Here is a 65,208-nt window from a genome sequence, read left to right on the forward strand (position 1 = left end):
GGAACATGTCACACAAAGTTCAGCTGCAGCTTACTGATGTGTTCCAATAGTTTTGGGACATCAATCGAGCTCTGTTGCACAGACGAATAAACAATATCAGGCTTCGCATACCCAGATAACACTGACTAGGACTGGTTCAGTATCAATATCTCCAGACATTTCCTTTAAGTCAGAGAAGAAGTGCAAACAGGTTAAAAGATTTTTATAGAAAGCACAGTTTACGTCAGCAGTACTTTTTCTGCTCCAGTAGCAGGTTCTGGTAATCAAATTTACCAGACAATTTTCTGAACTACCCCCCCGAATAAGTGTTGAAATGGCCATTGAAGAAGCTCTGATTAATGCTCTGTTGTTGAGAAAATTAACTTATATACACTTCATTATAAACCCTGCAGACCTCAAGGACCCAGACTTTTATGAAGCTGGGACCAGATGTCATCCAGCCACAGCCCCAATTAATCTCTGGGCCTTGTAACACGCCCCTAGAAACAAAAAAAAATCCTGATTGGGTGTGGAGGGCAGAGACAGTGAGTAGAAAGCGAGGGTGAGAGATGCTATCCGAGGAGCAGCCGGCCCTGGCGAGGCTGCAGAGGGTGAGATAAGAGGGGGGCGGCTGCGAGGAGCCTGGGTCTCAGAGTGCAGGCTGAGGTTATTCATTGCTCTGCCGTGAAAGCTTGAGAAGATTACCCAGAGCCTGGTTGGCAGTGATACAAGGGGGACAGGCAGAGGGGGCCCCCCTCTCACCCCTTTGTTCCCCACCCATCTGCTTGAATCTCACAATGGCTCATCAGGACCAAGTGGGGTGGAGGGGTGGAGCAGTGGAGGCTTGCAGAATGGGAGGAAGTGAGCGGGAGGGGTGGGGCTGAAAGGGGGGAGGCAACCTGCAAGACACTGGGAGGTAATGTGAGGCAGCGTAGGGAGACTGAGACTAAAAGGAGAGAGAGATAGTGCAGGACGAGGAATGAATCCTGGAGCACTGTGCTTGTTGAGATTGAATGAATGGTGCTGCAGCTGACAAGCTCTGACAGACTACATTGGGAAAGGCCGGGGAGGCGGGTGCTCACATTGTTATTTTCTGGGAGGTATTGGGCTGGCAGCTCCTCTTCACTCTGAATAATCAGTACTTTGGTTAGCCTCAGACAACACTTCAAACCATGATAAATACACCACTCAAAACCCTCGTCACCAAGAGGATAGCATTTGTCTCTAAATGCCTTGACCACCATATTTATCTTGTTGAGGAATGATCAGATGATGAAGGGTGCTTTCTTCCATTACTCAGGTAATTATAGGCGTTTTTACACTGCAAAAACACCAGTGGCTGCTCACCTTTACAGCAGGGGACTTTACAGATCGTTGCACTGGTGGTGGTGAGGAATAGTCTTAAAGGTGAAGTAGATCCAGCTTGTGCCTGTTGCTTTTCTGTGGCTGAAACGTTTATGCACAAATACAGTGCACTCAACTGTTTGGTACTTTAACATAATTATTTATTCAGCATAACAGTTCATCATAATCTGCCACTGCAGTTGATGATTCACTGCATGCATTTCAGAGTGAAGGACTGCTGCAGGCCTTTCTCAGGGAAAGGAGGGCAGATTTTTTTCTTTTTAATTTGAAGTGCAGCAGGTTCTATTAATGCCTGTTCATCATGATGCAAGATTTACTGACTTGCTGAGGTTTTGCTTCTCTTTTTCACCTTCATACACATAGAACTAACTGTATTTCTGCATCACACAGACTGTAAATCTCCTGCTAAATGCTGAGGATTGGAAGCCTGTGGATAATGTCTGATAGATTCAATCAGAAAAGGATTTATCTTCTTATGCATCTCATCAAACCAGGTTAGATTTTCTCACCGTGTTGTCTCGGTAACCCCTACTGAAAAACTGACACTTGGGTCAACCCATCTTTTGATTGTTCTCAGTGTAACTAGTTCATGTGTGACTGTATGAATAGCTAGAGGCTATTACACTGCTGAATATGAATAGCCGACCAATTACTCTGGCCCAGATGGAGCTGTGTGCTCCTCGGAGAACGCCCTATCCTTGGCTATCACCCATGCACATGCACACACACGTCTCAAGACCCTGCACTTTCTTGGTACTGAATGTAGAGGGAACCTGAAAAGGGCTAATGAGGTGCACAAATAGAAATTTTAAACTCACACAACATTTTGTATCAATTGATGCTTTCTCAATTTGACATTTGTTTTGTGTCCAATAATGTTTTGAGTAACACTCTGCAAAATTGCCATTTTAATACATGCAAACCTCCGAGGGGAAAAGTGCACAGTTTGAGCATTTCAGATGACTAAAATAGTGTGAATGGATGTTATAGCTGAATCCCTCTCCGTCCCAGAGGAGCTTTTACTGGGACGTTCCCAAAAGAATCCAATCTCAAACCAAGCCAGTGTAGCTGGCGCTCACACACACAGTGGACATATGGCCAATCTCCCATCGTCTGCTGTGCTATTTACGGCTCAGTAGTCTGTCATTTGTTTTGCCTCTCAGAAACCAGTATGACACCTGTTTGAATTCTCAAAAAAAGGCTTTTTTATGTCTGGAAGAAGGCTGTTGTCACTTAATCTTTCTCTCTACATCACTAGTGATTGGCACTGGGCTTTTCTCATGAGACTGACAGTTTTTGTTGATGAAAATTTGCGCTCACAATGATTGTCAAGTCAACTATCAAAAGTCAAAGAATCAGACATTTGTTGAAGCATCCATGTGCATCTGGACGTAAATTAAAGCAGCTCTGCATTTCCTCTTTACACACAAACAGCACAGCTAACATCTATTTTTAGTGGCACTATATAGAACTGCTGACTTGGTGGAATAATCACTATTGTGTCGTCTATTATATCGTCTTCTTACTATACTACACAGTTCAAGTTTGAAGCCCGGTATTGACAGAAGGAAGGGAAATTTACTGATAAAGTCAGAAAACTGGTCAATACTAACATTTTTTCTGGTATTATTTGATATGCACACTGCACATTAGCCTATTAAGTGATATCTAGGATTTATTTATATGAGCACAGTTATCCTGACTGTGAAAGACTGGCCTACCTTCAGTGTTTCTCTTTTGTGGATTTGGACTAATAGTCGCATTATCAAGCAACTTAATTTTGGTTGGCAGAGAAGTGTCTGCTGCTGGTGTCGTGCTAATTTGCCTAATAACAGCTGGTGATGTTAGAAATATAGCACCAAGAACTATAGCAGTGCACCAGTAAAAGATGAATAGCAATGCTTAAAATGGATGTAAATGGATGTAAATGGGGCACAATTTTACCTTTTTTGTTGAATTAAGCTGCTTTCCAATTAGTAGCGACAACATGCTTTTCTACAGTCGGAGCAGAAGAGATGCATATGAGATTATGAAGCATTACTACCCTGTTCCACTGCAGCTGGATGTGGTCACACTGAGAAGAGACCACACCAAATAGGTGAATCTACCTTTTAAATTCACAGTGAAATAGCAGTTTTAGCATTATCTTCAATAAAGTAACAAGTGTCTGAGTTATTGTCTCACAAGTGATTTGATTTCCTCCGCCTACATGTCATTCACCGTTGCTGTTAGTAGATCAGGAGATGGAGAGAAATTAACAGTATAATAAATTTATGCACAGCTATGCTCTTTTGGAAATGTAAAGTTCTTGCTGAGTGAGATTCTTATATTGCTCTTCTGGCTACCTACTGGCATGTACATTGCAGTTTTATACCATGGGAGTGTTTAGGTAGTTGTATTTGATTGAAAACTTCTATATATACAACTTTAAGTGCAGGCAGAATGAGAAAAGATATTTAGTTTTTTATTCGAGAAGAGAAGAAAGAGGCATTTTAATGAATAAGTAATCTTTTGAAACATTTTTAACTGAACAGTTAACACAAGGATGAAATCTTAATTTGTATTTTAATGCCACTGTGTCCTCAATCTGTTTATATTCAGATTTTTATTCTGTATTTTAGAATACCTGCATTGCAGTGAATATAAGCTCATACAGCAATACACCAGTGTTATTCCTGCAGATCTGAATTTTGCTCACGTAAAGTGTAATAGAATTACACTAGGTTTTAACTAGTACATAATCAGTAGCACTATGCAGATTTTTTTAAAGGGTAATTATGGTATGTTTTTCTGTACATTCCAGTACCCTTGTATTTTTTGAGGGAAATTTATTAAATTGCAATCTGAAGGGAGTTTTAACTCAGCAGTAAAAAAAAAAGTCTAGCGGTTTTATTCTGATCACATCTAAAAACACTCCACATATTTATGTTTCTGGAACCATAGAGCATTTAAACCTCCATGTATTAAAATAAAATAATAATGTTTCATTTTATGGGTCAGTAAGTTCCTTACATTTTACTCTCCTGGTTTCCTGGAAAGACTCAATAAATCAGTATTACTTAAGCGGAGGAATTGCTGAGACAGTTACAAGAGTTAGTTTATGATCGTTTGATGGTATCCTTGTACGTGCTTAGTTTAAATACCACCTATTATAAGAAAGTATACTTTTGTAGCTAAATTACTCCATGTAGTACAATAATATTTCATATTTCAAAGAATGCAGACGTTCTTTTGGCACAGGTTCGATTTACTCACAGATGGTCGTGGTATGTAATATTTCTCTGTGACAGTTGAGTTTGAGTGGAAGCTGAAGAAATGAATCATCTTTAACCTCACACCTACATGCCTGATCAATAACAGAAACACAGTTTCTGTGTTTTTAATGATTCTTTTCTTCATTAATTTGACAGCAAGCCTTCATTCTGAGATCAAAGGTTTATTCCAGAGCAAACAGATGTTTGCTTTGAGCTCTGTGCACCATAGGAGGCAAAAGCACAGGGCCCAGGGGGCTTGTGTGCCCTGGATGTGGAATCATCTTTTGTAAATGTGCTGAAATGTCTTCCTCATCCGCTGGCTATGAATGCAGAAGACAGCTACCGGCATGCTAAGCCCAAACAGAAGAAACAAAGGACAAAAAATACTCTGAAAAAAAGATTGGAGTTAAAAATGAATGTAAATAGACTGAAGGAAAGATCAGTTTGACATGGGTATAAAGAGCTGTGTGTTCTGTTTTATTCCTCATGTGGATTATTGTAACCACAAAGAATTAAGAGTTTCACTTGGATAAAGCTAAACGCTAACTTCGCCATGCTAGCATGCTAATGTTTAGCTTAGAGATTACCACGTTCACCATATTTGGTTCAGTTTGTTTGCCTAAGTAATTGTTGGAAAAATAAATCTGTTTTATCATGTGACAACACTATGGTAAAGGTTAAGTTTAGTTACAAAAACAATGCGGTTAAGGAAAACTTCTTTTTCTTTTAAATATTGACCAAAATGGTGGACATACTATCTAAAACTGGCATTCATAACCCCAGTGGTGTAATGAAACTAATTACATTTACTCAAGTACTGTATTGTACTACAATTCAGAGGGAATCTTGTACTTTTTACTCAGCTACATTTATTTAACAGCTATAGTTACGACTTTCATTACACATTTAGAATTTTATTAACTAGGTATATGTATATATAAGCAAGGTTTAACTTACAAAAATGATTTGGCAACTGTTGCTAACAGTTGCTAATTTTCTTTACCTATTATTTTTATTGCCTCAGCTTCTCAAATCAAAACAAATAGAATAGTACTTAGCAATGTAATCTATGATAAACAAAAAAAGAAAACAGTTAAAGTCCTGTTCAGTACAGTTGTAATTAATTCCACCTCTACAACTACAAAAGAAAATTTCTTCTATGAGTACTTTTTATACTTTGAGTGCATTTTCCTGATTATACTTCTACTTAGGTAGCATTTTTAATACTTTTACTGAGAGAGTATTTTTACAGTGTGGCATTACTTCTTTTACTTATGTAAACAATCTAAATACCCCTCCACTGCTTGAGGTACACTGGGTGACTAAAAATATGCATTGATAACCCAGAAACTGTTTTGATCGACAGAACTTTGATGGAACCTGATAATGAATAGATCCATGCTGAGCCAAGCTTCCTGTCCTCTGCATTTCCTCTGCATGTGGATGATCATGTGGCAGCTAACACAGGAGACATACTGTAGCAACACAACCTGTTATGAAGGGCACAGGATGCAATGCTCAGGTTTAGTGTCACCCTCAGGCCACAGAGTGCTGAGTCAGTCGCCACTGACAAGGTCTCTTTGCCCTGCTTTCACCCTGACAGCTGAATTATTCATTAAAGGAGAGGAAAGCACAGGGGACCCTGCTAATTTCTCAATGGGATTGTTGGCTGTCCTCACAGTAGGCTGTCCAATGAAAAGACAAGCTCAGAGGGCCGGTTTGAAATGATCTGTGAGTATTTTACTCAATATATTTATGAAATGGACATCACCCGCTATCCACACAATTAAAAGTGCTCTCAGTGACTCATTGACTTGTGGCAGAGTGGATAGATCTTGTATTTCCTGAACTGATATAGCATTAGCTGCTTTCAAGGACACTGAATAGAGATGTGTGGGAGTCTGAATCAGACCCTCGCAGATTTATTGAGTGCGCTCACACCATTGGATACATCCAGTAACAGCTCGAGTTGTTGTAAAGGTTGGGGACTTTGCCAGTTGTCGTCATCAAAGAGAGTATGTCTATGTTGGTGTCCTTTCGTAACTGGCAGCGAGCCACAGAGGCATGCAGAGGTTAACTTAGCATATGACATTCTCTCCAGCACTGAATCCCCATAATGAACGAAGTCACGTTAAAGTGTGAGCATGCAGAGAGAGGAAGGCATCAGTATACATGGCACATTGCTGTTTTTTATCTTCAATTATTCTACTTACAGCGGCAAGAGGCAGATCAATAATCTGTGTGAGATAACGAATAAATCATTACAGCTTTAAAAGCACACACTAGTTACAGCTCAACAACTTCCAAGTCCTTTGATACCAATTAAAAGGAAATACAAAATCCAAATGTCACACAGCTTTAATACAAGCACACCGCCAAGTTCAGATATTTTATCACAGCGGAGGAAATACAGGAAACAATACAGAGCAGAACAACAAATGCTTCCTTGCTGTTATCAGTTATCATTTTTATGTTTATCAGATAAGACAGACTCAGCACAGAACAACCCTGGATCATGTTATGTATCACTCATCTATCAGAAAGGTTCAATATGTACAAGGTCAGTGGGATCAAAATTCTAATTCCTGTGAGCTCTTTGGAGGCAGATGTTTTACACTGTAACGTGTAGCTCAGATACATTGTGACCCGTCAAAGTCACCCAGTAAAGGAAAAGTTACCCCTCTAGATAAAAGCTAAAATGCTTAAAATAAAAATGAGCAGCTGGAGTTTTTCTTCACATTTAAAAAAGTCAGTAGCCTTCATATATTTGACTTGTTATTTGTTGCTAGGTTATTTTATGTCTTCAAGCCAATGCTGAAGATGTTATATTTTCAGGTTCTTCATCCCATTTTCATGATATTTCTGGAATGCCTTGAGGGAATTTCTTCGAATTTGGCACAAACGTTCTGTTTTCATCCTGTTTGTTGTCGGTGCAGTCTTTTATAAGATATCTGGCTAGTGAGTTTGTTTTAAACATAAAAACAAAATGCATCCACTTCATTAGATTCTTTGACATAGCGTCAATTGGTTTGGAGTTGACTAGGCTAGTAGGCTAGGACTACAAGTCTCAGTTAGGTCGATGCAGTTTACAGTTGTGGAAAAGCTGTAGAGTTGTAGCACACACAAAAATCACAGTTCACACATACTTTGATTTCAAGGTCATGGTTTCATTGCAGCAAAATACAAGACACTCAAAAGATTTAACTGTTTCTGTTGTATTTTTTATAGTCACTTTTACTGGACAGTCTGCAGCTGTGTCTTAGAAATTATTTAAATACTTCTGCAACTGGCTTTAATCTACTGATAAAAAAAAGTAAAAGTTACAAAAGTAAATACCCTCTCAAAAAAACATCCATTACTGTGCAAAACAAATATTCTCTCAAATAAGAATGATTAGCAAGAAGCTGCTTTAATGCCACAGGGAGAAGGGTTTACACTGCATTCACTTTTTTCCTCTACATAGCCAATGGCAGTTGAATAATGATGACGTGTAACTTTTGTCTTTGTCCATCGTCGTTAAACAATCGACCAGTGAACCTGAAGACTACAGCCCTGTTGGAAATCTTAGTAGATATATGGATGGTAATAAGCAGTTAAAATCAGATTGGATGGCTGCCTTTCTTGGGGTTTTACAGATTTACAGAGTGTAAATTTTAAGCTATGGAGGCTTTTTCATCTTTTTCACCTCCTCTCATTGTCACAGTGTTTCATGCTGAGTGATGGACATGCCAAGCATTCAGAACCTCATGTATACAAGCTGTTACATCTTCCTGTCATTATCATTTACATTGTTCTTCCATGCTGCTTTTCTTATTGAATTTCACTGAAATTAGACTCCCTTACAAGCACATACAGGAGTATTTAACGCTGAAAGCATTCAACACTTCCATCAAAAGGCCTTTCTAATGTTCTCAGAGAAGATAAGGTACTCACAAAAAGCCATTCGATGCAGACTCAGCAGGAAATAAAAATCTGTTGTTACAGTATGTTAGAAAGAACAAATCATTTTGTCCTTTTCACCTCAGTTTTTTTTAAGCATTTCACGTGTATCTTTGCATCTGTCTATAGGGAAGATAAAAGCTGCAGCATGCTCATTTCATTAGAATGTACAGATCTAAGTGTTCCCCCTCAGCTCACTAATACTACCTCTGTTTGTGCTAATTACACACCAACCATCTTGCCACGTTTGTTTGTCATCTCGCCCCTCTTTAAATATCAGTTTCACGACTGCGAAGAGAGTGAGAGAGCTACACCTCTGAGAGTAGAGGTGTCAACAGCAGCAAAACTGCAAATCACATATTTTCTGCAACCTCCCACTCCCGACACACACGTGCATGCAGATGGATGCTGACCTGTACACAAGCACGTTCACCCGTAGCCATGCTTCCTCACAGCAACAGATGGACGGCCTTGAGGCAGAGCCTGAGAGACTTGTGTGAGAGTAGAGCGGCCAATTGATTGCTAAGATCAGGTGTGCGTCTACACAAAGGCACCTCCTGCTCTTTTCAAGGATCGGGGTTTGCTAGCCTCAGGACAAATGGAGACACAAAACAACAGTGGCATCTGTGGCAGGTAATGATCCCCTCACCAAAAATCTGGATAATGACATACCTCGACCATTTGTTGCAGTTAAAATCACTGTTGCTCATTCGGAGCTCCACGTGTGTCCTCCAGCAACATGTGCCAGAGCTGTGAGAGCGGCTTGGTCGAGTTACAGCCGTACATCAGCAGTCAGCCAGTGTTGGAGTCAGGCCAGTGAGAGCAGAGCCGGATGAAACAGTTTCATATTTTATCTGCTGCATCCATAAATTGGCCTGCACACATTGCATAAGGTCAAAGGTGCATCAGAGCGCACTGCATCAGCTAATGAGCATATTACTGTTTTCTCAGATGCTGATGAACATTCTCTGGTGCAGTTATGAAAATCCCAAAACATTTTTATTGTATTCATTTGTCCTGCAAAGCATTTACCTTTTGCCAATGATAAGACAAAAAAGAAGAATGTCACCATTTGCATGACTGCAGCAAAAACAACCAACATGTCCTCCAACCTGAACTTCCATAATTATATACTACATATAATTCTAACTTCTGAATGTGAGTCATAGGAATGCAGTCCAGCACAGAACTTTTCCTGTTTGGTTGTGTCTTGAAATAGTGGAACTTTGCTCATATGATTACACAAATAAACATGTGATTAACCCTTTAAACTGCACTCATTGAAATACTTTGACATTCAAAATTTCAGCCCTAGAGCGTTATTGGAGGATATAAGACTTTTTTTACTTTTGTGATATTTTTCACAATTTTTAATTTTCATGTTGAAATTCAACATCAGTGAAGTTATCACATATGGTTCCTTGCCCGTTAGTGGTTAAAAAAAAAAAAAAAAAAAAAAAAGTCATCACTTGGCACAACTACTCAACAGTAAAATGTGGGAGTTTCGTCAACCAACCATGGTTAGTTTTGACGTTTCAACCGAAAATATGGAAGAGGACCGAGCCGCAAGTCCGTCTTTTTCCAACTTCGGAGAAAAGAGAAAGTTTGATATGTTCCGGGCCTCCGCTGATTGGTCAAATGCCACGATGTTGTGTTCTGTAATGTAGAGTGATCTTCGAAGCTTGGCGGGGTGAAAACCACATGCTTCTCGACCTCACTGAGAGGCAGATATTTAATGTATGTGGAAGTGCCCCATAAAGGGTTAAGGTACAGAAGCTCAAAAGGTTTGGTGTTTCAAACCCTAACACTGCCACTGTTGCGCCCTTGAGCAAGGCTCTCAACCCTATCTGCTTCAGGGATGCCGGCCCCCAGTTGACCCTCCACTCTGACTACAGCTTCCTAACAAGCTGGGATACCTAGAAAAAAATATTTCACTGTGTTGTAACATACACTGGTTAGCCCCAGCATTAAAGCCACACACAGGAAGTGTATTACTTACTATCTTGTTTCAGTGTCACCTGTCAAGGGATGGAATTTATTATGTCCCAAGTAAACAGTCAGTTCTTGAAGCTGATGTGGTGGAAGCAAGATAAATAGGCAGCATAGGAATCTGAGTGCTTTTGAAAAGGGCAAATTGTGATGGATGGATGACTGAGTCAGAGTATCTTCACAATAGCAAGTTTTGTGGGATGTCTCTAATATGTCATTAGTACCTTCCACAAGTGATTCAAGGAAGAACAGCCAGTGAACTGCCGACACAGCCGTGGAGACGTAAGGCTCACTGATACTTGTGGATAGGAAGACCTGGCTAGCGTTGTCAGGTCCTACACAAGAGCCTCTCCTGCACAAAATGCTAAAAACTTTAATGCTGATTGAAAGATAATGTGCTACAATTGACACATGAGCTTCAGAATTAGACCATGGAGCAGTGGATCCTTTGAGATGGTCCATAGAAGACTTAAAGAATCTGCTGCTAACATCTGGGTGACTCAGGAACCTTCAGAGGTGTGTAGAGTCCAGGCTTCCACAGGACAGAGCTGCTTTGGTGGCATAAAGGAGACCTACACAGTGTAAGGCAGGTGGTCTTAATTTTGTGACTGAATAAAAGCAGCTCCTTCCTCCAGATAATTGATAATATTGCTTTATCACACTGCAAATAAGCCTTTTTTTTGTTAAATTATCCATGTCAAGTAAAAACGATGATGTGTCAGTGGTAGGTTCTTAACGTGTTTACATAGCTTCCAAGTCAAATTGCAGCGTTAAATCAAGGCTATGAAATATTTTTGGAATTAGATGAAGACTTTAAAATTGTGTCACTTTTTGTAATTTGACATTGACAAAATTACTACAGCAGACAAAAACTCACAAATACCAGTTTCAACAGTTTATTCGCAGGTTCCTTGTCACTGTAACTAAGTATCATTTTATGTATCACCCATGAGAAGCTGGAAAGGAATTCATTAAAGTGTAGATATAAATTACAAAATTATACTTCAGAATTCTACAGTAATAAATGTTTTTGACAAAGAAGTAAATCCAGTCTGACACCTCAGTGGCCATTTCATCATCAAATATGCCATTACACATGGAAAATCTTTTTGCATGAAAATATTTGAATAATTTGAAGATATTTGTACTTAGGTGCTTGATTGGTCTGTAAAAGCAACAAGGAATGGATTGTTGTGAAATACAAGCTACACCTTTGAGATTTGCTCATAGTGTTGTGAAAGTCATGATTTTCTTTCCTTTTTTGCCAAAGCAAATGAGAATAGCTGTGCAGGAGTACTCTTAGCTGCAGTAACTGTTCAAAACAGGCAAATGGTTCGATAATAAACTGTTCCCAGAGATGAACACACAAGGCAAACAACAGCGCATCGCCTCCTCACACACTAAGCGACCTGCTCACTAAAAGCTCGACTGACGTGTTGAAATACAATCTCCACCTGGCTGTGAGTGATCCCTTGTCATGTTTCCCCACAATGCCGCTGTGGCGTGGCTCAGATGAGCTGCCCGCTACTCCTGGATTCAAACATCAACCAACAGGGTCTCCCCTTGATCCCCACTCCTCTCCTTTTGCTTTAGTAAACACGATAATAGCAGTGCTGTGTTCATGTGGGCTCCATGTTAACACTGTGGCTGTCAAAGGCCATCATGGCCCTTCAAAGGATGATGGCTCTCTAAAGTGGGCTCTCTCAGTAGCAGCCATTTTCCACTTGACTGGTCCCACACACGAAGGGGGACTGGTAGCCCCTAGCAGCTGGGCTAGACTGGTCACTGGGGGTGGGGAGAAGGAGATGAATGGGTTGCATATAAGGGGAGGGAGCTAATACCATGATGTGAAGGGCGTCTATATGCATCAAGAGGTGTATTTGGTATTTTGTCCTGAAATATACCCTTTACTTTACCCTCCAAAACACTTGTGTTAATGCAGGTGTTTACACATTTAGGCTGCCTTGGTCTTTGTTACTTTCCAATATCTGTAGTCACTGGCATCGAGATAAAGCATTGTTTTGCGTGTCAGCTAAAATATTTTGTTGCTTGGTGAAAACCTGGCAATCTCTTGCACTTCTTGATGAGAAACAGACTGCCAGTATCTCATCAGGAACCGGAAGCCAAAGCCCACTGAGATGTTATGATATGAATGATAATTTAGCGAGTGTGTTTGCTAGGCCATATGGGCTTTGTGTCAACATTCTGGGTCCAGTCAGGTCTCACTCGGGACAGAGAGAGTAGGATGCATTTTCATAAATCATTTCTTGACATCAAATCAAGGTTATGTAGTTGGCAATCTGTAGCCTGTAAATTGCCTTTGCATTGACAATGCAAAGAAGCTCCTCTGGGATTTAGGTGGTTCAGTAGCTATTTATGGCTGTAAAATTAGGATGACCTTTTCCCAAACTGTGATGATGGTACTTTCAATATAAATGAATTCACAGAGAAGAATTGTCTTATAAACTGGAAATTATTTTGATTATATATGCATCAACACAAGCCTGCTTTTGTTATCCATCCACAGTGCCCTGGCTCTGTACTACCCACAGTGCGGAGGTAATAATTAGCTCACTACAGCAGGGTAACAAGTTTGCACCCCCGTCCTGCTGTGCAGCTCTGTAATTGGTCCCCTCATGTGGCACAGTCGGGCCCCAGAACAAAGGGTTCCCAGAGGGGGAATCTATGCTGACCCATGCTGAACCCTCCACAACAATGACAGGCAGGAAGCATTTACATATGCTGACAGACTTGTCTCTTCCTTGGGTGGAGTGCTAGGCACTTCATTAAAGCAACATCAATACCTGCTGATAGAAAACGAGGAGTGGGCCCATGTGCATCACTGTCTGCTCTCAGACACTATAGTGAAATGACACAGGACTGTCACATCCAATTTCAAATAAATGGACAGCATTTATTAAACAGAGTGTGTGTGGAAATTGATGGGAGGGAGGCAGTGAGATGCTGTCTGAGCTGTGCCTGTCTGCATGCATCAGCAATTGGTTTACCCACAAGCTGTTCACCTGAACATCAGCTGCCAAAATCTGTCTGCCTCCGGGTACATGTGAGCAAATTTCCACATTTTTCGTGCTTTGTTTTTGTTCTTTTTGACCGAAAAAACAGTTTCTGTTTTTTTTTTTGTATGGCTGTTCTTTTACACTATATCCTGTTAAAGGCTAACATGGTACTCAGTGAACCCTGGATTCGTGCTTCGGAACATGAAGATCGTGCAAAGTCAGACACAGGTGACATATCTGTCGATTCAGCAGCCACGCTGCAGGAGTGCAGGTGGGTTCATCCATTCATTGCATCATGGTGCTGTGAATTCATTCTCTTATCCAGTTAAAGGAAGGGTAAATCCTCCTTCCATTTGACACGCTGCTCATTTAGTTGAGAGGCGCAGAGGCTGGTTGGAGGGAGGGGAGTCGAGGGGGAGCTGTGGTGGAGAGGAGGGGACTCTTTGGGAGGTGTCGACCTGAGCAGATGGACTTCTCAGTGGCGTAGTAAGTGGAGTCTTCACATGGCAGAGGAGACTGCAGGATCTCACAGGACCAGGACTCAGCATCCAGGTGGCCACAGCCCCTCCTGACCAGCTGGAGGAGCGATGGGACCATCTGACACTTGCAGGAAAACGATACACTTTTCTTTGCTGCTTTGTTTTGTCTGAACACAAAAGCCCTGAGCCAATCAAGGAATTTAGCTAATGAAGCGTAGAGAAAATCCTTTTGATTGCATACAAGTATTCAAGGTCACATTAGCAACAGAACAGCGTTTACACCAAGTCTTCAGGTGAACACCCACTTTATAGCTGTGCTTGGATTTGTATTTCAAGACAAAAATAAATCTATTGTTTGAGATGATTAAGATTTCATACAAACCCATCCTTCAAATCTGCATCAGCAACCGACTGCAGTGATTTCTGCACGGCTTACGCGTACTGCAATGTGGATTCAGCAAATCCAAGTGAGAAAGTCCCATCTGTGCTTCTACTCCACTGATCCCGGGCCCTGAAGGCTACATAGGGCTAATTGTGGCCCCATTTTCCCTTCCTTATCTTTTTGTTTTTACTCAGTGTTGGGGTCAGGGAAGCTCCCAAGTGACCAGCGGAAGGAGCAACAGCCATCGGCCCCTGCTGAGCATCAGTAATTAGAGCCCTCCTTCTCCTCCCCCTCCTCCCAGTGCGTCCCTACAGACCCGGGCCGGGGAACCTCTCGCTCTCGTTCTGAAGGGCATGGGGGGCAGAGAGGAGGAACAGCTGCTGATGGGAAACCACTCTCCGGTTCCCGTGCATGACCAGCATCCCTCCGTCCTCCTCAGAGGATGTGCAGCAGCATCTTAGATAGGGATGATAAGGGGCTTGGTCCAGACATATGACGGGATCATGGTCCATCTGGTTTCTCATGGTTGTTTATCTTGCTTTGTCTTGGTTTGTTGTTGTTGTTTTCTGATGATTGGCTAGTGTATATTAATGAGAAAGCATGAGAACATTTCAGTCTGTATTTCAAAGGCGGTGCTGCAGCACACACACAATAAATTGCAATAAAAGGATAATAACATTATCATATGCAGTTACAAATACTACCTTTGGCAGGACTTATAATGGTCACTTTAAGTAAAAATAAAATTGTCTGCTGGGCTATAAAAGGATCCATTTTCAGTGCTGATGACTAAATGTTTCAGAAGTGGAAAAAGCGGCAATACAGCCATGTAAAAATGCTCCATTACAATTGAAAGGCCTGCATTCAAATGTAATGGAGCAGTAACATAAACATCAAAGTACTCATTCTGCAGAAAAGTGGCCGCTGTGACTCGACTGACTTATTAATATATGACACTATTAATTTTTAAATACTGATGCAACAGTGTGTAAGCAGCATTTTACTGTGGTAGTCAATGCAAGTGGAGCTAGTTCATCTTCTTAAATATATTTAGGTACTTTAGTTCCAAATCTCAGGGTCAAACCCCATTTAGATAAGTCTGATGGGACATGGGATGATTTGAAAGCAAAGACGAGAAAGCTTTTTTTTTAAAAAACCGTTTCTGTAATATTCATTCTATTGTGAACTACTGGGTAATTTTACCTCTGTGGACCCCTACCAGGTATTAAATGTAACCAACTTAAAGGTTTAGAAGGGAAATCTTTGGTCTCTGAAACAAATAAAAACATAGCTGCACACTTTTTTTTTTATAAGAGGTCACAAGTCAAATCACTGGTTTAATCCTATTGTGTTGTATTTTACAAGTTAGTCTGTGTTTTTTAAAATATTAAATCTTTATGGGTAAAGTAACAATACTTATTAAATACATGCAGTAAAGTAAAAATTACAATATTTCTCTCTGGAATGTGCTCAAATAGAAGTCTGAAGTGGCAAGAAATGGAATTATTGAAGTACTGTCCTTAAGTAAATCTGCTTTGCAGCTCAACAATTTAACATGAACACAGCTATTTATGTTTACCTCAGGACCAGCTATATGTCACAAGACCTGGACATCCCACCGATTCCTCCGGGTGGCAAAACTCTATATGTAGCTGTCATGTCCTGACACTCATGGCCATCGTCACAATAATAAAATGCTTCCTGTTTTTATTAGTTGTTCATTTTATACATTGATGATATTAAAGGGAAACATGCCCCATATAATATATGCATGAACATCAACCTTTTATCTTTAGCTTACGGGTGAGAAAACAATTTGAACCCCCTTTTTATGCACACAGCTTAAGTGTATTTCATATGGACACCCTGCCTGCAGCTTGTGGACTAACTGGTCTTAAAAGGTGTGCTTGTGACATCTAGTGGCCAAACAAGCTGGCAGCTTCATGACTGGTGCAATGAACTTTTTAACATGAAAGTTAAATATAACAGCTGCTCTTCACTGTGGAACTTCTTTTTTATTTCACTTATAGCTTCTCTCATAAGAGAGTGTTAAATTATACAAACATCGACAAAGTTTGAAGTGAAAACATGGTGGAGAAACCACAATGCTGCATAGAAAAGACAATGAATGCAAAGGATGAGCAAAATAGTCTCATTTATGTGCGCTGAATATGAAGCAAGGACTCAGGTCTCTGTCCAAATCCGAGATAGTAAAATCTGATTACCAGCACCTCCAAAGCTCACTAATTTATGTTTGTTCACTTAGTACAATAACAACGTGTAATGTGATAAGTTGGGATGTTACGAGAAGCTGTGTACTTTTCAGGCACTTGTAGTCATTGTCAAGAAATTACTTTAGAACATAAGTCTCCAAAAAACACAACTAGTCATATTCATGTTTCGGTTTGTGCTCGATTTGAATGCAAGATAGAGCATTTTAGTTCATGAGCTTTGGAGGTGCTAGTTGGGAGATTTTTTGTGCTTTGAACAAAGTCAGACTTCTTTCTCATTGGTTGTGTTTAAAAGTGCTACTAGTATGTACTGATTTGGATAAAATGTAGTATATAATATGCAGTATGCAAAAAAAAATTAAAATATAAAGATTCAGAAAAAATGTCGAGTATTGATTGGACCAGTGTACCTCGCCTACTGTGTCAAACAATGCAGTGTGGCAGAACATTCCCAAAACCAACTTGTAGGGCTTTACAGCAACGTTACTGACATTAAACTACTATACAGACTTTTGCTACCAGAGAACTTGGTCAGCTTGAGTTCTGTGATCTATACTATTATTTTTAGTGTTAGATTCCTTCAGTTCTATTTTACTTTTAACTTGTGACTTATGCTACTATAGTATTTAAATTATATAGCCATGGATTAGGAGAAAGTGTTTAGAGTACGACCAAACCAGCACGTTACACTTTCAAGCCAAGCTAGCCACCAGGAGAACTAGCTCAAATATGTCACATTTGCAGTAAAGTTACAAAGTGCCAGTAAATCTCTAATCTGATAAAAAGAGTTTCTCCCCACAGGTTTACTTCTACTACACATGTACACAGTTTCACAACATTGTGCTTAGGTCAGTGCAACAACATAACTGGCTCAGTGTTTACTGGTTACAAAGCAGTTGATTGGCTTTTGAAGTGAGGGGCAAGACGTGTCATTTAACCACCATAATTCTACCACAGATTTCCGCTCAGGATTCTTTAACTGATTTGCCTCTTCCTTATAACATCTCTAGTTGTGTCAGTCTTTGCCACTAACACTCAGCAAGAAATCAAATGACCATGAGTCCCAACATGCCAATATTTTCCTTTAAATGAGAGTCTGTAGCTCCTCAGGACTGTAGGTCTCAAACTCATGAAGGACATTCAGTGTTGCAGAAGTCTCCTGACTTAAACAGCTGGAGTACGTTAACCAATGGAAACATGGTGACGGAGCCAACTAGCGAGCCGATCTGTGCTGCAGCTCCACACCATACCAGAGCGCTGTGGCTCCGGTCTCGCAGGATGACTCCCACCATCACTTTGATGTAAGACAGCGTTCCAGTGAAGAGGAGCCATGAGAGCACCTGGTGAGGGCAAAGAAAACAACACTGACTTCGCAGCTCATCTGAATGAAAATCTGAAAACATTTTATCATCATTTGTTGCTGAAAAACAAATAAGGATTACACACTAACTGTCCAAATATGTTGCCTCATCATCAGTTATGTGAGTAAGCAGAGTTCAACTCTCAGGTCAGTTGTAAAGGAGGAGTTGAACTTTGTGACAAGCATTTGTCTGATAAAACTAGTGAGAAATGTTTCAATGTGTTTGTTCCTTCTATGTCATACATCTCTTACAAAACATGTTTGTGTTTCACTCACAATGATCGCCTCTCCCGCTGCTGACCCTCGAAGCAAAGGACACGGACTCATAGCTGCCATCGCCATGTTGTAGCTGCCAAACCCCGTCCCCAGCACCAGTAGCGCTCCAAGAAAGACCAGTGACCTGAACACAAAGGAGGCTTGTTATCAGCCGTGGTTACTATATATCTCAGCAAACCCTTATGAATAATGATATGTGACTTATCTTTCAAAGGGAGGATATGATTGATTAATTGAGGATTTGATATAAACTTTGTGCCCAAGCCATTTATTTGACTGTGTGAAAAATATAGTCAAAAGTTATATTGTACATTTTCATGTCCTTCTTAAGACAATAATCAGGTCTCCATTTGTACCCAAACAGATTTTGCCTGCTGTGATTGCTTCTTATGTTCGACAGGCCAATAAGACAAAATCCACAGTTCTGTTTTGGTGCAATCAATTTGAGTATTTAAGACTGCAGAAGTCCTAATTACACAAATAAAGTTGTTCCAATGGGGCTTCCTTCCAGAGCTGCAGTTGAATGACAGAAACACAAAGAGGGAATTTTGCAATAAAAATACAACTCTGGAAAACAGTCTACCTAATTTAAAGAACCAGCATCATGGCATTATGTCCAGGGTAACTTTTTTTTTTCGTTTTCCTCGTGAACTGGGCAACAGATTGTAACAATGTTGTAAGCACAGAAAAAACAACAACTGTCATCAAAATGTACCACTGCTGAAGTGGCCATAAGCCCATTTTGTCCGGCTGACACATCTGAGCTAGTTGTGGCCCTTTGTCTGGTGCTAATGTAAAATATCATCTAAACATGTGAAACATGTCACAGTGTTGAGAAAGGCTTAATTCCAAATGCTGCATTTTAACAGGTTTCTCTCAAATAGCTTCAGGTACACATTAGAAGTTTACACCAATCAGCCACAGCATTAAAACCCCCTGCCTAGTATTGTGTAGCTTAATCTTTTGATATTAACACAGGTCTAATCCATGAGGACGTGAATAAGTCTTCTGGTGGTGTCCACTGTTGTGTTTGGTACTGGGGCATTGTTGGTGGATTAAATGGGTTCTTCCAGATCTTTCCAGTGCATCCCATGGATGCTCAATTAGATTGGGGTCTGAGGAGTTTGGTGATCAACACTTTGGACTCTTGATTGTGTTCTTTGAGTCAACTGAGTAGTTTCTGCAGTGTGGCAGGATGCTTTTTCTGTACTAGAGGAGCCACTACCATCTGGGAGCGCCGTTGACATGGGAAAGATGTGTAGCAGTGTTTGGATGAGTGGTACATGCCAAAGTAACATCTCCATGAATACCAGGACCCACAGTTTCTCAGCAGAACATTTCATTGTAGCGAGACGGTTATTGTCAGTGACTCCACCTGTCATTTGTTTTAATATTGTGGCTGTTGAGTGTATTTTCAACAGAAGACGATGTTCCCCACTACTTAGAATATTAAACCATTAGGAGGGAATCTTTTAATAGCCAGTATGAGCAGGTGAATTGAGCAAAGTAAGTAAAATCTGTTCAGATGTTCACCATCTGATTAATGTTTTAGGCAGATTTTTTTTTTTTTGTGGCTTTATTGACAGGACAGCAGTGAGAGAGAGACAGGAAAGTGGGGAGAAGAATGGTGGAAGGACCTGCAGCAAAAGACCATGGGCTGGATTCAAACCCATAGCCCTGTTAATGGGTCACCCGCTCAACCTGTTCAGCTACCAGGGCACCAAACCCATTCTTCAATGGAAAATCAATCATTGTTACCTGTTTTGGAAGAACATTGCAATTGTGCAGGCCACTGGGTTAGCCACTGATGCCAGAGCAGCAGAGAGGTGATAGGCCAGGTTCCCGTACGGCATACAGGAGTATGTCTGCACGGAGGGCAGCACTCCGTTTGTTGCAGCATTAACCCAAACCACCAGGAAGTAGATAAAGGTCAGCTGGTACACAGTGTGTTTTGCCAGCAGTGGCCTTCTCTCAGCTGCCCCCTCAGCGTGGCTCCTCTCACCACCTCGATCAGTCTCTGCCCCTGGGTTGTCCAGGCCGGAGCTGACAGACGCCACAGTATCTGGCACAAGGTTTTCGGTGGACAGCTCGAAGGTCCGAGGAAGCTTGTTCAGTGCAACAAAAGCAGCCAAACTTATGCACATCATGGCTGCCAGGAAGAAAAAAAACACCTCGGTGGAAAAGTTTGGCGGAAGATATTCTGTATGTTGTGACCACATGTTGTCACTTGTGTGGTTTCCTGCAGTCTGAGAGGAGTTGACACATTTGGCCATGCCCACACCTTGTGCCAGAGCAACAACACCCGGGATGAAACCACTTAGCCCTTCTCCGATAAAATATGTGGTGATGTATTTTGCCGGAAGCTGCATCATAAAAGGCAGGAAGGTAACTGAGGAAGTGCAGTCCACCAGCGAGAGGAAGAAGGTGATGATGAAGAAGGCTGTGCTATGGGATGCCCCGGCCACAATCGTAGTCCTGTCCCAGAAGAAGGCAAGCAGGATGCAGGACAGAACCCCGATGGAGAGGATGCAGTAAATGACAACGCGCTCTTTAAGGCGACCCGGGCACAGCTTGTGCATGAGGGTGACCAGCAGAGGCCCCAGGTTGGCCAGCTGGATGATGACAGTCAGGTAGGAGGGGAGTTCCCATCCTTCAGGGAGGGTGTTGACGATGAGCGGCAGTTCCACCCACAGACCGTTCACCGCCACCCAGGAGCCAAGGCCAAAGGCGCAGGCCAACATGTGGATGAGCAGAGCCATGGTGCAGCCAGATCAGTCCAAGGAAATAAGTCTGAAGAAAATAGTTCCACCTCTGCTGTGTGTCATACCTGGAAAAACACAAGTCAGAAATTTCAACTTTAGCCCATAAGGTTTTAAATATTACTCTCTGTGCAGTGAGCCAAAGAAAACCAATTAGAAACCTCGAGCCATTTAATTTAATTTCTTAAGTTTGGGCTTTACCCAGCGCAGAATCTCTACTGTTAATTTACTCTAAATTAAATTAGCTCAAAATTGTGTGCTGTATTCACTAGGAATTCCATGCCTTCAAATGAGGTTGGGTTATTTTGGATTTCAGTATTTTTTGTGTAAGGTTTCATTTTTCATGACTGCTGTCGCTGTTTGTAGTCACAACAAACTCAAGATTAGTGTTTCTCAATGCGACTTCTGTGACATGCCTCTGACAGTAACGGTACAAGAAGTGTCTCAATACTTATTTTTCTGACAGTTTAAATCGATTTACTTTTAATAAAAGACACAGCTATCTGACTCCTCTGACACATTGTGTCCAGAAATAAACATACCAGTTTCCATTATGTAATTTTCCAGTTCAGTAAAAGAGGGATTTCTGAAGAATTTAAAGTATTCCTTAATGAACAATTTGAAAACAGTTTTTCCTGCATTCCCTGACTAAAAAAAAAAAACAGTTAACAGAACTTTCCTTTGTAATAAATCACTGATTAATATTCAGTTTTATCCAACCTGTTTGTTGAAGTAGCGGACTTTAAATGTGATGTTTTTCTGTTTCTATGGGCTAACAACTGTTAATTATTATTTAGACTAAAGAATACAAGTAGGCTCATACTCACGTAAAGTGACATTTAGCAGTGTAGGAAGTTTGGTTTTATGGAGCCATATTTTTATCCACCTGCATAGTGTTGGGAGGGAGGCAGAAATCTCAGAGGTGGTATCTCTGAAAATCTGAGTAAATAAGACCAACAGCATGTTCACATAAAACCACAAATGCACTGAAAAGGAGTAAAGCGACAAAAAGTAGTTGCACCGCACTTTATTTATCTGTCAAAACTGCCAAGTCACCTCTGATCACAACAGTCGTGAAGTTAAATCACAGGACATTGTAACCTAATGTGTTCTTCAGGTGTTAAAGGAACTTGGAATAGTTTATTTAAATACTGCTTTCTTTAAAAATGATGACGTACTCTTTAAATTAAAATCTCAATTTAAAAAAAAGTTTTAAAATATTATACTTTAGCCCTTTGAATGCTAAAGCAACAATTTTTAGTTGCATGACTGCAATTCTGCACATGTAAACTGTATATGTGTTGTGATTTTTGCACACTTTTGTCCGTGCTCATGATAATTCTGTTCTGTTGTGCACAAGTTTCTATTGATATCAAGATTTTGATGTCAATTTTTATATAAAACCTAATTAGCACCACTAGTATTAAGTGGAAAAACATGATTTATTTTATTATATTATTTCATTAATTTTATTTATTAATGTATTATTAATATTATACTTTACAGTGAATCTGCTACATGTCTTTAAAAATGTATTTGTACTGCACAAAAAATGTTGAAGCTGCTGCCCACTGTTATTATTCATAATAATACCGGCAGGTAATGATAGCAGACTCTGTACAGAGCCAAATATCCACTATGTGGAAGAATGAGTGATTGTGATGTCTTTAAAACTCCATTACTGTAATACTCAAATTATTGTTTAAGCAATCAAATAATAACCCCAAAATCTCCAATCTGACAACCGAAACGAACAGAAATGTACTTGAGAACTACTAAAGAATCTTCTGAAACACCAGCTGATGGTTTTACTGAAAGCTGCTGTACATAAAATCGTCTGCTGAATGTTGGAAATGGAGGAAAACGCGTTACACACAGAAATGAGTCCAGTTGGCTCACTGATGTTTCGTCTCACATCACATGAATCAAACAAAGTAAGTTATTAAAACTCAGAGCTCAGAGTCAGTTTCTAGCGCCAGCACAACAATCTACAGATGCTTCATTACCAACAATTAACCAGCAGTTGTTTGGCTTTAGTAACCAGTTTATGGAAAAGGTAATTAAGAGCAAAATGTACTGAAGTATCAAAAGTAAAAGCACAACAGCCCTAATGTTAGATGGTTAATACTAATGCATTAATCTGTCAGCATTTACCGTGTACTGTTGTTGAAAGTCATCATGGTGGAGCTCTTCAACCTACTTCATTTATAATGTGGCAGTTCACTCGTTTGATTCCTGTATTTATAAATACGGTCACAAGATAGATCTGAGGGTCTGTAAGGAAATAGAAGGTGAAAATAACTGGTGATGCACATACCTTCTTCATCTTTTGGGACTTTTCTTTTAACTTTACCATTATTTAGTATTGGATAATTTGACCTCTTTGATCTTCAGTTACCTCAGGAAACCATCAGAGAGGTTTAGATGTTTTTTTGGTATAGCTTCTGATAGCATTATGAATTATAAACCTGTTATGATCATATCTGTGCTTGATAAATATAGTTTGTAGGCTGCGTTTTACCAACACTGTCTCCCAAAAGCCACATTCACATACAACTACACTGGTCTGTCACATACAGTTTTAGAGGAAATGGTATTTTCTTGTGTTTGTGATGCGACCAAAATATATTTCAAAACAACATATCCTTGCTATTTATTTCATTGCAGGGTTGTATTTTATCCCAAAAGTCGATATTTTCTTAAACGTGACTGTGTAACTATTATGCCAAAAAAAAAAAAAAGTTTTTCCAATACTGGACCCAGTCACTGGTGTCCCAGGTGATGATACGATCTCTGACCTGTACTTCCATCCTCCCCACTTTTGGCCATACATGGACTTTGTGGTACAAGTGCGAAAATAATATTTGTGTCAGAAAAAAAAATTACATGTCCTCTTTCAAAATGAAAATGCAGTTTAGTTGTATGGGAGCATCATTTTGTGGAGACAGGATTACTTTTACTGCTATAAACAGCGTAATCAAATACTGTATGCACGAATCAGCAGATGTGGCTTTTCCAGGGCCGATACAGATATTATTTATCTTACAATTATCAGAAAAATTCTTATTATCACATTCGATTATCAGGCCGGCTAATAATCACTTTCCCTGTACCTCACTTCTCCTGCCAGGAGCAAATCACAGCGATTGGTGACAATGAAACCAGCACAACATTCAATGAATACATAAATAGTAGACATGAGAAGCTGTCAATAAGTAAATAAAGAGCTAAGAAATACTGGTAATGTCATCTTATTCTGGCAACACCAGCTGTACAGCAAGTCCACTGGAGCAATAACGATAATTACAAAATACTTAGTATTCAGGGAAGTTCTCATTCCTCTTATGTACACTGTTCAATAATTTGATTGCCCCTGGAATAAAACCAAGCTTTTTTTCTGTTTGTTTTACAGTCTGAAGGTTTAAAACATGCCCCTTGGGTAATCAATGATGGCACACATTCTCCTGAGCTCTTGTTTTTATAGAGCTGTGTGTTATTTCTGAACCTATGCTAATTACTCGTAGTAGCTTGTTCTTGTCTTTCTGACACAGGGATGTAAACAAATTATGGAAAATGTTAAAAGATCTTAAATATAATCAGGTAAAACACACTCCTCTTTATTCCAAAGTGTTGAACAGAGATTCTGTGGTTTTGAGGCTTATTTCATGTTCACTATATGGCTATTTTCATAGTCACTGCAGCAGTTATCTGTATAAACAATAAAAAGCACTGGACGAATCCAGTTTAATGCTGCTTGTAAGTGGATGCTGAACATTTCGCAATAGTGAAGGTGAATTATGATTTGCAGAAGTGGACGAAGCAGTCAGTTTTTACTTAAGTGAAAATATCAGACAGTATAAAAAACAAGTTCATATCGTTTTACTTACTGTTATTGTTGCATTCCTGTCTCAGCAGCTGGCGGTTTAGTATTATTATTCAATCTGGTGTAAGGTGTCATATCTTATATGGTGATCTTAGTTTTTGTAGGTAGGTTCTTGATTGGATAGATAACGAGCTGCCAAATATAGTGTTCGAAGTACAAGGATAAAGCAGTAAAAAGTTGATATACTTCTAAGCAGTAAACATGTGTTTCTTGTCTGATCACTGATAGTTCTTGATTTCAGTATGCTACTTTCAGCAGAACAAATCTACCAGCTTCACATAACGTAATGCTACAAAGGCGGTTTTCAGTTCACACCCGCAGTACGCTACACGGGTTTCAAGCAGCTGATACCATTTTCACATCCCTTTCACACATTGTTGAGGAATCCAACCAACCATATGGGCCTACCCGTGCTCTCGCATTTTCTCTCTCAGCATGCTTGTTGCTTTCACACTGATCTCATGTTGATGGATGAAACAAGTCAGAAAATAACTTGTAATGGAGAGCTCAAGAAACTGTCACAAAGGCTTCTGAGAACAACAGTATCATTCTTGCTACTGTGTAATCAGTTCAAATCGTGGAAGCAAAGCGTGACCTTTTAGCAAACACAATGTTTACACACACTCAGTGTGAACCCTCCAGCAAATACACTTCCTTTTAGATATGGAATTGTACTTACAAGTTGCTTTAGCCCCTGGAGGTGTTGAGTAAGACCCGCTGTCATCTTACATAGCAGTTAGTGACAGGCCTGGTTGGACTGTTCTGACTGCACACACACTGATGGGACTCAGATGACTGCTGGGGAGGTCAGAGTCCACTGCAGCTCCAACGAGCAGCGCTATTGGATAACACTGGCAGTGTCGAAATGCACTCACCTTCCTTCAACTGTTACCTACTTTAATCTGAGCCAAGTCAGTCTTGAAGTACTTTGAGGTGCGTGTTGACATTTTGGCTCACGCAGCAGAAAAATAAAACAAGCTGTCCTGACTGAGGGAGCTGGGGAGGGAATAACTCACTGTGATCCTCGCTTAATTAACAGCACTTTAACCGCTTAAAATCACAGGATGTTTTGTGTATTAAACCTGCACATTCAGCGGGATGAAGGGAAAAGCCTCAGCAAAGGTGTCACCAGACAAAGATAGTTCTTCTTCGAAGGCTGAAAATCTAATCTGAACATAAAAGCATGAAATGTATTTTTATTTTGAATGTGATTTAAACCTTTCAGGGACATCATTATCGCCAATGTCTATACATTTATGGCTGTCTATAAACATCCATAAACCCACCTTGAAATGACAGAACTTGCCTGAGATTTGTCACATTTCTGTTTTTTTTATATCAAAATAGTTCTGGTTTTGTAGTTTCAGATTTCCATTGTTTGTTCAAACATATTCAGATACAGTGCCTCTATTGTGGATTAATAAATGTAGATAATGTGGTGTTTTGGCAGTTTAAGAGCTCAATCTAAGATCCACATTTGAAACAATTAAACCAGCAAAGTGCAAAGACAGCAAAATAGAATACACAGTTCTGCCATTTGTACATCACGAGTAAATCACTAACAGGAACTGCTACTAGCTAATTCAGCATTCTCTCTCTATTGGTGCCAGTTTTTAAAAAAATAAATAAATAAAGAAATACAGACTAAAAAGTTAGATCAGGAGTGATAACCAGCACCAACCTGTAGCTAACAGCACATTTGAAATTTACAGGGTCTTACTCTTGCTTTGGCTTCTGTTTTTCCTGTCACCTTCCGTGGCCACACAACTGGTGAACATCACACTGAACTGATTAAGTAAGATTAAGTATTGGAGTGAGTGTTAACCCTGCACCTCCTTCTACGGGCCTCAAGAGGAAGATGCAGCATGTCGTCTGTCACTGAGGGTCACATGAGATTTGATGTGACCCTCTTTAAACAGTCTTGTACAACATACTGTTTGTGCAAAATTATTCCTTGGAAGTCGCCACTTCTTCATTCTTATTCAATAGGAAAACACCAACATTAGATATTTTTATAACCAACTTAAACAGACCAACAGAAGACTCATTGAAATGTCACAAATAAAACAGGTGTAAATAATAGACTTATGAAGATTTAGATTATATTCATGAAGGCTAAATTCAACTTGTTCAGTTTTAGGCTTCTGGTGCTGAGCATGTTTACTTACTGTCATGCTGATTCCATTATCCATGCACATCAGAGATGAGCAGGTTTTAAGTGGAAAAGTGAAAAATTACAGTCAAAAGTTTGGACACAGCTACCCATTCAAGGTTTTTTCTTTATTTTTGTTTGTATACTTTTTCATACGTGAACCTTACATAATAAGAATAGACTTGGAAGTCTAGTCGGAAGGCTTTATTTATTAAGTCTTTTTTTTTATATAACAAGTAGAAGGGCTAGTGCTATATTGGACTGCCAGGGCAAGTTAACACAGTCAGGCTGTCATCTAATGGCACCTGTTTGGAAGAATAAAAGGCTCTATGTCTCTTTTATCCATAACCACATGCCGACTGGAATTAGCCCTCTGGCTGTGTCTTTGCTCTACATTAGCACAATTTCAAATTTGTATGTTATGGATATCCATTTCATTCATTATTTTGTGATGTTCATACTGTTGTTGATGTTGTCCCTTTTACTTCTGTTAATATGTGAACTTTCAAATCAAATGTGATAGTTCTAAAGTAGTTATAAAGTTATTAAGATAAAGATTGGACTAAGATAAGTGTGAACCTTGATTGTAGAACAATAAACAATACTCAAGACATTAAAACTATAAAAATGACACATTCGATTTATGTAGTCAGCACAACGAGTGTAAACGTGTTACGGTACGTGCCGGGGGAAAACCCAAGAGTGAGATCACATAGAGGAGGTGGTAGGCAGATTGGTTCTAGCAGACTTTATAATAATAATAATGATAGTAATAATAATAATAATAATAATAATAATAATAATAATTAAGATTCACTGGTACAATTCATCTAGAGGGAAACATTCAGTCTGTACTAGATTTCATGACAATGTATCCAGCAGTTGTTGAAATATGGTGGCACTATAAAGTCATTGGATCACTAAAACCTGTCAGCTGATCCTCTGCTGAACATGCAAGTCTGTACAAATAGATGATGTTTTATCCATTAAACCACTTAGATTGACAGACTGGTATTGCCATCCACTATTCGACTATAACACTAATAGGTGTTCTGCTGGAATCTAAAGAAATTATTCATACGAGTGGCTAGATGGGACCACTGAAAAACCAAGAGTCATAACTGAATTACAGACATTCTGTTGTGTCATAGAGGTTAAAACTGTTTCAGTACGAGACTTCAGAAATTGCACAGGCTACTATTATAGCTTAGTTTCTGATTTTACAGTTAATGTTACTACATAACTATGTAATGGGCAATAGACTATTAGAGATACAGAAAAATATTGGACTTGGGTAAATGGATTAGACTTCAGTAAATTAATATCCAGCTGCAGCATATAAACTGTGACTCAGCTATTAATCCTGTCTCTGTGTCAGGGATTATTTATAATTATAAATCATTAAAGATGTTTTCTAAATGTATGCTACCTTTTTGCTTTGAAAACTTTTTCATAGTTTTGGGGGGGGTGTTTATATATTGATTTATTTCAGACATGCAACAATACCATAAAGGCTAAAAGCAATAAAATAAATCTCACAAAATGAAAAGAATCTTTAAAAAATGTCAGAAAATAACTAGGATGAAGCTTAATTTATTAACTCCTAACAGCTACATGTCTGTCTATCTCATATTTTACTGATTTCTGTTTGCTTTAAACCTTAAATACCTCTTAAGAAACACCAAGAACACCTTTACTGTTCTACATTATTATATTCTTTAAGTAGTCTGTTTTTGTACATTTTCTTAAATTCATTAACAGTTATACTCATTTTGAGATTGTTGTTTAGACTATTCCATAAGTTTACCCCACAAACTGATAAACATTTATGGTAGTACGAGCAGTAGAACAGCATTCATATGTTCATGCATTTCCTGCTGCTGTGTGATTTTGCAGATTTTGCGCCCATATCAGGACTTACCCATCGGAAATGACACAAGGAACAATTGATAAAACTGTGGAGGTGTTTCCGAGTCCCATCAATTCCCATCGCCCGCTATATTTTCAGGTCATGCGGTTCGGTATCTGTGCATAACGTACACATGCATAACACATGCTGGTGTTGAGCAGAAGGTCATTTTGGCAGAGTACTGCACTCTCTGAGTGCTTTTCTTGTTATTTATATTTTACTGGTTTTATTAGGGGGCTGCACAGTGGTGTGGTGGTTAGCACTTTTGCCTTGCTGCTAGAAGATCCCTGGTTTGTGTCTCGGCCTTCCCGGGATCTTTCTGCATGGAGTTTGCATGTTCTCCCTGTGCATGCGTGGGTTTTCTCCAGGTACTCCGGCTTCCTCCCACAGTCCGAATGGGAACCATGACAACACCTGTAACCTAGCTGGCCAGTGAGCTTATGAAATTAATTCTGCGAACCACTGTAACAAGGTTAAAAGAAGACTGATGTAATCATGCTTTCTGGTTCTGATTAAACATGCATTGTCATGTATGTTACCATTTCCTGTTAAAGCACGTATATATGTGTTTTTTTTATAAACTAACACAAGCCTGTTTTGGTACCTGTGAGTTGATCCATCAACAAGAGTTCATTTAGACATATTTTGACATTTTGATTCATCGTAGTAGAAGAGCAGGTCCAACTAATCTTCCCCAGTGTTGGCAGTGGCTCCATTATAGGCTCTGAAGGGAAAGTAACCTTGACAACAGTCAAACACTGTCTGCCTTTTAGTTTGCATTATCTGGCCAGAGAAACAGGTGCTCATGTTTCCCTTTTCTTCTATCTCACCACTCACACATGTTCTCAGTTCTGCTTTCGTCTTCTGTTTTGCTTGAAGCTTCAACCTTTCTAGATAAACAATTGCTACTTGACTCTCAATTTATCTTTGCACAATCACAATGCATTTTCTTGCCTCTGGACTTTTTAAATTTCCAATAAACCTTAAAATCACCCTACAGTTAAAAAAAAAAATCTATTTTTTTTACTTTGTTAACATTCCCAAAATCTCAAACATTGATGTGTTTGTTTAAAGCAGAGCGCTGGCTGCTGTTTATTTTAGTACTGTTTGTTTTAGTACGGGTCTTTTGAGTCTTAAAATAAGTAAAGTAAAATGAGACTTGCAAGTTTCAGCGTCATCCTGTCACAGAAGCGTTCATTGTGCTGACAGTCCGTGTGCTTTTGATGTTGGTATGGTTTGTAGTGGTACGTTTGCTCAGCACTTCCTTTCTTTTAGAGTATGTAGGAGCCATTTTTATGCATTATGCTTCTATGTTGTCATTCCAGCTGTCTGTGATTCAGATTCTTGTGAAGGAATTTCTTCAAATTTTACACAATTGTTCACTTGGACTCAAGCATGAGGTGATTGGAATTTGGCAGTCAAATGTCAAGATTGATCATAGAACACATTTTTGGCCATAATTGGAGCATTTACACACTAAATTGGATACGTTTTCACACAAGTATGTCTAACAGAATAAAATAATCAACTGTTAATCACAGGTTTAAGCACCTCACCTGAAATCGTCATTCCTAACTCTACACTCCATGGCCTGTAATCCTACTGGACACGTCCTGGAGATTATATAACCCACCAATTTGGCCTGCAAAACATTTTTCCACTGCACTGAGTACAACGAGAGAATTGCTTAGAGTAAATAAAGTGACTTTCTAACCTAATTCTGCCATTTTTAGGTCATTATTTGGTGGATGTCTTTTATTTGAATTGGATTAGATTCCCATGCTTAAATAGCTGAAAGAAAATTTAAATACATTTGTGAAGTTTTAGTACAATCAGCCTACTTTACTTTATTCATTAAACTATTTTTGATCACTGTTTTGTTTTAATCTGCGACTGTATTTGTTTTGTAGTTGTTACCCCCTTTATGCATACAAAAAAATCATCCATCGATCCAGTCATTATTCCATCCTTAGCATCATCATCTGCAGGAAATATTGTCGGAACGGTTTTCTGCTCTTAGATGTTCTGAGCCGACATTGTCACCTTCACTGTCATTTTTTCAGAAGTGATGACAATTTATATCCAAGAGGCCAAAAGCCAACTTCACGTTGACATCATAATCTTCTTTCCATTATTCAGCACCATAACTCAGAAACAAAAGGGGAGATTGTGAACATACTTCACATTTGGTTGGACATTGACTTGACAGGGCTAACCTTCAAACTGTGGTGATTGTATGAATCCTCCTTGCTGTCAGGTTGAAGGTGTGTGTGAAGCATCTACAGTTTCAGAATTGGTTTGCTGTAGATGTTGATGAGTGAATACTGATGCCAATTTTTACTCATCAAGATATTTGGAATCCATATTTGCAAATTAAAATTGAAATCTTGGTTTCAAAATTCTAAATAAAAGCAACTTCAACACAAAACATTGTTAAAATGTCAATTCAGTCCATCTTGATATATTAGCATGAATATCAGCTTACCATGTTTATGTTTTTCATGTGTTTACTTAAAACTTTTCACCGTTTAACCTTCAGTGGGCCTGTTACTGTGTGACATTGCTTGAGTCCACAGACAGAGGCAGCTGCATTAGAGCCACAGTAGCACATTTTCAAATTCATTTATTTTATCAGGAATCAGTTTTAGAAAGCAGCAGTACAGATAATCAGAAAAACACTAAATACTGGATCCGATAATCAACCAAGTTGATAACTGGTTCACCCCTAGTTTGCAGTAGCATCATCTTCTGTCATGGCTAAAACTTATAATCAGATTTACTGAGCAACCATGTGCATTTTCACACTTAAGTGTATTATACAAGTCTGGACAGACATGGATGTAACTGCAGCTTCACTGGTTGGTGGAGACAGACTGAGGTGGTTATTCTAGATTGTCCATGCTTTTAATTATTAATGGTTTGTTTTGCACCATTGTGTAGTAGTTTGTTGACAATCTGGATTGAATTTGTTTGAAAATATATCACTGCAGTTCCCTAACAGCAGCCCCTTTTTGGGTATAGCAAAAAAAGTTACTACATGTGGGTTTTTTTGTGTATGTCTTTCAATAAATAAGCACTTGTATTAGTCTTTAGCGCCCCGTTTACTCAACTCTGTGTCTGCTGAGCAGCTTCACCAAAGTTTGTTTTTCCTCAGCCCAAAAACATGAACATCTTAAAAGCCTCTCTTGGTCTGTCATATTTGTGTTGGGATTCCTTGGAAATTCTAAACCCCCAGCTTGGGAATGTAAAATCTGAAACATCTTAACTGCATATTGGTGATCATTAACATCATGCTTACTTATATGTACAGAATTTCTCTATTGCAGAAGTGAATAGTGGTAAAAGAGAATGAATATTAAGACTTGAAGTACATTCATCAGGTTGCAACTTAAAGCTGTTTCTGTCAGTTTTGTCAAGTATAATATGAATAAAACTGACATCATATACTAGCAGCAGATTGAACATTTAAGTTGTTATATTATTTGGATGGTAAAATGTATCTTCTAAGTTGACTCTTTACCTCCAAACAGAAACTTCCGTGGTGTGGTGCCTGTTAGTGCTAAAATAGAAGTAAAACCTCGTGGGCATTTTGGCAAATCAACTTAACTGGTATCTAATTTGAGAGTTTTAGGTTTGCTGTTTGCTACTCTGAACCAAATGGCCCACTTGCCCTTTGTTTCCAGCATCTGTGCTAATGTAAGCAAACGCTAGCTTTAGTTTTTAATATCTACATGTTGCATTGACCTTCTCCAGAATGTTCCCAAAATGTCGACTCATCCCAATCAGCTTGTCCATATTGGACCCAAAATGTCGCTATGTGAGCGAGAGGTAGCCTTAAACGAGGCAAAATGTGCGAGTGTAAGTGGATTCTGTGTGATGAATAATGGAGTAAGAGGCTGATTATGTGGACCTGTTCAGATTCAGGGTGGATTAAATGGGTATGGGTTTGAAGCTTGCAAGACTATAAGAGACCATGCAAAGATCTGAGCATGACATATTTCATTAACAGATAATACTGGTTTGTTTTATGATGTCACTTGCAGGAGGTGCATAATATTATAGCTTCCAGCAACTTACTGATTAATTATTCTCTGTCTGTATGACTTCTGCTCCATCTGCTCGGGTCACTGAAGAGCAGCACTTATTTAAATGACTGTGCAAGTCATAGAGGGCTGGTTCCTCTGAGCACATTAGCTCCTGTAATCATTTAAAACAGCATGGGATTTTGTCATGCATTCCTGTCTTTACAATCATGGATGATTATTATTGATATTTGTATTTATGTATGTGTGCAATTCAACACTAATTCACTTTAATAAAGAAACCTAAATGCATACGGTCTGCCAGAAGGTACAGCAGAGTATAGAAAATGGCTGCATGAATACATACAGGTCATGCCTTCACCATCAAACTGTGGCATCACAATATCAGACTTTACTAACTTCAACTAGAAGAAATCTGGGGGGAAAACCTTTCCGATGTAATAGAAGAGCTACTTATCTGTTTTGACAGGATTAATTATAATAAAATTTGTATCAAGTGCTGTATTTTTTTTTTAAATTTCTGCTCAGATATAAGTGGAAAAAAGGGAGCCCTCCTGAAAGCCAGTGTAGTTGACACACTGCAAGACCTGTAACCCATGAACACTGATATGTAGTGATCTCCAACAACACAAATGCATGAAAAAGCATGAATTTAGATTTATGGAGGAAGAGGAGAAAGCAAAACAGTCTGATTACATGAAGTAGCAAAGACAGTTTCACAACTCAGATAACTGCTCTGAATGTACAAAGGACCAAAAGAGGTAGCTGATTTCACTTCTATGTTCAAGCACAGTTTAACTGCAGACCTACAGTAGATATGCATACTATACTACTATGAAGATTAGATATAGTGGTATAGATACACAATGTTCACTTTGGATAAATTTTACACAAGAAAAAAACAAAGCCATATGACAAAGACACCCTCTTGTTGAACAGCAGTCATGCATTTACTACGAGACTGCTTGGGGGAAAAAAAAAAAAAAAAAAAATGTCCAAGCTTATGTCAGCACACTGAAGAAAATGTTTCATTTAGCCACATGATCAGAAATACTCATTGACAAATTAAACGTGTTATGCGTCACCTATGGTCACGAGCTTTGGGTAGTGACCGAAAGAACAAGATCGCGGGTACAAGCGGCTGAAATGAGTTTCCTCCGCAGGGTGGCTGGGCTCTCCCTTAGAGATAGGGTGAGAAGCTCGGCCATCCGGGAGGATCTCAGAGTAGAGCCGCTGCTCCTCCGCGTAGAGAGGAGCCAGATGAGGTGGCTCGGGCATCTAATTAGGATGCCTCCTGGACGCCTCCCTGGTGAGGTGTTTAGGGCACGTCCCACTGGGAAGAGGCCCCGGGGAAGACCCAGGACACGCTGGAGAGACTATGTCTCCCAGCTGGCCTGGGAACGCCTTGGGGTCCCCCGGGAGGAGCTAGATGATGTGGCCGGGGAGAGGGAGGTCTGGGCTTCCCTCCTAAAGCTGCTGCCCCCGCGACCCGACCCGGATCAGCGGTAGAAGATGGATGGATGGATGGATGGATGGATGGATGGATGCGTAATAAGTTTTGTTTGCACACCCTTAAATGATGATTACCTCCTAACTTGGAGCGACCACTGATTTGGTGAGCTATGTGAAAATTACGTAAAGTGGCCATTTTTAACGATACAAAAAGGCAACACACAAAGAGGTACACTCAATAAGATTATTTATGTTATTGTACAATCTGCATTTTTAACAAATAATAATAAAAAAAGATTAGTAAGATGTACAGTATTCGAATGATCGTATCTGGTGTGGACTGGCGACTCCAGTCCACCCAGAGCTCCAGTGATGGGAGAGGGAAGGGGCCAGGGCCTGGAATGACTTTCATGACTGCTCAATAAGTGTGTGTGTGTATGCAGAGTGTGTGTGCATGTGTGACTGCATGTATTTGCTATTGTGTTCTTCAGTCTTCTGCTGTCTGTGTGTGTGTGAGTGTGTGTCTGCGCTCAGCAAAGGTGTTGGCGGGAGGTGGAATGTCACATGACAGAGGATGGGGGGATAAAGGGATGAAAGCAAAACAGAGGGAGACAGAGGGTCGGGGAATGAGGAGGAAAAAGATGGAGGCAAAAGTAGCACGGGGCTCAGTTGGTGTAGATCTGGCCCTCTGGTGGCTGAGGAAGCTTCATGTTTTCCTTGCAGGTCATGAGCCGTCGCAGCTCCAGCAGCACCATCCGGATACTGTAGCAGTTCTGCCACTTGGCCAGCGCGTTCACTGCATGCATGTCAACCTGCAGAGCGGAGATACAGTAGGGATGTGATGCTACACCCTGTGAAGCTCATAAAGCCCTCACTGATTAACAGTTAGCCCTACTCCCTAAAATTAGAATAAATAGGACGCACCGCAGTCAACACAAACGGATGATGCATACAGAGATAAAATGCACACCCAGGAAACAAACTGCATGTAAAAGAGATGACAGGAAGGCAGCAGAGAAGGTCAGTAGGCAGCTGTTAGATTGATTACAAGCCACAGTTCAACTGATGAGTAAAATAGTGGTATGTATAGAGTTCTCTACTATGCACTCCATTCTTGTATTCTGCTACAGAAAATGCTGACTGACTGAAAGCAATTTTTTAAATAATAATGATACAGTCTCCTCTAGTGGTACCTCTGGTCACCTGAGTGTTTGTCTTCTGCATAATAAAGAGGGGAAGCATTATTGTTTAATATTAATATCATCACCTTCCTAAAATAATGGCCTAAGTCATTTTCTGACAATTTTTTTTTTTTTTTTTTGCCAAAATCATCTCCTCGTGAGGCTGGCCACCTCTGGTAAAATCCCCTCAGTTGAACAGATCATGCGATTCTACCCCTGTAGTATGATGGCCTAGGTCAAGGTTCACTGTGATGTGGTTCAGTTTTTTGTGTTTTCTGCAAAGCCTGAAAAAATGACTTAGGCCATTATTTTAAGAGGGTGTTGATATTCAACTAGGTCACCCAGCTCAAAAGTCTAGGTTTATTTAAACTTGACAGCTATGACAGTTGTTAGAATTCTGATCTTGAACTTTAAGACTGTGTGTCCACCAAAGCATATTTTGCCAGCTGAAAATGCCCAGCTGGTTTTGGAGGTACAGAGTTTTTGGGTTTTTTTTCCAAGCAGAGACGCTCTGGTTGCTATAATACAGAACATCTGCCTAAGTAATGTGTTGGAAGTACCGATCAACTGGCTGGTAAACCTGCCGCAAACGAAATGTTCCTTCTAATACTATTTATTATATTAATATTATGGTAGAAAGGCAATGTCATCTAGTACATAAGTGGATACTTTAAGAGAAGCAGTATGAACTTTCCTCCACTGTTGTTTAGCATTTATGCAAGTAGAATGTGACAGTTTGATGGTGTGGTGTAAGTCCCACCCCTCCTCCACTGGGATTTGACAGCTGTGACTGACTGTTCATCTTTGGGCAGCGTTTTACCCAAAGTCGAACAGTTGAAAAATGTTCGACCGGGGGGAAAAAATAAATAAATAAATCACCAAGCATTCACCTCTGTGTCAAGCTGCTGGCACTTTTTCCACAGTGTAAATACGCAGCACCCCCATCGCAAACAGTTGAAAAAAATCCAAGGCCTCAAGAAAAATCACTTGGACACGGCCTTAAGAGTAAAGTTTAAAGTGGCTTCATTATAGATTTGTTAGCCTATTCATGCTAGTTTAGTTTAAGTCCAGACCTGACTTCAGTTATCCTCAACCCCCACCATCTATCTGCTTTTAAACTGATTTACTGTTGCCTCAGTCTGCAGTGTGTTTAAAGCTTTCCTCCATACATTGTGGGGTAATGCTGCAAAATGGAGAACAAGGGAAACCTTGCCACATTTGAAAAACTAAAGGAAGAATCTACTCGTGACAAAATGGTAAAAAAAGGCCTGTTCTCTACTGCGTTTTGTGCTGTCAGATTGGCCTTTTTGGCATACAACTTTGGCTACAGTTTGACAGATAACTATCCAAAAACAACTCAATAAGGTGGATCTGATACTGTTTCTTGGTCCCCATTCAAGTTAGGACAATTGGTCCTATTACCATATTACCATTTTTTTTTTTTTTTTTTTTTTAAATATGTCAAAAATCTGCTTGGGGAAACCCTAAACGGTCTAAATTAAAATGTGCCAGTCACAGAAATAAGTGTTCTTTTCATTCTGTGCATGTTTGAATGTGTGAATGTTTTTCACACGTCGCTCTAATCTAACAATGATCTAAGCAGAATGTACAAACTCCCAAGAGCTCTACAACACAACATCATGAGCCACATGATGTTCTTTCTTATAGCCTGCATGGTATAAACGCACATTTTTCATCCATTTCATCAGTCTTTTGACAGCTGAGGCATGCAAATCTGAGTAACTAGGCTAAAATAACAACAACAGGTCCAGATGATTTACATACCACACCGTTGGAGGTGTGCACGCCATTCAAGTTTATCTTCGTCACAAATCTGACAAACGGGGGTGACTCTGGGTATCCTGGCCCACATTCAACTTTCAGATTGTACATCCTGTTTTCATAGCTTGTCTGTAAATGCAGAAAGTTAAAGAGAGGTGAGAGGACAGTACATTATACCTCAACAAACACACACAACTTTCAACATATTCCCAATACCATGTGGAATGTATGGCAGAAAATACCCTACATACAAAGGTATAACCCTTAAAATGTGACTATGTTTTTACCCAATTGCAAAGAAACTGAAGATATGTCGGTTTAAACTCTGGGAGAGCAAAGAAACAGCTGAGTCAAAGGTCACAGGTGTACAACAGTGTCTCCTTGTTAAAACTATTACAGATACATATTGAGCTACACTGGAACTAGCCTAGCCTTCAAAAGGCAGTAAAAAAGATAAAACAATCATTTTCTGAATCATTAACAGTATCCTAACAGCACGCAGATAAGTCCGCAATACATTTATGCTAAAAATATTAAATTTCAAAAAAGAAATGTCATCTGTAATGGACTCTGGGAAACAAAAATTAACAGTTTTCACTACTTTTTAGAAGCTAAAGCAGCTAATCAATGGAAAATGTAATAAGTTGATTTGTCAGAATTTAGAGTAACTGTTTTCTGTAGCTTTATGATGTAATATATTTATCTTTACATAGGTGTTTTAATTGTGTTGTTGCTAAGGGCTGACAAATGTGTTTTACTTTTACTTTATAAGAGAACAATGTCTGATACACATTTGCAGTTAAAATGAAAATCTTGAATTTAGAATAACAGAAATTTTAGCACAAAATATGTCACCCTTATGTTTAACCTGTAAAGGATCTTTTCAACATTGACCCTTCAGTGTTTATTGGCTGTAACATGTGAGCAATCACATGCGTCTATGGGTGAGATGGTGCTTTTAAAGACCAGAGTTGTGACTACAAAAAGAGACACACTTGGATCACAGCCAGAGTAATGCATTTTCTATTTCATTTATTTTAATGTGAATCAGTTAAAAAAAAAAAAAAATTCAGATAATCTGTCAAGTGCTTAATATCGGATCCAGGCCAAAAATCTATTACTGTTTCAAATTCACTTTCTTGTGTTGTATTGTTCATTGTGCTGCAGCTGCTTTCAGGTTTAGTTTAACTCGCTAAAGCTTCACTCTCAGTAGTGGTGAACTAGCTGAAAGTTAGTGCTTCTGTGTCTTCCTTTTCATTTCATGTCTGACTGGTGTGATGACAGAACACATGCCAGGATTGAACCAAGATCTTTGTTCTACTTAACAATCTGTTAACCTTTCTGGCTTTGCACCTTGGATGCTTGTTGCCCTGCTCTCAAGGAGGTGTTAAAAATGGTACCACTAACCCTTGGAGGGCCGAGGATCACTCCTCTCCATCGTGTTAAGGTCATGTCATCATCATCCTCCAGACCCCAGCTCACTGTTCCATCTCCCACACCCTTCTGACCTTCCTCCAGCTCTTCCAGGAGCCGGAAATTGCGAGGAACTTTAACGCCTGTTTGTGGACAAACACAGCACAACAAGGCTGTCATGTACACACATTCAACACACAGCATCCAGCTCAACACAGTTATCAATTTACAAACGCTTCTGCCGGAGCAATGACTTGCAGTTACAAAGGCATGACTCAGACACAACCAGACAGGAAATTAAGGAACGCCTCAGCTGAGCAGCTTTCATCATGGCAGGTGTTATTCGTGTCCTCTTACTTAGCATCTGGTTTCGACGATGCTGCATCATTTGGCCTCTGCAGTGAGACACGATGGGACTGCACTGTTAACTGAGACACCCAACAGTCTCACTGCCATCTGGTGCAGCAGTTTAGCTCCTGATCACCTTCATCTCCAGAGGACTGTTTGAACTCAGTACGAATCATGTTTTCTTGATTAGCTGCGACTCAGGATGTCTGAAAACGTACCGTCATTGTTGACGCTAAACAGCTTTGCAGGAAGACTGAATGCGGATGATCCGACATTTATTGATGACATTAACGCAGCTCTACCGACTCGGTTTGTGACACGTCCGTTTTCAGCGTCACTGAATAATCCAATGTCGCAATTAAGCTAGCGTCCCCCGTTAGGGTGGCGGTGTTGTGGTTAACTAGCGTCAGACACCTCATTTACAACAAGTTCATGAAAGCTCATAAGCTGCACCTGCCGTATACACGTGGATGACCCGTGTTAAATGATTACACGCATATTAAACAAAATTAAGTTCCTTTATCAGCAGTCGTGCTGCATCTCGTTGTGCTTTCATCTAACTTAACTTGCGCTAGCTTAGCTAGTAGCATCGTTTTCTATTCATTCTCCTTAGCAGCTGCAGCTTTAACGTAGCTTGTATGTTCTCACACAGCGTGCTCCTCAGTAGATAATCGACCTCGTTATTAAACCCAGCTGCTACATATGAAAAGTCATTGAGACGATTATTCAACGAAAGACTCTCGTTGTGATTATTATGTCTCAGTCATTTACCTGATCCGGCGGCGACCGCCATCTTGTCGCTACACAGCGGGAGCGCGCACGTACATTTGCCATTGTGGCCAGCGGGGCGTGCGCGAGCAAGAGCCGCAAAGTATTCCTTCCTTTGTTGCGCCTATAAGCAGGTTATTTATGCGACTATTTGAGACTGAACTGAGGAAAACTCAATGCTGCAGGAAAACTCAGCTGTTCAAGTGTGTCAAAATGTGAGGGGAAACTGATTACAAGTCAAGTTAATGTGATTTTATTTGAAATACACAAATATAATTACTCATATTTCTATAGTAATTATCGGCTGTGAACTGAAAGGTGTGTGAGATGTATGGATGAATTCTACATATTAAGTGTTAAAGGTTGTAAAAATTACAAATCAAAATGAGGGCTGACTTTCCAACAGGTCCCAGCTCATTGTTTTTCATTTAATTACTAAGTAGGGCCTTTTCACAGCAGTCATTTTGAGTTATCACAGTAGTAAATGAGTGTGACTAATAACATTAATCCTTTTAATCAGTTTTATTATTTACAAATGTGTTTTTCTCTTACTGTGACATATCAGAATGACCTACAACTGAGATAAAAGTCAGATAAGGCAGGTAGGCAAAGAGGAAAGTAAAAATTAAAACTGTATATACCTGCAATATCTTAAAGAAAGAAAACACATAGAAAATTGTTTATTAGTTTATTTATAAATACAGTTTAATATATACACTGTAAGTCTCCCAAATGGAAGACAACAAAAAGGCATCAAGGCATTATTCCGATATCTAAAACTCCATCACCACCGATGTACATAACCAATAACAACATCCATATGGGTCTTGCCTCAGAACAACTGAGAGTCAAATGAAGGGCAATTTAAAGTCGTGAATAAACTGTTTTCCCACATCGTTGGCAAGATTTACAGTGAATCAATCAGGGAGAGGATAAGGCAATTCAATAAACAGTCCAAGGATCATTACAAGAGTGATTCCAACACAGCATGTCAAACATACCACCAACAACTGCCCACCCCACTTAATCAGTTCATTTGCTTTGACTAAAATTGTTTCCCGTTGGAAAATATTTAATTACCACACACTGTCACAAAATACCCTTCAAATCCACTGATGAAAGCTCATTGTCTCTAAGCAGAAAAAACAAACACAGCTCAATCACAAAGTCTACCTTAATAACAAGAGGCCAAGTTAACTGTACTGATTTATGGCTACAATAGAACAGATAATGCATATAAAATCATTTGACTATTTTGGCCAATAAAATTTGATGTAAATGAGTGATTTAAAAAACTTTTATAGATTAACTAACAGCCTTAACTTTACCACAAATTTATGTTGAACTACTTGAATCACTCTAACCACAATCCTGAGATCATCTGGAGAATAAGAATAAAGTTTATGCATGTTAGGTGTTAAACTCATCAACAGACTTCCCACTATGAGCCAAAAATAGCAATTATAGCAAGTCTTTCTCAATGATTGTTATGATTTGGTTTCCTTTTGAGCTCATCATATATTTTTAATGTAAAGTTGTCCATTTTGCAGATCTCCAAACTGATAATGGCATTATCATGTTCAGTGTTTCCATCTATTACCTTTAGCTATTATCCTATTTCGCTGATTTACAAAAGCACAAAACATCCTTAAAGTTGTCATTACCTTTAAAAGATCACAAAAAGCAATTTACTGAAGCACTGCAACATCCAGCAGAGTCAAAATTCTTATTTAGAAAGCTGTCTGCCAAAATTCTCATTTGTCCATTGACTGCAGTTTAATGGGGCACAAACAACATTTTGCCTAATACTGATCAAGAAGAACTACGGGAGTAGAACTTACGCAGGCCTTAAACTTTGATGCTGTCACATGTAACGCCATCCATTTACCAGCATAAATTATACTACCAAGCGCACACAAAAACTGCTTCTCACAATACTCTACAAGCACTATGCAGTCTGCAGTGTACTCCTGCTGTTGACCTATGGTGAATATTTTTTTATATAATCAAGTATGAAGGATTCAAAAACTGGAAAATTACATAACATGAAGCATAACTTTGGCTGTAAAATTCACTATTACTATCATTAAACTGTCTACTTTGACTAGAACATTGGGAGCTTAACAAGTAAGCCTTTAATCTGGTCAACCCAACTGAACAGTAAGGTTAGCTTCTCCCATTTGAACCTGAAATACTTGGCCAGGATTTCCTTGGAATGAAGATAACATTTTGGTGGTTCAAACCTGGGACCATTTGGTCAAAGTTTGGGGTCACTGTTTTGAAAGCAGTACAATTAATTCCTCAATCCTCCCTATTCAGTGTCTGCTTTACACAAACTCAAAGGAAAGCTGGTGACCCAGTGTATTGCTTGCACAAGCCGACATGCTATATGCATGCACGCATTCTTACGTCTGCCTAAGTGACATCTTAATTAGCAAAAGTAATTTTATCATGCAGATTAAGTAGCTAAATTTTGGAAGTCCAGTTTTCCAAACAAAGAAACTACGTGTAAACTATTAGAAAAAGAAAGGCATTTTAACCTAATCTGATGAGTTAAGACGTATAGTTAAGGGCCTCTTATGTCACTGCATAGTTATTTGCTGTACAACACATTTACAAATTACTGACTAAAGCATTAAAAAAAACCTTCCAACCAATTAATCTCATCAATAGGAGTGAAGAAATTCCTGGATCGTCAGCCTTCACTGAAGCCCTTGAAACATCACCAAGTCTGTATGTCACAGTTACCGAGAAGGTGACCGGTGACAACATTACTCATCGGGAATGCTACGCTCTGAAACTGACAGTTCCTTCCCATAATACAAAAGACGCAAGGAGCGAAAACAGTGTCACACACAGCTGGCACATAACTCTGGGGTATCTGTGTCTGATTAACACAAACCCCAGAATGACAGAATTACAATAGCAGCACAACAAAGTGCTGGAAACAAAAGAAAAGAAACACAAGTACTGCATCTGCGGTGTGTAAGGCAGCTTGACAAAACTGCATGCGCCTCTTTCCTACAAAATTGAGTCAAATAATAACAAAGTGCTTTTTTTTGTTTGCTTTTACAGACGACACATGATCACCTTTAAAGACTACTCATTAGGGGCAGACTAACCCAGCAGACACAACAGGAAAATAAATGCATGTTTTCTTAGATTATCTAAAGGCCAAACATCCCTGCTGACTGCAGTTACACAGGTCAAATTATTTAGCTTGAAAGTTACTTGGTTGCTGTGTCTGTGCTATCATCAGTGATTGAACTGTTAATGGCCAAACCACATTTGAAAAATGCCAGATTCCAAATTAAAATGCCAATTTAGGATCTGACAGTAATTGAAGCTGACTGGTTCCTTACTGTTGGTTTTCCTTTAGTGTCTTGGTGGTTGCAGTGACTCCTATTCTGTCACATTAGTCAGCCACTCAGATCCATGATTAAACGTTTAAATATTTCTGCATATTTGAAACAACACTGGGAATTTGAATTAGTATTCAGAAAGATTTTTGTGTGTCTTGTCATCAGCTCTCCTTAAAAAAAACAAAAAAAACTATCTAAAGTATGTAGCTAAACCCAAATATGCAAGAGGACAAAAAAATGTAACAGTAATTGATCAATTTGTTCTTTAGCTATCAACATTGGTAAAAAATCCAGAAATCTTTTTATCACCTCTGTCCTACTACTTACCATGGCCTAAATCCAATTTTATGACTTGCACATCATGTAGACCCTTGATAATGTGGAGATGTAACAACTGATGAACAAAAAATAAGGCTGTGCTAAATATAATGCGATTGATCAACTCTTCTGAATGAACAGTTGTGGCTCTGGAGGAGGAAAAAAAGCGAGTGTTCATTCTTTCAAGTATTATTTCTTTCGGACTGTTTGAACTCTCTGATGCAGGGGGGTAATCGTTTAATCTCCTCAGAAAGTGTATATGACCGTATCTTCTACGCAAAAGCCTTAAAAAAGTGATGAGTTGTGTTAGATATACAAAAGATATATTGCAATCTGAGAAGATTATCTCCGTGAGTGAGTTATGAAAAATTTTATCACCAACAAAGCCCTCCTTTTGAAAAACAGAAAAATGTGCAAGACTTAAAGCTATGGCATCAGAAACTGTTAGTTTTTCTCTCTATGAATTACAGTTTAAGTGAGGCAAAAAAGGGGATGAGAAGCATGGACAGAGCCAGCGTCTTCTGAGGTAGGGTGCAGTTAGCCTGCAGCGTTACTTGACTTTTTTAGCCCATTTCAGGTCGTCCGCTCTGGGCTTCTCTCCCGTCACACCCTGGATTAGGTCCTCCAGGTTCCTCCAAAAACCCAGTTTCTCCAGAGGGTAGTTCAGCCAACCTGGAGAGAGACGGAGAGAGAGAAAAAAAAAAAAAGCTTAATGTCAAATCTGCTTGGCTCACATCCCACAAACTGTGAGGTTTCATCTCCAAAAGAGTATGTATTTTTATCTGCAGTCCCACTGAGGAAATAAAGACGAACCTGTAGTGATGCAGAAGTACGTCTCATGAGGCGAGACGTGATGGATGCGGTGGTGCTTGCGGGGCATTATGATGTGGCAGTCCTGTAGGAACACAACCCAGCGAGGCAGGCCAAAGTATGTGTGCGACCACTTGTGAATCTGGTTGGTGAGGGTCACGAAGATGGCCAGTGCAAACAAGTAGCAGTACCAGGGGTAGATATGGTAAATCTCCGCTGCAATCAAAAGAACATAGAAAGTTAGTTGTTTATTTGTTTTTGCAGGATTAGTTTGGAACAGGTAAAGACAATGGAATTCTTCCCATATTTATTTTATGAGGCAGATGTGTAGGAGAGAGACGAGCATAAATTATAGTTTCACACAGGCTCCTACACACTGTCCACTTGGTTTGGTACAAAGAGAAGCCATCTTGTAAAGAGAGGAGCTGTAACTCTGCAGCTACTTAACATACTCCATATATTATACATGAATTACAAAACACTCCACTGAATGACAACTTCCAGTAACAAATTCAGTTTGTTCCCTTGTTCAGTTCATTACACTGAAGTTTTTCTGCTGCAGCTGTTTTTCTGTGTGACTAATGGTTAAAAGTCATGTGAGCTAATGTCAGCAATATCTCTGTTGAAGTGACATTACTCTGCTACACTAAAAAAGACAATCTTCTTTTATCTACAGTCTGTGGCTACAATACATTTTGATATTTTACCTTAACTGCCACTTGTTGCTTCGCTTGCCGAAATTATTCCATTATAAGAAAGCTAACGGTCTTACAGTGTTATCAGAAAAAAATGTGCATAAAAAAAGTTAATCTCATTTTAACAAACAGGAAATATTAATCACAAATATATCCCAACAATGATTTACATAGCATGGGTAACAACCGGGGATGTGAATGTTTAAAGTCTTCCATGTGGGAAAAAACTGGACACACAGGTTGCATAATTATGTAGATTAATCTGCAATTGCAATGATTAAATACACAGTTTAGGCAGATAACATTAAACGTAGCAAAGACGGAAGGTAAGAAAGAAACAAACAGGTTAGATCACATCGTGGCATTTTCCTTTTTGTTGATATAAAACTCACCTGGAGAGAGGGTGACAAAGTTGAAGGCCATGTTTGCTAGGGGGACGATGGTCAGCATGCAGTTGTCACCGTTGGTTTCAATGAAGTCGTGACGGGTGATGGCTGTGGGGTCGATGTGGTGCTCTCTGAACGGACGTATAAAGGCCTGCACCACAGATCAGGCAGAACATTTGGTTAGAGAAAATGTCCACCAATCCACGAGCTGCACAGGTTTTATCATGCACAGGGCTGTGGTGGTGTGGAGCAATCATCAATTAGCTACCGTACCACCATCACAGAAAATGTTCACTTTCACTGGACACTAGTTCTGGAAAGCCCATACCTTTCCGAAAATGGGTAGATCCACTGATCCCCACGTATCAGCTCCCCAGTGAACAAGTCCTGACGCAAAGTCTGCTGTGAGTATTCCTGCCACTGAAAACGAATTTGTGAAGTAGCACAGAAAACAAGTAAGAAATCCTAAAGACACTGACAACACAATGCGAGGACGTTACATCACTTTTGATTCAGTTCTTACCGATGCCCAGCAGGATGCTCCACAAATGTCCCAGATGGAAATTGGCAAGGAGGTGCATGAAATTGAAGGCCATGAGAGAGAAGCAGAGGATGACACTTATCCATTCTTGACATCTTTTGCCTTAAAGAAAAAAAAAACATGAACATGAGGATCTATCTGGGAGCATGACTTTGCTGATAAGATTACTATGTCTCTAGTTCAGTCCACATCACCTGACCTCCAAGTGTCATCATACAGTCCAAAATAAAATGTCCAAAGGTTGGTAAACTACTCAGCAAAACTATTTATGAGATGCTCCTGTACAACTGTGTAACTCTGAGTTTCTTCATTCCCCTGATACCTGAGTGTGTTGAGCAGCTGGGCCTGACATACCTGACCACCTCTTACAACTCAAAGACGGCTATAAAAGTCTGAGCTCCAAACAGTCAAAGCAGTCATATGCAGATCCTAGTTAGCTCCCAGCTACACGAGGAGCTCAAAAGGCATCAAGTATTTGCAAAGTGGGCGTGAAGGCCACTCACTTTGTGGATTCAAGTTCAAATGGCCTGAATGTTGGGAGATCTCTGAACAATTTAGAGCATTAGTTTCTGGCTGTGCATTGCTCTCGGAGTTGCAGTGTACAGCTGACTTAGCAACAGCAACCCTGTTATGAAAGGTCACAGCAGCTCCGTGGCCAAATGAGGCTTCTGAGCCTAAAGCAGAGGCACTAGATTCTTGTAACCCCTGCCTGATGCTCGAAATGTCAAAGCGCCACGGCGACTCAAACACAAATTCAACCATTCTCACATGATTCCTATTGTGTAACAAGAGCATTGTGATTCTAACAAACCCACAACTGACGCTGATTGTTCGCTGTCATTCAGTGTTCGCAGCTGAAGTCGATCTGGCGCTCTTGTTTGTTAATTTAGTAGTTTTGCCTTTCAGTTTGTTTCTTGGTAACTAAATAACGACAGTCGTTATGTCACACCACTCATGGACACTTGAACCGGGTAGAACGAGCCCATAACACGGAGCAGCTGAGAGGATCGACTCACCTGGCGAGTACAAATTGGCCAGTTCTCGGGCACCGGCGTGTTGTGGACCCCATCTGGCCGCACCCCGGCCTGGTCCCTGCTGCTCTGGGCTTTGTGTTTCTACTCCACACCCGTTCTCGTTAACCATACTCGCCATTTCTCCGCTGTGGGCCCGGCCCCTTCAATCTCTCTACTCTCAGCCAGGAACCAACGGAATCATCAACTTCTCAGCCCACAGCCAGCGTAGCGTTTTTGACCAATCAGGTGCAAGTCGGTGAGCGCAGCCGCCAATCGCCGCACGGGGAAACGTTCCACAGACGCCTCATTGACCAATGGGAAGGCGGGGTTGCGAAGGGGGGAAAGACCGCATTTCCTGACCCCACCCGTCCTGTCTGGTGCCCGTTCTGCTCTCAGCCCTCTGCTGGAGGTACAGTAGATCGGAGACGCTTCAAAACCGGAACAGGTGTTACAGCGACATCTGTCACCCGTGTGATTTTGTGACCCTTCGCCACTGGAAAAGGCTGCTAACGTATTGTCAGGTGAGGCGTCAACGGCTTAACGCCAATACCATTAGTAGAAAACACGACTTTATACAACTTTTAAAAAGAAGAAGAAGAAATAAATGACAAGTTATTTACATTACAAACTCAAAGTTTGGTTCGTAAGAAACTAAACACACCTTTCTTCAACTCTAAAGTCTTTCTGCTGCAGTCGTATTTCTGTTGCTAATTGCGGCTAAGTAATGTGTGCTAATGTTAGTAAGCAACAGCTTTGTAGAGGTGACATTACCTAACAGGTCGCAGCTGTATCTTCTGTTACACTCGCAGACTGTCTAAAAAAGATGACCTTCTTTTATACAAAGTCTATGTCTGTGCTGCATGTTCACATTTTTATCCAAATGGTCACTTGTTGCTTCACTTGCTGAAAATACTCCACTATAAGTATGCTAGCAGTCCTACAGTGTGATCAGAAAACCTGTAAATAATACAAGTGTAGTCAAGTCAGTTGTATTTGTATAACACATTTTATTCACTGGTAGAGTCGTTATGCTTTACAATAAACATAGATATACTTTAACAGATAAGATATCAAACACATAAATATTTAACTATTCTTATTCATACTTCCATACAGAACACACACAGGCAAACATTCAGTTCAATAGTTACTTCAGCCTTCACACATGGATTACAACAGATACACACACATACACACGCTGCACTGTGAAAGCACATCCTACGCGTTCAACAGAATGGCCTCTATCAGGGTGTTATATATGACTGGTTAATATATTTATTGCACTACTCTGCGAGTACAAAGTAGCAAAAAATGCACAAACTCAAATTTGATTCCCTCCAATTTCTTAAGTGCTGAAATCTGCAGTATTGTGCAAGAAAGCATTAGTGAGAATGCTCTCAAAATAATGCCATGATTAATGTCTATTTTTCAATTAGGTGAAAAAGGGGAATAGAATCAGTATCTTTTTTTAAACAGTCCCATTTTTTTTTAAAGGTACAACACCTCAGTTTTTCAATGGTCTCAGTTCTTATATAGATTTTTGCTGTCTCTTATATCCCAGTCTGAGATTGAAATACTGAGATCATGGCTCTGAAGGTGCCACACTATCGACTGCAGGAATTCTTGCTCTGCTTCTTGCTTAAGATGAAGGTTTTTGACTCTGAATGTATCTTTCGGGCTGTTGTCATGCTCCTTACAACTTTGGTGTCATGCTGCAGAATGAATTTGGGATGATTTTACACCTCTCAGGTGGTATTTCATGGTGGATAACAGGGCTTTTTCCAGTTCAAAATGGGTCTTGAGGGGTCAGTACACAAAATGGTAAGCGTGATTGGTTTGCGTAAAGTCAATGTGTCTGTGTTACGTTCTTTCACAAAAGTCTAATAATTTAGACTTATTTCATTCATTGCCAATACTATTGACCATTTGATTAACAAAAATGTCTATTAGGCTTGAGGAAAAGAAACCTCAGTTAACAAAACAGGTTAAAAACTCATACTGCTTTTTTATAGTCAATTGTCATCATTTTCATCCTGGTAATTTTTATTTGGTGCTGCCTCACACCCCTTTTGGGAGTGCTAGAGATTCTCCCGATAAAAGTCGAAACACCATATTGCCTAAAACCTTTGGATAGGTACTTTTTTCACTAGTAATTAATACTAAAAGCACTGTCCTGCTTTATTTTATAAGCTTTATATTATTTATGAAGAAGCATAAATTAGAAATACTAATGTGAAACACAAAAGCCTCAAGACTGGACTCAATTAAAATATACAATACTATGGCAGACACACTTAGCACTACAATACTGTACACAAGTTTGTCAGAATAGTTATACTTTGGTCTGATGCTGTTCAAAATACACTTGCATTTGACTATGTAATTCATTTTTTTCATTTTATGCCACTTTAAACTTCAATTCTAGATTTTTACAGGAAATATTGTATTTTGTTAGCCTTATTTGAATGCTAGTTATCTTCAGATGTACACTTGTGTATAAACAAAACATACCATCTTACACAGTGTCATCTATGATGCTACAACCATATAACAGTTTGTCAAGTTGAGTGTTAAGGTATCATTGATCATTAAAACAATAATAAGCTGCTATATTTTACATTATGATAGTTTTACTTTAAGGACCTTAGTAATTTAAAATGTATGCCCAAACCCTGACCTTCAGGGATGTCAAAAGTCCCAGGTTCACTATGAGCCAAGGGATTTAGCTATTTTTGATTAAATGCACATTTCTTAGGAAATTTGCACCAACTGTAGCAGGTCACACAATGGTGATAAATCATTCTGACTCGTCTTATAGATGTACCTTGTGTCACAATTCAGTTTTAAGACCTTTATTCTTTAACTGAATTGGTCTTATCCTAGCCCTAGTTTATTTTTGTGTATATAATAAAGCTAACATGTATAGTTTGTGTGTGTATTAAGACACATGATAAAGTTTAACAGAGATCCTTGCACGTGCTGGTGATCCATATGATAAAGATGCATATTTCTGTGAAAATTAGGATACGGTTTGTTATAGAAAAGTGCTTTTGGCTAAACACTAGTGAAACAGTTCTGGAGAGATTCACCAGCCCCAGACATTTATATGGACTCTTGCTGTAATCCCGCAGCTCACCACAAGGCGGCAGTCAGACCTTATCTGTAATTTTACACTGTGGATTTCTTTGGTTGCGTTTTCTGGGAGTTTTTCCTTATCAGAATCGAGGGTGTATGAACAGAGTGCTGTATGCTGTAAAGCAATTTTGTTATCTGTGATACTGGGCTGTAAAAGTAAAACTGACTCGAGCTCACAATAAATCCAGATCAATCAGCTCAGATTACAAAATGTGACAAGAGCTGAGAGTCATGTTCTGAATCCTGTGTGCATTTAGGCTCATTAGACCTCTTGAGCACATATATGTGTCTGAGCAATGTGACACCAAGACCTGATGCAAGTCCCGGTGTCCGCGTTTGGGCCTGAGTTTGTTTCAGACATAAACCAGACTGACTGCACCCTGACCCTTACACAGTATTGGAGCAGATGCATCATCTTGTGGGTTACAGGTCCTCCAGCATACAGACTGGTTCTAACTAGTCTGTGGACGTTTTGGGGAAACATCTGTGTGGAGATGTGCAGGGCTGCTTTATTGAAAATAATGAGATGATTACACACGAACTTAGAAAATGGTAAACATGTTGCCACTGAGTGGGACTTTTCCATTATTGTCGAGTTAATGAGATGTGACTGCAGAGGGCGTCAACGAACGTGTTGTCAACAACAAGCTGCTGGTTAAAAATATTCACCACATTTAGTTTTACGGCACTGTGGGTGCAGTGGCTGCTGTTTCACTTTTCATTTTAATGATAAATCAGTGAGGGTATATTTTCCCTCGCTGTGCTGCAGCCACAACTGACTATAATTATTATGTAACAGTTTGATCAAGTTGGAATTTTATGATGTTCAAACACAGATAGTTGAACGCCTGAGAGGTCCTCTGAAGCAGGACAGGTTGTCCGGTTGGCTGCGCGCTGCGCGTCACTCACCTGCCCAGATAGAGCCCGCCCCCCGCTCCACATAAAACCCCCCGAGACAGGAAGACCTGTCAATCCCTCCCAATCCATGAGCCCAGCCTCTTCAAAGTAGTTTTTTACTGCGTGTTGTCACAGGCAGTGACAGGAGATTTAAACTCACCACATTCCGACACATTTCACAACTGAGGCAGCTGAACTCCAACCAGTCAGGGCGTCTCATCTCAGCCCTCCATGCTCCTGCAATTGGCGGGTGTTGATATCCATGGAAGTGGCCGGTTTCTACGACGAGGGCAGCTTTGCTATCCACAACAGAGACAGCATTATCAGTCCCATCGGCGGCGGCTCATACTGGAGGCTCGGAGACTCGATGACGGAGCTGGGCATTGAGGAGCGGGAGAGAGCGATAGACTTCAGCGTGTACCTGGATTCAGCTTTGCACTGTCCGCAACTGGCGCCGCAGACGCAGCAGCAGGGGGACGTTTACTCAGATTTCCTGCCGGAGAACAAGATCAAGAGAGGTGCAGCTCTACACAGCTACAAGAACTACTCGCTGCTGAACGAGCTGGAGACGAGTCAGTGCGACAGCCTGAGGGACCCCAGGGAGCCCTACGCGCTGGGTTACACCGAGCTGCAGGAGACCCGGGTGGATAGTGTGCTCAGCCCTGAACTCGGGAGCCGCTACAGAGCCGCCGCCGCTGCTGCCGAGAGAGACGACAGTCAGGAAGACGCAAAGATGGAGAACGGGTCGTCTGGCTTTGACATGAGGTCCTACCTCCACTACCAGTCCACCAGCGGCAGTCTTGGAAACATCTCCACTGCGTCCTCTACCTGCTCCAGCCCGCCCGGCACACCTGCCCCGTCAGGTAAAGGCAGGTCACCGTCTCACGGCGGCAAAATGTCCAGCGGAAAGTCAAAGAAACGCCTGGACAAGGACAGTGAAGAGTACAGGCTGAGGCGGGAGAGGAACAACCTCGCCGTGAGGAAGAGCAGGGACAAAGCCAAAATGCGCAACTTGGAGACTCAACATAAAGTGCTGGAACTGGCTGCGGAGAACGATCGTTTACAAAAGCGCGTTGAGCAGCTGTCCAGAGAGCTGGCCACCCTGCGTAACCTGCTCTCCGCCACCGGACAGTGTTAGACAAAGCAGAGACTCCGCACGGCTCTCCGGGCTGCTTGTCTAATCATTGATGGACTTTAGAGCCGGAGCCGATCCACTGTGCTGAACACGGTACGCTTCACAGGTGAAGACAGCGACCACCAGTTTACAAGGACACTTTGAATGGGACTGAAGTAGTGGGTGCATGGATTGCGCAATCATTCACGACTCTTCACATGCCACCGTAGCTTTATTCTCAGATGTAATTTTTTGGTGTTATGCAGTATTTCTGTGCAGGTTTTACATACATGCGAGTGAATTTCTACATTTTTGTGTATCTGGAGCAGTGGTTGTCAAGGGAAGAGTTGTGCTGCAGTGAAATGATGCAACTCTTTGTAATAGTATTGGCAATGAATGAAATAAGTCTAATTATTTAATATTAAAAGGTGAAATGCTTTAATTGTACTTGATATTTTATTGAATTAAACAGATTTATACTTTGTTTAAACAATTTCATTCGTAAATTTTTCTTTTCTGTCCTTTTGAAGCAGCTGAAGGCTCAGACAGACAGACACAGACAGACAGACAGACAGGGGCGTTATGCTTGCCTAATATTCACACCCATGATAGACTGTGCATTACCATGTTTTTATATTGCAGCATATTGCAGAAAAGGAACCGGCCTGACAATACGGCAAATTTGTAATATTTTAATCCATGCTAAAACTGAAAAAGACACCGGCACACTGCAGGATTCTGTTCGTTTATGAAGAATTTTATAAACCCAGTCTTCACCAGTGAGGCTACGGATCACCATTGTCGCTATTTCTCATGTTTATTTGCTCATTTGGTGTCTCCACAAAGCAGAAAATGGTTATCACAGTTACACAACCTCGTCAGAAGAAGAATATTAAATGAGGATTGGTATGTGTTTTTCATGTGTATCAAATACAACAGAAAAGTGGGATGATTCCTGAAAAATCTAATGTTTATACCTGGCTAAAAAAAAGCAAGAAACAAGCTATCCTCACTGTTATTTGGTCATGCTTTATGCCAGCGCCATTTTCGTGTCTCTGTTTACTTAATGATTTGACACAAAGTCCTCAGACCCTGAAATACGTCCAACCAAGTTATGCTGAAACGATACTGCTGAGGACAGCAAAAAAAGAAAAAAAAACCCAAAAAAGACTTGGTCACACTGCAGGCAGCACAGAAATGATAGTTTTATCTTTAGCACACGGCTCTGTCAATAGTCTGCTGGGTCCACTGGCCCAGAGAGGGGTTCAAGGTTGCATGGAAATTAATCAGCAACTAACCTCCTCACACTAGCTCAGGTCACGCTTCAACAGCCCAGAGAGTGAGTGCAGGCGAGATATGTACAATCCTGAGCAAACCTCGTTTAACTCTCAAGTGGAAGACATTCGGCAAAAAAAAAAAATAATAATAAATAATGTAGAAGTTGAAAATGGGAGTGACAGAGTAGGTTGCAGCAGACATGGTAGATAAGTTGACAAATGGTTGGCAGTGGAATTTACCAAGCCCTCTGACGGCATTTCGCTGTGTGCACAATAAGAAGCGTATCTGTCACAAGCAAGCAAACCCCAGACAGGGCAGATAAAGAGAAGGGAGCATGGTGGGATTTGTAGGTGATCCATGACATTTCAGGGTGGGGAATGTTTTCCAGCTCTCATTTCAAACTGCAGAGAAAAAGAAAAAAAAACACCGCCGCTAGTTAGTCAAGAAAAGACACATTTAGTATATTGGGCGATGAAAAGCCACACTATGTTCTCTCAATGAAGCATGAAAAGTGTGCGATGCTGTTTGGTGCTGCAAGAGATGACATTTTGGATATTTCGACACACTCGGTGATGAACAGTTTAGCTTTTAACAGTTGTGCAATATCCTCCCTTTTCCAACACATGACCACTTGAAGAATGCTACACCCACATTTAAATAAGACATTGTTATCCTCCATGTGCATGACAATAGCTGTGTGTAGCTGTGGCTTTGGCTCGCAGGCCTGACTGGCGGCAAAACAGTGCAAATAACATTCATCATTTCTGACAGATATTTTTAAAAAATCTACTTAAAACAACCACAGGAACAGAGTAGTGTTTCAGAAAGGTGCTCCATTGTTGTGGCTGTTGTCGTCACTGTCAGCGTTGGCACAAACTCACTGAAACATTCTAGGCATTCTTTCTTCGATGACCCCTTGTTTCCTATTGGAGCCCCACACAGTCGATCCCTGCTCCTGGCTCACATGCTGACAGGCGAGAGGGAAATTCCCACACAGGATGACCTCCTTTCTTCAGAGTTTAGTCCGGCCCCCTTTCCGCATTTTACCGTCAATGGGCAGTGTCTGTCCGTAAACTCCTTGTTGCATCACAGCCCCTCCAACTGGTCTCCTAAAAACTCCTCTGATAGAGCAACACAAACACACACACACACTCGCACACACACACACACACACACACCTGTCTTCCCACCGTCCTCTCTGTACCAGTTCTTGTGAAATGGGAGAATTTTTTTTTGCACTTCTGAGTCATGCTAATATGCTGCTAGCAGTTGTTTGTTCCTCAAAGCGCTTTACTTACGTTGTTGTAACAGATTGTTTTTCCCAAAAGAATGAAAGGAGACAAAATGCTGAACACACAAGCTGGTGTAATTTAACACTTCTAATAGTTTAATCTGACTTCGGTTCAAGTTTTCCAGCTTGTTTGTTTTTACAGCGTCCCGGCCGACTGCACACAGTGTTTTACTATTTTATATAATAAAAACACAACCTGTAGAAGGCCGGAGATGTAAATTAACATCTTAAACACTGAAAAGGTAGGGCTTTGTGATATCAAACATCAATTTTGCAACTTTTTTTTGTTTACACGGTTCTCATTTTCCACAACTAATCTGATCCAACATGATTTACTCCAATCCAAGGTTTGTTTGTTGTTGTTTTGTTTACTCTGTTACCAAGTCACTGCATTTATTACCATGCTGGCTTCACATGTGTACAGCAAAATGCACTCGGGACAAGGGAGAAACGCTAAAAATGGAAGAATTTGTTGCAAAAAGAAAGTCTTTTGTAATGAAATATTTCAGCTCCAGAAAGAAAAGAGTTACCCTGTCTTGGAGCTGTTGTCACCACATGAGGAAACACAACTAATTTGTTTGACCATTTAAATCAGCACCACAAAGTTCTGTATGATTAGTGCCAAGCCAGAGCTGAAGGCTATCCAAAGCAGAAAATATTTTGGATGCCTTTTCCGGTGTTGCACCACATGAGAAAGGCTCCAAACAGCTTTTTATTTATTAATTATTTCCTAAGCAGAGGCACTCTGAGCCCTGAAAGCATCACCCCAGGCATTCTCAAATTATTTCATCTATCCAAGTCATCGGGTGTAATTCCTCTATTTTTTAAAAATCACAACATATATTCCGGAAAAACTGTCTCACAATGTCGGGTGCAGTCCCTATAATGAGGGTTTTGTTGCATCTCACACAGAGAAGGTAATTTGGAAACATATGACACATGATCAGATAAAAACTGCAACGATTAGTAATTAGTAATGAGCATTTTAGTTACGTTTAAGCAAAAACTGACAAATATGTGCTGTTTCTAGCTTCTCTAATATGATGATTTGGGCCTTTTCCTTTTTTTTTGCAAATGATAGATAAATGTAATATTTTTAGATTCTGGGTGGTTGATCAGACAAAATTCTATTTTATGACGTCTTTATCTGTGTGGGACTGCTGCTAACAATATTTTTTTTAATTGTTGATTATTCTGTTGATTATTTTTTGAAAAATCAAAAGGTTGTTTGCTCAATAAAATGTTCTGAAAAAGTGAAAACTGTCAATCAGTGTTTCTCAGACCCCAAGAAGACGCCCTTAAATGTCCTATTTTGTCCATAACTCAAACATATTTTAGTTTACTGTCATAGAAGAGTAAAGAAAACAAAAAATATTCAAATTCAATTCAGTTCAAATTACTCATCTATCTATTTGATTATCAAAATAGTTTCTAATGGGTATTTTTTACTGTTTTCTGGCATTTTATTGACAAAAATGAATAATCAAACATCAGCAGCATGATCAACAGTGGATAGCCGTTATTTTCAGCATTAATATGGTACTTATTACAACAACTATATTCTGCTGTTGTTGGTTTAACAGAGAAAACGTCGCTATGGCAGTTGCTTCGTATCACAATCCGGATCAACTTTGTCATTCAGTTACAAAATACAAAACAGCACATCACACTGATACCAAGGTAATGGTTATTTTCTGGCAATTCAGTTAAAATTTGTGGTCAAAAAAAACAACTACTGTTGTCATAGTTTATCAATGCATCTTAAACCCAGAACGCCTTTAGCTCGTCTCTTGACATGTTTCTGGAGTAATTGCTGAGTTTAGACACAAAGTTGCTGGTTTCTATTGAAGTTGTAATGCTTTAAAATCAGCAAATAGATACACTACTGTTCAAAAGTTTGGGGTCATTTAGAAATGTCTTTATTTTTGAAAGAGATGCAGTTTTTTTCAATGAAGTTAGCATTAAATGAATCAGAAATCCAGTCTAGACATTGTTAATGTGCTAAATAACTATTCTAGCTGGAAACGGCTGATTTTTAATGGAATATCTCCATAGGGATACAGAGGAACATTTCCAGCAACCATCACTAATGTGTTCTAATGCTACATTGTGTTAGCTAATGGTGTTGAAAGGCTAATTGATGATTAGAAAACCCTTGTACAATTATGTTAACACATGAATGAAAGTGTGAATTTTCACAGAAAACATGAAATTGTCTGGGTGAGTCCAAACATTTGAATCGTAGTGTGTGTATTTTTATTTTTTACTCACATGGCCCAGTAAATACCCAAAACAGCAGCTGTAGTTTTTAGTGAATTGCACATGTGTATAGGGGAGTATTTTGTGCTGCAGATTAATGGCAGCAGGATGGTGCATGTAGGACACATCTGAGTCGTTTTTGGACAACAGTGGAGCTGCATGGAAGCTTTGACGACACAGACATCACTTGTTAGTGTGATCATTTCATTGTTATCGATCTTTTTAATGGGATTTGTTCACGATAAGTGGAATGTAGTTACCCTTTAACTAATAATCCGTATTTGACCGTTTTGAAAGTTTTCATCATTTCATGAATCAGTTTGTTCCTCTGCATTTGTGTCTAAAACAGAAACTTACTGTGAGCACTCGCTTAGTTTCTGTTTTAGAAACACAGATTTGTTTTGCTGCTATAAGCGGTGGAGAAGTTCCAAGTTCTATTCTGGCTCTTCTTTTTTGTCCTATTTACATATTTTTTTATGTATGTTTTTTGTTTTTCCTTCAACTTCTTACATCACTTAACAGACAGATCAAGACTTTACTAAACAGATCAAGATTTGGCGATCATTTTGAACCCAGCGACTCTCTCACAGCTGTTTCTAATTTTTTTTTAATTTTTATCCAGTTGCTGATTGCAGAACCAGGAGTCCACTTTGATTCCGGTTTGAATTTAAACACTGGCAGCTGAGTCGTTTCTTCCATTTTATAGGATCTTTAATACTTGAGTTTGTAAAAGTTTTTCACATATTTCATAATCTTGTTCTATCTCACGAATTGACTTATGACTAGAGTCAAAAAAAAAAGTTCGTGTAACTCCCAGTTTGGAGAACATTCCTTGACCTCAGTTGAGTCATTAAGGGACTTTGAGATACTAAGAAATTGCTTATGCTGAAAAATTTGAGCTGTAGGTCTTTCAGAGTGCATTTCTTTATATCTTTACGTTTGCAGTGTAACATACTTAAAATCTTTTATCCATATTATCCAGATCTTGCTTGAAACCTTCTTATGATTCTCAACCAAAGACAAAAATGGTCCCTAAAGAGCGAAATATTCAATCGAAAGTAGTCAAACTTGTGTCATCATTTTAGCCACAATTAAAACATATTATTAAAAGTGATTTCTATGTTTGACTGATTTTAACACTGTTATTTTGTTTGTTTAATTACAGTTGCTCCTCTAAGTGAAAGGGCCACCGGATATCCGGACCATGGGTTGTAACGGGAAGACAGACCGCCTGAGCTACGGTAAACGGACCAGAACATGATCTGTCTTGAAGTGAACCAAAATTTCAACATCTTTGTTCACTTCTGCTATTTTGCCGTAGATGACTGTGAAAATACAAAACTGACGTGCAGAAGTGACTTGCGGTCACTACGCAGCAAGTATCACTGCCCAAATCTTGTGTAACAGCAGGACATCCTTGCAAAACGAACATTGGCCCAATTATTAGAGCAACATTCGTGTCTGAGAAGAGTTTGTATCAGTACAATCATGTGTGAAGGCACAGTAGCTGACAGGTGTGCCCACTGGAATGATGTGTAATTAATGAATACATTTATACTTTGTTATATATAATGCCTATTATAAATGCATTTCTCACTAAAGTTTGGAATCTGACAGGAAAACTGTTTTGTGCAGGTTGGGAATAACTTGAAATTATGATGGTTGAGCTGCCTTTCACATTAAAATAACAACATATAAACTCATAAAAGGCCTCTGAGGATGAACCCCCAAGAGTATATTTGAATATAGTCGAGAAGTTTAACTTTTCAGCTGCAGTGTCTGCTCTGATAAAATGTTAAAATATAATCAAATTGTCCTATAACTTGCATGAAGACTTTTACACTAAGAAAAATTTTTATCAGCCAGATGTACCAAAGAAATGTCCACATTTATAGCGTACTGTTATGTCTACTTGTTTATTGAAATAATCTTACGGATGCACTGAGTGAGACGTCATTTTATTTAGTTGAGGCTAACAAAAACAATAACCTTGCAACTGATCACTTTAAACTCTTTACATTGGCTCCCAGTATGAATTAGGATAGATTTCCACTTTTACTGATTAGTTTTGAGGCCCTTTATTGGCTTCTCCAAATTTTATTTCAAAGCTTTGAGCACTGTATGCACCAGTATGCACTTTGAAATCCTCTGGCAGAATTCTTTGTCTGTTTGCGGTGCTCAAATAGAAACTAAAGAGGACAGAGTGTTTATAGCCCGTGATCTAAAACGGAAATAATCTGCCCAAAAATCAGGAAGGCTGATCTTTTTAAGTTCTTTTCTGAAAGCATATGTTTATAGGAGAGTCTCCCCTGATTTCTGATTTTCCTGAGATCTGTTATGTCTTTCAACAATATATTTTACCTTTTCTAACACCATGCAGTGCTTTTATCTGTCATTTAAATTCTTATGATTTTATGACGACCTTTTTATTTAACAGCAAAGTGTTCTCTATATAAAGATTCTTCTTATTATTAATTTACAAGAATACATCAAACTTTACAAGGGGAATATTTGATTTGTATTTAAAATAAGTTTTATATCAATCAAAAGTAGTTTCACTGATAAATGTAGCTAAATAAATACATTTCCTTGTATTTATTTTATCCTACCTAATACTTCGCTACTTACTGTAGCGAAGTATTTGGTAGGATATATCAAGTGAAGCACAAGATATGTAAAATATTAAATCCAAAATTTCAGTTATATGTGTATTTAGATACTCTCCATCACTAAACAAAAGGTGGCGTTTGAAACAATGTATTCCAGACATATTAATTTATGAGATGGTACCAACTGCCCTTCATTAATATTCAACAAAAATATGAATATAAGCTCTTTTAGTCATTCAACGTCACCTCACATGTTTCTAACCAATACTGATGAAACACTGATAAGCTATTTTCATCCTGGCTCCTCTGAACAGACAAGTAGATCTGCATGTAACTCACTTAAAACATAAAATCAAACAAAAAGACCTCCAACTAGTATTTCGAGGTGCTGAAGTTTGTGTCGATACTGAAAGTTCATGCTATTGCTCTGTTCCTCAAAGCTCTCTTCCAAAACTTTCCTAGATTACCAGACATCTGACTTGCTGGCCACTTAAGCAAGCATCCTGTTTTATTTTGACAACCAGGCCTTGAATATTGTGAATATTATGGAAGTGAAAATTGATCTTCTGTTGCACACAACAGCTGCCTCTTTTTTTCTCTGTCAAGGAAATATGGACACCTCTTTCCTCTAGCAGCAAATATGCTGCTGACAGTCATGCTGATAAAAAGATTGTGCTCTGTTCTGTAGATGTAAATGAAACAGTTTTGTCTCAGAGCCTCTGTGAGAGAAAAATGTACAGTAAATTATCAGCTACACACTCACGAAATCACAGACAGCTACTAGATATATAATAGTAGTACTGATGCGTAGGCTTTAACATGTACAGATTACTCAACAGGAAGTAGGGCGTGTTGATGCTGGTGGCAGCCATGAAAACATTCAACACCCACACGGGTTTAACTATGTGGCCATCCTCACGTTCACCACGTTGCACCTTTCACCTCAATCCTAAAATGTGTTACAAGCACAGCATCTTATCACAGATTCAAAACTCACAATTATCACATCGGATGCAACAACTTGTTCTTTTTCCACTGCTGCGATGAGGAAAACATAAACAAGAAACCAGAAGAGCACAGTGATGACATCTGTGGTGAGGGAGGCAGGTCAGCTTTGTTTACATGTGGTACCACTTGTCAACGTCATCAGTCTTCGTTGCGTTCTTCAGAGGAAGGATGCGGGAGCATTAGAAGCGCACCAAGAGGGGAAGCACCAGCTCCAGCCTCTTCGTACGCTATGACCTACATGCATGAGCTTACCCTATGACAGTCGATAAGGGTATGTCACATCGGAGCATGTGTTTGACGGTTGGTCCTGAACAGCAGCAGCCAGAGGGACAGGAACAGGAAGAGGAACTGCTCACGAGTGTCTCAACAGACGTAACCAAAGACATCAGCGAAGGGACTGCAGTCGAATGAAAACAACACAGTGCTTTTCCATGAGGGTTAAAAACAATAATGCTGCTTTTGCAGAAAAATGCCCCCCGTGACTGATGTGACTGATCATCACATTGGTAGATTGCTAATACTTATGTATTAGTGCTGGGCTAGCATTTTACTGTTGTGGCTGAATAAGTACTAACTACTTTTCACTACTTTGTAAACAGTTTAATGTCCTGCAAATAGTTATAATTTCAATGGAAGAGGGAGTGAGGTAGTTAAAGGGAACTGAAAGAAGAAAAAAGCAAACCTCTGCTACTTTGCAAATATTTGCAGCTTTAAGATATTGTATACTTTAACCTCATTGGGCCTCCTGCAGTTATGTAAAGACCCCCAGCAGCACGATGTCACTGAATAAACACATATTTCACATGGCTGAATCCACACAGAGGCATTTCTGAAGACCCCTCTTGAGGAGAAAATCAAGCTCTTCCACTGTTTATGTGTCTGTATTGTGTTTTTATATGCTGCAATATGCATCATGAGCAAAATAATAGGTCAGTGCTATGGCTAACAGTTTCCACATTCAGGCTTCCAGGGTTTCATATGTAACAAACTGAAGGAACTTGCACAGTGGGACTTTCTTTCAAGGCATGAATGGTTGAATTACTCCAATATCACAACTTGAAGGAGAGCAAAAAAGGAAAGAAACAATGTTCTGCTACTTTTTACATTGTTGCTTCTTCAGACGCTGTATTATTTGTCCTTTCTGGGCCTCCAACAGTTATGTTAAGATCCCCAGCCCCACCATGTCATTTATTTAATACATACAGCATTTCACATGGCTGAATCAAGACAGAGAATTTTCTGTAATGTCTCTGCTGAAACTTAAAGACTCCCTCTGGTGAAAATCTAGTTTTTTACATTGTTAACTTGTCCGTAGGGTATTTTTTATATGCTTGAAGACACATCATGAGCAAAATATGCAGTCAGTGCTATTCCTGAGTATTTCCACCTTGAAACTGGAAGTTTCAGACTTCTGAGGTTTCACACATAAAACTTAGGAAACAAAGCTCTAAACTTGCACGGCGAAGCTTTCAATATCATTACTGTACTTCAGAATCCGTGTCAGTTTTAAACACGTACAGCTGAATTGCTGCAACATTACAATTTACCATTGTGTAGTCCAGAGCCGTTGTACAGTGTTGGAACAGAGTTATTGATGAGCTGGTATGCTTGAATTGCAGCGATGTGATGAGGTGTTGGTGTCCAATAGGGACTTCATAGATCGACACATTCTACAGGAAACAACAGTGTTCAGTTACATTTACGTCACTTTAAGGCAGGAAGAGATTATTTTGTTGGAAAAATCGTACAAATATGCAACGTAGTCTGTTTCAACAGTTGACTGCAGGTATAAGTGGGCACAAATTTCCCACAACTTTGTCCTTCCCTTCTGCTATATAAATGTTACCGTTTTCAAACATCTCCATCGCTATGGGAAATAACAACAACGTCTGAGCGGCAATCTATACTGAAAGTTATAAGTTTGGCCAAGGGTTCGGCTCATGCAATAAAAGTAGTTTTTTCACTGAATTATCCATTTTAATGACAGTGTTCACCTCCGTGCATGCAAACCAAGATGGTTGTGATTGGTTTAAAGGAATATAAAGCTGCCGGAGCTTTTACTCTTATAGCAGAATGATAATGCGGTGCAGCAGACCATTCTACACAGTGCTGCATTGGTGATTGATCATGATGTGAAAATTCTGAACGACAGAGATGAGTCTTTAAGGGTGATAACCAATGACCAGGGGGTTACTTTAAATGAAACCATCTAAACAGTTTAGAGGGGAAATGTCTCTCTAGTGGAACAATTAACAATTTGTGATTTAAAAAAAAAAGCCCAAAAAGCTATGAATGCCTTGTTTAATCTTGAGAAGAACACAACATCAACAGCTGGTTAGCTTAGCTTTTATCCAAGACTGCAGTCAAGGGGAAACAACTGGCCTGGTTCTGTCTTCTGGCAACACACTTCACCTACTGTCGCTGCTTAAGCTTTCAAACAAACACATTACTGTATATCATTTTAAACATCTAACAGTTCAGACATTAGAGTGCTGTTAGTCTTTGCAGTGTAATGGTCAGCGTAACATTTATTACCTTTGGACAGAACCAAACTAGTAATTTCCTCCTGTTTCTAGTCTTTATGCTAAGCTAGGCTAACCACACCCAAACTAGCTTCTAAATTGACTTCTTCTTAGGTGTATTTCCCACAAAGTCAAACTATTATTTTCATAAATGTGTCTCATAAATGTAGTACAGCAAAAATACAGTATTTAATCTGAAATGCCATGGAAAATTGTGCTTGAGTAAATGTACTGAGTTTTTTGTTGTTGTTGATGCTGAAAGCTAAGACTCATTAATCTTTTTGAAGTTTTGAAATGATAAGGGCATGAAGAGACATGGTACACCTGCACTCGCAGCTCGTGGTATTACGTTTCCATTGAAAAGCATGACTGCATGTAATGACTCAGACTTTGCAGAGTCACACTTGGAAAGATCTGACTCTCCTCGCATTCAGGAATTTCCTGATCCCTGCTCGGTTTCCTGCTAAAATGATCAGCAGGCTACAAAAGAGACTTACAGTCAATGATGGTCCCACCCACCCTCAGAGCTGGCCAGCTATTGGGAAGTTCCAGGTTAATAACTAAACCCAGGACACATGCTGGAAGAGATAGAGGGGCAGGGCAGAGATCCTTTTAGGTCGACTGTGAATGTGGAGTCAGCATTGTGCATAACTGGGCCGAGTAAGGAGGATTGTTGGAGCTACTTTTAGTTTTTTCCAAACTGTCATATTCTAATCTGTGAACTTTTCCAAAACACTGGAATGTGTGGGCCTGGTAGGTGACATACATAGATATGAAATGCATCTAAAACTACTTTTAACGTATTGAAAATGACAAATTGACTGTCACCACAAGCAGCGTGAGTCATGATAACACCACCAGATCAGACAGACCATAGTTTCAGCAGAAACAACTGTGGCTTTAAGATGCCTTCCGGTCCCTGGTCACACCTTGATTGTAGTTTTCCTACTGCTGCGTGTTCAATCGTTTGACGTCAGAGAGGGGTGGCTGGGAGTGCTATTACTCACTCTGTTTAAGTTACATTCCTGTACAGCACGTACCAGTGCCTGCTTCTTATTTCCCAAACAGGAAGTTCTAGCCAAGACTGTTGCCAAATCCTCTGTACTACACCCATGTGGTAGAGTTTACTCAAGCAATGTCTGTGTCTCTGGACAGGCTCATCCTTCCCTTAGAGTTCACTGATTGTTGGAGTCTTTCTGCTAATGTGAACATGAAGTCATTCTTGAGCCATGTGTAGTCAAACAGTTTGAACCAGAAAAAAAGTGTTTATCAGTAACGCCTGCTTTGAGAGTAGCCAGAATAAATATTGAAATTTAAAGTCCAGTTTTTGAAGGCAAAGGACATTTCTGAGGAAACTACTCTTTGTATAAATGGAAGTGCTTACAATTTAGATAAAATGAGAGAAATATTTGTGCCGTGCAGCCTTAAAATCTAAAGGCAGTGCACGTCTTCGCCTGCAGAGGAAGGCTTCCAGCTCCAGTCCGTTGTAAATACAACATAACTGATGAGCAAACCCAGGTACAATACAGAGAACAGGAAAGAGTGGGCTGCAACAGAAAGCTAAGCCTTCATGTTCACCAAGAGAAGAAGGGAGTGTTACAGTCCCACAGAGCCACCTTGTGGTGTTTGTGAAACGATTCACCACGCCTTCAAACACATTTTCTGTGACAGTAAAAAGACATGCAGAGACACCTGAGGCTGTTGGAGATATTTCAGCGCTCTTTAGAAATGGTTTATAAGTTGCAGCTTTTGGCTTTGTTAACTCCATTGACTGATTAAATTGTTATTAAATGAACCAAAATCTCTATATTAACAAATTTAAACAACACTTGCAATGACTGTTTTTAGTAACTGGTTGGTGTGAATTACTGAAATTTCTAACTGCAGACTTGATGGCTTGGTAGGAAATGGGAAACAGCTGAACATTTATTAGTCAAATACCAACATTTAGAACTGCATTATTACTAGTATTAGTAAATGACATTCATGATCAAGAAAGCCATCTTATA

At 39.7% G+C, this 65,208-nt stretch overlaps 4 protein-coding genes across 6 annotated transcripts; 1 reads left to right on the plus strand and 3 right to left on the minus strand.

The window, feature by feature from the left end:
* Positions 1-16,399: 16,399 nt before the first annotated feature.
* Positions 16,400-25,747, minus strand: slc52a3 (solute carrier family 52 member 3). 2 transcript variants are annotated; one of them, XM_023275571.3, is made up of 5 exons: positions 25,593-25,615; positions 21,858-21,969; positions 20,030-21,098; positions 18,272-18,395; positions 16,400-17,975 (listed from the first exon to the last, which is right to left on the minus strand). In XM_023275571.3, exons 3-5 carry the CDS (start codon positions 21,028-21,030, stop codon positions 17,763-17,765), a joined length of 1,338 nt encoding a protein of 445 aa, XP_023131339.1. In that variant the 5' UTR covers positions 21,031-21,098; positions 21,858-21,969; positions 25,593-25,615; the 3' UTR covers positions 16,400-17,762. The 2 variants fall into 2 exon arrangements, with proteins under 2 accessions (XP_023131339.1, XP_023131338.1); XM_023275570.3 differs by lacking the exon at positions 21,858-21,969 and having other exon boundaries at positions 25,593-25,747.
* Positions 25,748-34,699: 8,952 nt separating this feature from the next.
* On the minus strand, positions 34,700-40,080 carry LOC111572078 (ubiquitin-conjugating enzyme E2 variant 1-like). 2 transcript variants are annotated; one of them, XM_023275585.3, is made up of 4 exons: positions 39,965-40,080; positions 38,840-38,988; positions 37,436-37,561; positions 34,700-35,281 (listed from the first exon to the last, which is right to left on the minus strand). In XM_023275585.3, the coding sequence occupies exons 1-4, from the start codon at positions 39,984-39,986 to the stop codon at positions 35,135-35,137; spliced, it is 444 nt and encodes a 147-aa protein (XP_023131353.1). In that variant the 5' UTR covers positions 39,987-40,080; the 3' UTR covers positions 34,700-35,134. The 2 variants fall into 2 exon arrangements, with proteins under 2 accessions (XP_023131353.1, XP_054869078.1); XM_055013103.1 differs by lacking the exon at positions 39,965-40,080 and adding an exon at positions 39,412-39,536.
* Positions 40,081-40,635: 555 nt separating this feature from the next.
* peds1 (plasmanylethanolamine desaturase 1) lies at positions 40,636-47,225 on the minus strand. Its single transcript, XM_023275582.3, has 6 exons — positions 47,090-47,225; positions 46,056-46,175; positions 45,861-45,952; positions 45,539-45,683; positions 44,455-44,667; positions 40,636-44,313 (listed from the first exon to the last, which is right to left on the minus strand). The coding sequence occupies exons 1-6, from the start codon at positions 47,223-47,225 to the stop codon at positions 44,192-44,194; spliced, it is 828 nt and encodes a 275-aa protein (XP_023131350.1). The 3' UTR covers positions 40,636-44,191.
* Positions 47,226-51,188: 3,963 nt separating this feature from the next.
* Positions 51,189-52,725, plus strand: cebpb (CCAAT enhancer binding protein beta). The gene has a single exon (XM_023275580.3). It carries the CDS (start codon positions 51,381-51,383, stop codon positions 52,254-52,256), a length of 876 nt encoding a protein of 291 aa, XP_023131348.1. The 5' UTR covers positions 51,189-51,380; the 3' UTR covers positions 52,257-52,725.
* The last annotated feature ends 12,483 nt before the right edge of the window (positions 52,726-65,208 follow it).

The sequence above is a fragment of the Amphiprion ocellaris genome, chromosome 8 (assembly GCF_022539595.1).
Source record: "Amphiprion ocellaris isolate individual 3 ecotype Okinawa chromosome 8, ASM2253959v1, whole genome shotgun sequence".
In the NCBI taxonomy this organism is placed as follows: domain Eukaryota; kingdom Metazoa; phylum Chordata; class Actinopteri; family Pomacentridae; genus Amphiprion; species Amphiprion ocellaris.

Bases quoted from the DNA above. Each gene is read 5' to 3' on its own strand.
- slc52a3 (XM_023275570.3), bottom strand. From the start codon at position 21,030: ATGGCTCTGCTCATCCACATGTTGGCCTGCGCCTTTGGCCTTGGCTCC. The intron at 18,396-20,029 runs GTAACAATGATT...CTTTGTGTTCAG, and splicing joins GCAATGTTCTTCCAAAACAG to GTCACTGGTCTTTCTTGGAG. The intron at 17,976-18,271 runs GTGAGTGAAACA...TGCCCTCACCAG, and splicing joins CAGCGGGAGAGGCGATCATT to GTGCTCTCATGGCTCCTCTT.
- LOC111572078 (XM_055013103.1), bottom strand. From the start codon at position 39,481: ATGTCATCAATAAATGTCGGATCATCCGCATTCAGTCTTCCTGCAAAG. The intron at 38,989-39,411 runs GTACGTTTTCAG...GTCCACAAACAG, and splicing joins GTTTAGCGTCAACAATGACG to GCGTTAAAGTTCCTCGCAAT. The intron at 35,282-37,435 runs GTATGTAAATCA...TCCGCTCTGCAG, and splicing joins TGCACACCTCCAACGGTGTG to GTTGACATGCATGCAGTGAA.
- peds1 (XM_023275582.3), bottom strand. From the start codon at position 47,225: ATGGCGAGTATGGTTAACGAGAACGGGTGTGGAGTAGAAACACAAAGC. The intron at 46,176-47,089 runs GTGAGTCGATCC...TTTTTCTTTAAG, and splicing joins GGCCAATTTGTACTCGCCAG to GCAAAAGATGTCAAGAATGG. The intron at 45,953-46,055 runs GTAAGAACTGAA...ATTCGTTTTCAG, and splicing joins GAGCATCCTGCTGGGCATCG to TGGCAGGAATACTCACAGCA.
- cebpb (XM_023275580.3), top strand. From the start codon at position 51,381: ATGGAAGTGGCCGGTTTCTACGACGAGGGCAGCTTTGCTATCCACAAC.